Source organism: Amaranthus tricolor, chromosome 2 (genome assembly GCF_026212465.1).
Source record: "Amaranthus tricolor cultivar Red isolate AtriRed21 chromosome 2, ASM2621246v1, whole genome shotgun sequence".
In the NCBI taxonomy this organism is placed as follows: domain Eukaryota; kingdom Viridiplantae; phylum Streptophyta; class Magnoliopsida; order Caryophyllales; family Amaranthaceae; genus Amaranthus; species Amaranthus tricolor.
Window position 1 is genome coordinate 33606418 of NC_080048.1, and position 72089 is coordinate 33678506.

At 35.6% G+C, this 72089-nt stretch overlaps 6 protein-coding genes across 10 annotated transcripts in view; 2 read left to right on the forward strand and 4 right to left on the reverse strand.

Annotated features, from left to right (window-relative positions):
• Window positions 1–4468: 4468 nt before the first annotated feature.
• On the reverse strand, window positions 4469–5087 carry LOC130806423 (uncharacterized). The gene is made up of 2 exons (XM_057671495.1): window positions 4928–5087; window positions 4469–4846 (listed from the first exon to the last, which is right to left on the reverse strand). Exons 1-2 carry the CDS (start codon window positions 4991–4993, stop codon window positions 4541–4543), a joined length of 372 nt encoding a protein of 123 aa, XP_057527478.1. The 5' UTR covers window positions 4994–5087; the 3' UTR covers window positions 4469–4540.
• A 1364-nt stretch (window positions 5088–6451) lies between these two features.
• Window positions 6452–25087, forward strand: LOC130806402 (uncharacterized). Of its 2 annotated transcripts, none has more exons than XM_057671463.1 (8): window positions 6452–6780; window positions 8344–8417; window positions 9472–9614; window positions 9695–9741; window positions 10099–10207; window positions 10863–10924; window positions 12957–13071; window positions 13969–17208. In XM_057671463.1, exons 1-8 carry the CDS (start codon window positions 6565–6567, stop codon window positions 14145–14147), a joined length of 945 nt encoding a protein of 314 aa, XP_057527446.1. In that variant the 5' UTR covers window positions 6452–6564; the 3' UTR covers window positions 14148–17208. The 2 variants fall into 2 exon arrangements, with proteins under 2 accessions (XP_057527446.1, XP_057527447.1); XM_057671464.1 differs by lacking the exon at window positions 13969–17208 and adding an exon at window positions 24466–25087 and having other exon boundaries at window positions 6462–6780.
• LOC130806421 (uncharacterized) lies at window positions 22885–26576 on the reverse strand. The gene is made up of 4 exons (XM_057671493.1): window positions 26325–26576; window positions 25852–25898; window positions 25071–25201; window positions 22885–24687 (listed from the first exon to the last, which is right to left on the reverse strand). The coding sequence occupies exons 1-4, from the start codon at window positions 26503–26505 to the stop codon at window positions 24621–24623; spliced, it is 426 nt and encodes a 141-aa protein (XP_057527476.1). The 5' UTR covers window positions 26506–26576; the 3' UTR covers window positions 22885–24620.
• A 5629-nt stretch (window positions 26577–32205) lies between these two features.
• Window positions 32206–40271, reverse strand: LOC130806375 (magnesium transporter MRS2-3). The gene is made up of 6 exons (XM_057671421.1): window positions 38864–40271; window positions 37055–37303; window positions 36810–36938; window positions 34099–34259; window positions 33616–33841; window positions 32206–32770 (listed from the first exon to the last, which is right to left on the reverse strand). Exons 1-6 carry the CDS (start codon window positions 39248–39250, stop codon window positions 32483–32485), a joined length of 1440 nt encoding a protein of 479 aa, XP_057527404.1. The 5' UTR covers window positions 39251–40271; the 3' UTR covers window positions 32206–32482.
• Window positions 40272–44039: 3768 nt separating this feature from the next.
• Window positions 44040–56353, reverse strand: LOC130806380 (serine carboxypeptidase-like 18). Its single transcript, XM_057671426.1, has 14 exons — window positions 56076–56353; window positions 55842–55978; window positions 54251–54330; window positions 54035–54157; window positions 47287–47389; window positions 47158–47195; window positions 46944–47045; window positions 46189–46275; window positions 45939–46088; window positions 45574–45645; window positions 45378–45496; window positions 45163–45288; window positions 45021–45075; window positions 44040–44512 (listed from the first exon to the last, which is right to left on the reverse strand). Exons 1-14 carry the CDS (start codon window positions 56216–56218, stop codon window positions 44429–44431), a joined length of 1419 nt encoding a protein of 472 aa, XP_057527409.1. The 5' UTR covers window positions 56219–56353; the 3' UTR covers window positions 44040–44428.
• A 10584-nt stretch (window positions 56354–66937) lies between these two features.
• The window catches only part of LOC130806363 (DNA polymerase kappa), a 16157-nt gene continuing 11005 nt past the window's right edge, over window positions 66938–72089 (forward strand). For 3 of the 4 annotated variants that reach the window (XM_057671401.1, XM_057671402.1, XM_057671403.1), the window contains exons 1-6: window positions 66938–67212; window positions 69568–69740; window positions 69866–70039; window positions 70201–70324; window positions 70413–70513; window positions 70662–70748. In XM_057671401.1, the coding sequence (XP_057527384.1) occupies window positions 67113–67212; window positions 69568–69740; window positions 69866–70039; window positions 70201–70324; window positions 70413–70513; window positions 70662–70748 (759 nt within the window). In that variant the 5' untranslated portion in view covers window positions 66938–67112. The remainder of the gene's footprint in view (window positions 67213–69567; window positions 69741–69865; window positions 70040–70200; window positions 70325–70412; window positions 70514–70661; window positions 70749–72089) is intronic. The other variant, XM_057671404.1, reaches the window with a different exon arrangement.

Below are 72089 nucleotides of genomic sequence, written 5' to 3' on the forward strand. Positions count from 1 at the left end.
AGTCGTTGTGGCTGGTCTACTTGGTTATTTATTTGCATTGTTTATGGTTAATAACAGTAAACAATTATTCTATAAATACAAACAAAATAACCTAGTTTCATTAAATCCAAAGTTTATTAAGAATCTACACTTCAGTTTGAAGTAAAGATAAGCTGTATTTTTATAATTTTGGTTGATTACTCATATTTTGAATAATTATTAAATTGTATTATATATTTTAGTTTATAATATTAATTAATTTTATAATATTTGTTTTTGGGTATATATCAAAGAATCATTCAGTTGAAGAATAGTTTCACTTTGGTTATAAAGTTGAATATGATCGAGATTGGAGTGACTCCAATCTTGGCCTTAGTACGTTGCTTGTCCATTTTACTTTATGAAGGACCGAGTTGTAGCTACTTTAGGTGAGTTGATCCATAGGGTTGTCAATGGCAGAAAAACGCTATTATTAAGCTCGATAAAGAAAAAGAGAACCGAAAAAATGAGTTACTTAGTGTGAGGAGACAACATATGATATATCGCATGGAAGCTGGGAAAACACAAAGAGGTTCATGAGAAAGTTTAAAAAGTAGTAATAAGTAGTATTGTTTTTAATCTATGAATAAATGATGTAATTTATTATATAAAATGAGTGTAAATGAAGTTGTGTAGTATTTCCGTCAGCATTTTCACTATTTTATTTCGTAGTTTGATTGAGTTGAAATAAATAAACTTTTGTAAGCTGAAGTAAGCCATCATAGGCCAAACTCCTTTAGTTTAACGAACAAAGATTTTGGATTTTTTTTAACATTTTCTCTTTGTTATTTGTTACTAACTGCGAACAAAACCTTTACCTCAAGTTAGGGCCGAAAACTCTTATTGGGAATTAAAAATTGACAAAACTTAGTTTGAAATTTTTTTCAAAAAGAATGCTTATTTATTTCAAAATTTTTATATAAGACACGTCTCACAAAGAAACCGTCGCATAAAACAATAAATTCAGCCATAACCCAATGCAATCTTCAATGGGCTATTCTTTGATGTCGTTCAAGAAAATTTGACGAACATAAGCTTTTTATGCAAAAAAAAATCAATTAATAAGCTTTGGTGAAACTTATTTCCAAAAATAAACGCCTCCGATTTCAGTGTTGAGGTTTGGGTTTGTTCGCAATTAGTAACTGCAAACAAAGCTTTGTGATAAAAAAAGCCAATCCTTTTGTTCGCAATTACTAACTACGAACAAAAGAAGCCCTGGTCATACAGGGTTAAACCTTTGTTCGCAGTTATTAGCTACGAACGAAGGTTTGGCCTTGTTTGACCAGGTCTTCTTTATTCACAGTTACTAACTGTGAACACAAGCTTGACTTTTTTTTGGACGATATATGGTGGTTTTTGGTCAAAGTATCTATTAAATAGTCAAAGTAACTATTTAATAATTGCATCATTTTCCTTAATTTATGAATCTTGTTTGATTTATTTGCAATAAAGACTTCATCATAAGCTATTGCAAGTCAATGTATTTTCCAGGCGAGATGATTTATCGCTAAAAGTCCGAGCATTCATAAGTCAAAGCATTGAGACTATAATAAACTAAATAAACATATATACAACAAAATATATACAAATGTTTATTATGATACAATGTTCAATATATTGTAACACCCCTGAATTTCCGACCCCTTGTACAAAACTAAAACCGTAAAGGGAGGAAATTCAGGTGTTACATTAAAATAAAATAAATAAAATAATAATAAACTTTAATATATCAGTGGAAATTTCGGCAGCATCTGCCCTAAAATTGTGCACCTTTGTAAAAAAAAGTTATTAGAATCTAATAAAGTAAAGGCATCAACGACCTATCAAAACTATATCACAGCGGAATGATTCATCGCCAACTTTCATGTTAAGCATGGATCGTGGTTTCAATGTAAACGCTTGAGTTTCAAATGACAAAACTTTTAAACTAAAACATACAAACCAGAAAATTATGCAGCGGAAATAAACTTATACAAATGGAGGTCACATGACTCTCAATACATATACAACCCAGTAAAACATAAAACTTTGGGGGTTAAAACCCATGAAAACATTATTATAAACATAAGTTGCACGCTCGATCCCCCATATGCAATGCACGAGAGACTCCATAACCTGTTTAAGTCTATCTATGATCTCCTTGCTGCTCAACGTAAGACGGAAATATCAAACGTGTCATCACAGGGCCATCACTGAAAAAGCCATTTTAAACAAATCAAACATGTACACATCAGAAACGTACTAACATTATATCATAGTAAGGCTTAATTAGTATCAATAGAGTGTGTCATAATATGAGGGTGATTCCACAACACTCCAGGTGCTAATCATAAACATTAAACATCAATTCCTACTTCTAACTATCATTTTCATCTTCTTCACTTCTTTTTGACTTCATAACTTCTCAGTATTACTTGAACCAAGAGCTTAACCACTTTCAAATATCTATCTATATATGTGACTAAAGGCTACCATATTGGGGTTTGCAAGACCCACATGGCAACACCTCAACCAAGGGCGGTGATGGGCCATACCGGCGCCCAATGGTAAAGCATGATCACACCTCCGTACAGCGACCATATACAGATGCTCCTACCTCCGGGAACTAAACCCACTAGGGTACCAAACCAGTGGAGCCACAATACATAAACGTATGTGACTAGAGGCCACCATATCGGGGTTTGCAAGACCAACATGGCAACACCTCAACCAAGGATGGTGACGGGCCATACCGGCGCCCAATGGTAAAGCATGATCACACCCCTGTACAGTGACCATATACAGATGGTCTACCTCCGGGAACTAAACCCACTGGGGTACCCTATCTAATGGAGTCACAATAACCAAACAAGTTTGATATGAATCTCATCAATAAGGGACTCATTCCCATTACAACCAACAACTTTCTTGCTCCATCACTAAGGGACTCATTCCCGTTCAAACTAACGTAAGTCAAACTCATCAATAGGGGAGTCATTCCCACTCAAACTAGCAATAATCAATCTCATCAATAAGGAAACCATTCACTATTCAAACTATCGATAATTAATATCATTAATAAAGGACTCGTTCCCTTTCAAACAAATAACAAACAATCTCAATAACAAGAGAATCCTTCTCATTCTAAATCATTATTAGCATTTGGCATACTAGTACCATTCTCTATCAGTAAACTTGAAAATCATATAATCAATAACTTCGATATTTCACTCGACGATAATTCATAGATAGTGTACAACATATGTTTTAAAACAATTCAATATCGATAAATATACAATGCAAGATGCATGTAAGGTTAATTACTGCATGTACGTACCTGTAAGCGTCACTACACGATCAAAAAGTCACAAAAATCACCCAACTAAGGTTCTACTTTCCTCTTATTGAACTGAAAACCTATACATGTTTGAAGTAGAACTAATAAGCCTATTTTTCTCCATTTAAGAGAGACTAAAAGCTAAAACAAACTATTATTCACCTATTCAAAATAACTTGCAATTATTCTAATACGCACTTAATCAATTCACGTTACTTAATCTATACTTGCTCACAAGTTATGACATTAACTCAACAATTAAATAAGCCTTCACATTCACTTGACCAACAATCAAATAAGCTTTCACAACAAAGTGTACGTTATAGCCATTTCTCTAAACCAACGAGACTCAATTTATAAAACCACATCACCATGTAATGCCATAAACTACTAACACTTACTCGTGTCACGAACATTAATAGTAAGTTATAATTTGGCTACAATTATACCGTTTACAACAACGGACGAATCAACCATGTCAAGCATCCCTAACATGCCAACAATCACTCTAATAAGCCTGCTTGCTGCTGCTTGAGGCTGCTCGCGGAGGAGGGGAGGGCGGCTGCCGGTTCTGCTGATGGCTGTCGTGGGGAAGGGAAAACGCAGCCGGACTGCTGGAGGAAGTCACGGCTGCTGCTGCTGCTGGCTGTGGTGGTGAGCCGTAAGGGAGAAGAAGGGAGAGAGGAGAAGTAAAGGTGGGGAGGTTAGGGATGACGGCTATCAACAAGGGTTTCAAGCCCTTTTATCATTATTATTATTATTATTATTATTATTATTATTATTATTATTATTATTATTATTATTATTATTATTATTATTATTATCATTATTATTATTATTATTATTATTCCCCTTTGTTTATTTATTTATTTTCTAAATTCACTTTCTTGAAATGCCCAACTAAGAAGGCTCACTTATATGTGCTCACAAGTTCTAATAAATAGAAAAGTTTTGATTCGAACCTCTTTATTTTTAATAATCGTAAATGTATTTTTAATATAAATATATGTTAATATATAAATTCGTATATGAAAGGAATTTATTAAAACTACTTTAAAATAAATCTAATATAATTATAAAATTCTCAAAAGTTATTAAAATATTAATTAATAATGTCAAAAAATCTCGGGTTGTTACATATATATACATATGTTAATCAAAATATATACAACTCTAAGCCTCATCACCCTCTTCCACCCTATCTAATTAAGATAACCTCCTATACCTCCTACGATAGTAAAAGATGTTTGTGTGTCGATCTGGGAGGGGAGGTGACTGGTACCGTGATGGCTGGTATGGCTCAGCCTGCGAGGTCCCTGCACCATCAATGGGGTATGACAAATCCATCTTCTCTAAATGAGCATCATGAGGAGGAATTCGAGATGTGGACCTCGTCGGTAGCCGGTGATGCCTCCTCAGCAACTTCTGAAATGAAGTGCTGGAATTGTGTGCCAAGGAGCATGGTACCGACTGTTCGTGGCTAGAGTGAATCACGGCTGCCACACCTTGTGCCTGCAATCAATAGTTAGTTAAAATAATATATTATATTATGTAAGTTGTTGTCTAAACAATTAAATACAAAAGAGTACTTACAAATTTGGTCATCTTCGGCGCAGTAGGAGCATATTGTGCTGCAGCAATGATACCTCGTGGTGTCATCCATTCACGAGTAATGGGGAGGAACTACGACATGTAGTTAGCGGTAGTAGGTGCGCCCGTGGCATCGATGGGCACGCCCGTGACATCCCAACGAGTGATGTGGCGCCCGTTTCTACATGAATACAAACATACTGTAGTCACATTGTTGCCCCCAACATAATGAATGTTGCCACTACTTGATCGAATTGAACCATTCCAAAAACATACTATAGTTACACAAAATTATGTAATTTCTACATGAATACAACCAAAATCAACATCATCATCAAGTTTATACGAATACAAGTATATTATCATTATTTATCAAGTACGTTATCACCATTTTATAAACAAACATAGATAAACAATCTTTACATATAAAATTTAAATAATTGCAATTTGTTTATAAGCATATTCAATAAATTATATAACAATCATAGATGAACGTACAATAAGATTTTTAATATATAACACTATTAAAAAACAACTATATTATCATCATAAACAAAAAATACTTTAAAAAACAATGCAATAATGTAATTAAATCAAATAAATATTACCTTAATCAGTTGTAGATGGCCTAGTAGAATATTGATTTGAGAATTTGTGACCTACATTTGGAAAAAATAACTTTGTCAAAACCCTAAATTTCGAAATAAAATATCAAAAATCGAATAAAAGTTTGCCTTTAAACAACTTAGCGTATCCCACAAGAAATTTAAAGTGCTAAAATGGAAGAAGAATGTAAGAACTGAAGGATTGAGTTAAGAATATCAACTTTCTTTAAAGGTTTAGAAATGGAGAAATGAAGAAGAAGAAGACAGAACTATATTTAGGCATGACTTTATTTGCAGTTAGTAACTGCAAACAAAGACTTTGGTCTAAATTAAAGTCAAAGTTTTTGTTCGCAGTTACTGACTGCGAACAAAAACTGTGACTTTTTTGACCAAAACATTTGTTCGCGATTACTAACTGCAAACAGCTTCAAAACTTGAGGTTTGGGCTGGAGGCCTTATATTTGGAATTGAGTTTCCCCAAAGTTTATTTTTTTGATAAAATTACTTATTTGTTCTAAATTTCATGAGATAAAACCCATGAAAAATTGAACTAAATAAGCAAATTTATATAAAAAATTGTTAAACTAGGCATGGGGGAAACTAAATTCCTAAAATAATCACGAAATTTTCAAAACTATGATTTGGATTTGTTCGCTGTTAGTAACAACGAACAAAAGAGACCTAGTCAAAAAAACTCGAGCTCTTTGTATGTTGTTACTAATAACGAACAAAAAATTAACTTTGTTTGTGAGAGGAATAAATTAAAATAATTCTTAAACATTTTATAAAATAGAGCACTTCGCTGTTAGTAACTGCGAACAAAATTACTGATAAAAAAGCCAAACATAATTATTCTCACCAGATTTTTTTATATAATTTTACTTATTTGATTCAAATTTTCGAAAACCCATTATGCTGGACAAATCAAACCTGGCCAAATTTCATCCGTATTAATATTCTTTGAAACGCTGCGTTCCCAAAATCTAAGAAGAAATAGGAAAGAGAGTTTAGTTTGGACTTGGAGTTTCTACATTCATGGCGATAACCATGACTTTGATGAACACAACAATGGCGCATATTCAGCAAGCAAAATGGATAAACTTACCTAGGTTCTTCTTCAGAAAGGAATGTATAAACTCCGCCATGATTGATGTTCGAGCTTTCTCAGTTTCTTCTTCCAACAAAGATTACTCTAATCAGTCTCGTGGTGGTCTTCCTCGGTTCTTCTCCGAATCCCTTCCTTCTTCAAAGGCAATCTCTATCTCTCTCTATTTCCAGTTTTATTAATTTAAGTCTAATATTCTATGATTCAGTTAAAATGTGTTTTTGTGGCTAAGTTTTATTCAGGTTAATGCTGAAAATTTAGAAATTTTCGATTCTTTTTATGAAGATTTTGAGATTCTTTGTTTCTGTAAAGAATACTTTGATTAGATTAAAAAGTTGTTACTCCTATTTGTTATGTTTATGTTGTTTTGAATGTGGATGTGGTTTGCGCTGAATTGAAGTGAAATCATTAATGTTGAAGATAATTGACTAAAATTAATTACTTGATAGTACTTATGAATGTTATGATTTATCAACTGTGCTCAACTGTACAATGGAACGTATTAGTGTTGCCTGAATTGATTGGAACATATTAGTGTTGAAATGGATTGAACTGGAATTTTGTTAGTGTTGAAGCGAATTGAACGGACGTAAATATTGACTTGGAGTCAATTCAAGTTGAAAGAACATTCCTTTTGTCTAGGAACCAACTCAACCAAAAACTTAAAGCCAATGGTGTATACCTCAATTTATGTTATATACTCTATCATACCCCTCACATGAGAGCCCTTAAGGTCAGAAGAGTGGATGCAAAACATGTCTTTCTCATAGATGGTATTAAATAATTCCACTTAAAAGAGGGATAGATGAGATATAGGCTCTAATACCATGTTAAGGGACCAACTCAACCAACTCAACCAAAAGTTTAAGCTGATGGTTGAAATCCCAATTTATGTTATGTACTCTATCACCTTTAGATATAGCGTAATTAGTAATACATTGTATAAGAAATATGTTCAATTGTGATGTGGACAGTGGAATTGATATGGTACATGAAAGAGTATCTTATATTTAAATAAATTTATACAATAGTATTATTGCAAATTTAGGTCACTCTAATCTCTTAATTCTTGAAATTTTAATTATAGATGTAAATGCTCAAGTGTAAACTTTGAGAGAAAGGAGATTTGTTTCAATCCTATGTGGATTTGCTTAATCTTAATGTTTCATCATATGGTTCATGTATTTACATGATGAAATGTGAAAAAAGGATTCCATGTATCATCAATGTCTTCTATATCATCTAAGTTTTGTATGCATGTGAGAGGTGATTAATAGTTTACATGATCTAATGTCAATTTTGGATTTGCTAGAATGAGGATTAAGGAGTTTCTTAATCTGTGAGAAGTGAGGTTATTTCCTGATGTTTGATTTGGTTATCTTGTTGCTCGTATTAAATTCGATATTATTTTTGATGGATGGTGGTTAAGGTAAAGAGTTTATGCAAGTCATTATTTTGTATGTATATACGAGGGAAAAGGCAAGAGAGCATTTGTGTATAAGGTATTAGTTTTATGATGAAAGAAGGTCCAAGACCAATAAAACTTCACATGCATTAATAAATTCTTTGATTGACAAGATATCACTATGTAATGCTCCCTCTCTTGCCTCAAATTGCGACATGGATATCTTGAATGCTCACATGCAAGTGGTTGAAGACTTGAAGAGGTTTGATTTTTTCTTACATTTGTCATACCTTCCATGTTGCAGGGATGTTTGATACGTGTTCAAGGAGATGAGTTTTGGCATATGACTAAAGTTCTCAGGTTGGGTGTTAAAGATAGGTAACTATACAGAAGAACCATATTAATGTGATTAATTTGTAAACTTATTATTACTATATGCACAAATCTATATTAATGTTAACAATTTTGACTGGGATAATGGACATGAAATTATATTGAGTGCCTCCACTATTCATTATTAGATCAACTAACTATTTGTTGCTTTTCTAGTCTCAAAAGCAATAATTAATGTGGTAATCATTAAGTTGTTTGAGTTTCATCTAATGTAAAAGAATTGTGAACTTAAGATAACCTTATTATTCACTTGCTACTTCTTTAAGTGGGAGGTTGGTCATCTTTACGAGGTGGAAATATGAAATAAATGGCTTTTTATCTATATGTGAATTGCATTATTTTATCCAAATAAGAAAATGATGCAAAATGATTGGGACAATCCAAAATAGAAAATAAGGAAAGATTAGTGGGACAAAAGAAGTGTTAATTAATTATTCAGGAACTTATGAATTTATTTTGTAATCGAAAGAACCCTATATTTTGGATTTAGGTTTAGGCATAGTTATTATTGTGAACTAAACTTATTATTATTTGTCGTTGATGTGAAGTAAATGTATTAGAACTTTGTCTATTTGTCGTTGTTCTGAACTAAACTTGTTGGTATTTGGAACTTAGGATTAAAATAAGTCAAAAGAGAATAGACCCTTGGTATCTATGTTGTTATTATCCTCGCTTCATATGTATTGCAGATGTTAGTTGACTTTGATGATTAAACTATAGCTTAATTGGAAAAAGCATATGATCTCATTTTTGAGAAGTGAATGGAAAAAATATGACATGTTAAACTTGTAGAATGATGCTGAAAATTTGAGATTGATCATTGATAGGTTGGAATAAACTTGTCCGTTTCACTAGCCTTCTAAATCCGTAATTTTGTCGATATCTTTTTCACTTTATCCTTTATTTAGGATCTTGTAATGCTCTTTTGTTGTGACTGTTAATTCTTGTGTTGTTGTGATCTTATTATATTTACCTGTGCCTCAAAGGAGCAATTAATGAGTTGATTCTTGTCTCCTTATTTTTATTATTCTCTTGCAAGGATAGAACTTTTCGATGGCAAAGGCAGTCTGGTAGAGGGTTCAATAGAGAGAGTTGATCGCACTGGGCTTGATTTTGTGGCAATCAATGATCCCATAGTCATACATCCTAAGAAACCACAATGGGATGTATTTGCAGCTTTTGGTAAGTCTCCATGTTCTGTGGACGTTTACAATCTACATGTATTTTCCAATCTTGATATTGTTCACTATTTGTTTTTAAAGGTACGCTGAAGGGTGGCAGGGCAGACTGGCTTGTTGAGAAGTGCACAGTATGTCATGAAGTTTCATTACTTCATTTTTGTTTGTGTTAGAATTTTTTCCTGATTTATTTTTTTGGAACCAAGTGGCTCTTTTAGAGAATGAAACTGAATAATTAAGTAGGCAGGAAGAGTCAAGAAAATTTCTGCTAGTTATATTTATTATGTGTTCATCTTAAGTGCTTATTTATTTCTTCAGAGACTGTGTAGGTTCTATTTTCATCTTTTAATCATTCAAACCTGAATTGATTACATCTAACAATTAATTTTGTGCCCTTATATACTTTTTAGTGATGACTTGTTTTCTTTTTTTGGTTTAATTCAGTTGTTTTCTTGAAATTATACTTCCGTTTATATACTTCCCTGTAGGAGCTGGGAGCTAGTAGCTTAACACCACTTTTGACACAACGTTCTCCTTCGATAACAGAAAATCGGGTTGACAGGTTACAGAGAGTGATTGTAGCTGCTACTAAACAATGTAAGGCTAATCTACATGTTAATCTATTTTTTTTTGTGATGTGAATTATTCTAAACTTTATATAATTTGTATTGGTGTAAAAATCAGTAAAAGCTCATGTATCTAAATGTTATTACCTCTATCCTTATTCATGTGTCCTGAATTTTCTTCATTCTTGTATTTCGAGTTCAAGGCAACAAATTTTGTTTTCTTCAAAAGCAACATCTACATTACTGCAAGAGTAAGGTTACATTCATACGACCTATCCAAACCTGCCTAGATGGAAGCCACTTAGTGAGTTTTTGGTAATGGATTGTAATGTAATGTCTCTCTCGATCACGTCAATGTGTGTTCTCGCTCACCCTAATAGTTTCTCTTACTTTCACTAATTTTTTTTATCCACCTAGACTCTTAAAATTCTGCTTTATTAATACTATTGCATGATCATAGGAGTTGAAATCTTGGTTCGTGCTGCCTACCCCACTGTTTGGGATTAAGGTTGTGTCATTGTTGTTGTCATGTTGTGTATCATATTAATACTTAATTTTGGTGCCAAATCCATAAATAAAGATAAGTTAGGGATAAAAGGAGTTAGGGGAGCCAAAGCTAAGTTTCTGATGTATAGTTGGATTGTACACTTAAGTAAATCATCAATTTGATGCACAAATCATTGCAGGTCAACGATTGCATGAAATGATACTAATTCCTCCAATGAAAGTTGAGAAGATCGTACCCATTGTGAGTTACTACTTGCTAATACTTTTGTTATTATGACAAAATCTTGTTTTACTATAACATGTATAATATGCATTGTTGGGTATGTTATTCAGACTTGAATACATGTCCAATGTCAGATTTGTTTTTTGAAAGTGTCATGTTCGTGTGTTGAGGATCCGACACTGGTACTTGAGGTAAAAAGAAGTGTTCGAGTAACATAGATATGGTTTCAACCTTTTTTTCTTTCCCCTCCTTTTTGTTCATAATGTAGGTTGGTTTCGTTGGACTTATTATGGGTGATAGTAAATTAAAAATAGCCAAAAAGTTGTTTCAATATTTGACTGTATTTCTTTAGGTTTGAAATTGAATGTTGTTATAGGGTATAATCATCAGCTATCTTTTGTGTTGTACTTTTAAAAACTCATTGTTAATATCCTCTTCTTTTTACTTGATAGATATAAGTGTTCATCATCATTCCAACATGCTCCTTGACATTCCTCATGGTCAATTTACCCACACATTGTTGTAACATTTGCAATTATAAAACATTCAGCTGGTTTTTATTCACATGTGTAATGTGCGTATTAATCTGTTTTTGAAATGGGTGGGTATTGGTATTCCTGATGTATCCAGTGAATGAAGTTGTCCAATTTAGTGGTTTTATTTGGGGAAATTCACAGAAAGGGTTTTACTGTCTTCAACTTCAATACTTAAAATGACGGCAAAATTAAAACCTTGACCTTATGGTTGGATCAAAAGAAGGAAGACATATAGTTATAATATCTGCAATTTGGCTGTTTGGAATTGGCCGCTACTGTATAAAGTTGTCTAACTTGATGACTGAGTTTTTTGCTTGGGGTAGCATAAAGAAGATATTGTGTAAAGACAAAAAGGATTGAAGTGTCTCCAATAGTGAAAATGAGGGGAAATAAAACATTGGCCTTATGATTGGGCAAAAAAAAAAGGAAAAAAAGAGGGAACAAGATGGTGTATTGACCTTCTAAGGCCTTATCATAACTCTAAAAACCTGGTCTTATCTTTCTATATCAATAAAAGCTGGACATGGAGCGATGGCTATCTACAATTTAAGTACGCGTACGGTGGTGATAGATTGGTTTATTAATATTATTCGTTGCTGGGTCGTTGGGTGGCTCTGAGAAGATCACTAGACTAGTTTGTCAAGAAGACATCAGAACTTGGTTGGTTGATACTTAAGATTAGTTATTTTTAGTCTCTATAACTTGAGCTACTGACATGTACCTAGTCTTGCTTACCATTAGTTTAGTGAATTTGAACGCTTGTAAATTACACCTAGAGAGCAACTCCATGTTTAAAGCCTAAGGGTAATGTCTTCTAATGTGTGTGGAAAAATGTAATCTTCATGGCCAAAGGTCTTGTTCAATTCGTTCTTTCTTGTAAGACTGGCTTTTCAGTCTAGTCTGCGGACACTTAATATCATTTGAAAGCCTTGCAATACCTACCCCATCATGCAAAAAGACCCTCTGATAGCCACTAGGGGATATGGCTGTTTAATTTAAGTCCAAAAAATGACAAAATAGGCAATAGTGACTGAATTCAAGAACTAATGGTTTTAACACTGGAAGGGGTTTATTATTCTTAAATTGAATTGTAAAACTGTGGAAATATAATGCCGTGGGCAGTGGTCAATGATCTTAAACCATCATAACTTATTAGTTCAATGGCTTAATTGATGTGGATCTTGTTTTTTGGCTGCCTAACATATTTTGAGACTACATTTGTTGATTTGAGAATCGAAATTTAAAAACTTCGTCTATTCTTTTGTGTTACCTTGGGTCGTTGGCTTGTTGGGTTTGACCACCAAGTGGTAATTTGTTAAAGTATCATAAAGGATGCTATTAGGAATATTAAACAATTCAAAAGTTTTGAATTCTAGTTTTATTTCATCTCAGCACTTTGCCTGAGAAGCCAAAAGACTAGCAAATTAGCAACACTGTTTTCTTTAGGCTTGTAGTTGCTATAAAAAAGATACTTGGTTTAAGCTCATAGACTTACAATATATTTTCTCCTTTAGATTGGACGATCCAAATTATCTTTTGTTGCTGCAGCAGAAGCTACTCCTGTAATCAGTACTTTGACTTCACAAGCGAAAGAATCTAGAGGCTCAGTTATTATTGGACCAGAAGGAGGTTAGTCCAACCTTTCACCCAGCATTTTTTCTCCATATTATCCTTAATTTGACATATAACTATATTAGGTTGCTTTAATAATTGAAACAATTGACTTCTGTTATCTGTATGTACTGCTTGAAAGAAATGCTATTTCCGTGTTTTACCTTTTGATAGAGAAGTAGTGAAATGAATGGTGTACAATTTCCCGCGCACTGCAATGTACTATTACTATGAGTCAATAACTAAGATGAGAGAGGTCCTACTTGATTTTTTTTTTCTGGTTAGAGTGACAGGGGATCAACATTGGCAAATTTGTTATTGGTCGGTATTGGCGTCAAAATTTCATAATGGAAATGATTCTGAACATTACGTTGTAGGCATTCGTAATGCTCTCTCTACTGAAACTCACATTTTGCCAAAAAATACCTTAAATTTTCTTTTATGTCAAAACTACCTACTAAAATACATTTATTTGTGAAAAAGTGAAAAACTACCTGGTAATAGATTTGGACGAACGAATGTATTTTAGTAGGTAGTTTTTGATTAAAAAAAGAAAATAAAAGGTAGTTTCTGACAAAAAGCGAAATTATGTAGGTAGTTTTTAACAATCATTTCTTTGCACATTGACGAGAAGGAGAAAATCAGATTGTTGTGATGACATTAACAGTGAGGTGAAACAAATGTGTTTTGGATTCAGATCTCAATTTTTTTGGCTTGAACTACAAGACCTAATTGATTTGGAGAGAAAAAGTCTCCTGCAAAGTTAGAGCGTTTGTTTGGTTGGTTGTCTAAACGAAACTTTATACGATGGAGAATTTACAGACTAGGAGACCTAACAACTCTTTTGAATCCACAAAGATGCATTATATGTTTGAAGGATGGAGAAAATAATGATCATCTTTTCTTGCATTGCAGTTTTGCGAAGGGTTTTTGGAATAGGCCATTTAAGATTTGCGGGGAAAAGTGGGTTGCTCCTAGGAGAATTTGGGATTTCTTATTTACTAAATTTCGGAGATTGGTGGCAATATAAACCTCAAGAAATCATAGATCTGTTGTTATCATGCAATTCTATGGTCTATCTGCAAATTTTTTAACAGTCAATTATTGTCCTTAGAAATATTTTGGGTAAGACAAAAAGTTTAGCCTTGTTATGGGCTAAGGCCAATGGCCTCTTTCAACATTGCCCTTTAAACAAACTATGTTGAGAAGAATGGAACATACTAATGTAGTTAGATAACAGAACTTTATAGGGATCTCATCTCTATGATGTTTTGCTGAAGTTTTTTCATTAATAGATTTTTTTATCAAAAAAATACGAGAGACTGTCAAGGAACCAACTCAACCAAAAACTTAAGCTGATAGTTGAGGCGTCAAGATATATTATATGCTCTAACAGAGACATAATAAGGGAAAGTCAAACAAGTATTTAGACAGAGAGTCGGATCGAGGAAGGATGAGTGAAATATACGTCATGTAATGTATGCGGAGATACTGTGATTCTATTTTCTTTGATACTTGGTACTTGCCTTTTTGTAGTATTTAATTACCACTGGGCTTGTTGTACTTGGTCTTGTTGGGGTTATCATGTAATTATCCATCATACCCAATTTCCCATTGTACCAATTTTTAGTTATGGAGAACTGGGCGCTTGGAACGCGTATCCTTGTCACACCTTGTACGTGAATTCAAACAATTCAGGTCGCAAGAGATAAACCGACACCTGCAATGGTGACAATGCTAGTAGCAAAAATGTCTATTACATGGTTGGGAAACCTGACAAGGTGGCCATATGGTCAATTGTGGCAAAATGAAGAATTTAACTTATATGGTTCAAATAACAAACATGCAGCTTAAAATGAAAGTCATCTCTTTCTCTTCATCTTTAACTGTGCATGTATATTGAAAGTGGAGTTCATGATCTTTCGCTGCATTCTTCTTGCTCTCATGAGGAGCTGGGGTATTTAATGGATTCTATTGAAGTAAGTTTGTCAACTGTGATGAATAATCATCATTTTGTCAAATTTCTAATTTTTTTAATAAAGCATTACATATCTAACTATCATTTGTGATTACTAATACTGGTGGAAATTGATATGGCTTTAATGCACAAACTGTAGTCCAACATGCATAAATCTAAAGATGAAACAACATTCCATTACCCCAATGCTATTAAGTGGCTCCTACCTATGCGGGGTTTAGGGGGTCGGATGTACGCTGAGTGCTTGGGACTATCTCCTATTCTCGGTTTAGCTCTGTTCCTTCTCCGAAACCTCCGGGGGATTAGGGGCACATTGTCCCTAACTTGCTTTGCTCGGGAATTTGCAAAAACGAGCAAAACACAAGATACCTTACACGAGGGTGATCAAATCCCATGAAAATATTAAGAAGGAACAACAATCGCATGGAAATGCACACTGAATAACCATAGAATAAGGGAAAAATAGAGGGTTATCAACTCTCCCCAAGCAAGCCCTTGTCTCAAGCAAGGTAAAGATCAATTAGTGCAAAGAAACGATAAGGAAAAGAAGGTAAGCAAAGCTCAAGGTCAATCATGTGATGACCATGGAAATGCATTGAGTATAAATCGGCTACTCAAAAAGGGGAACCAAGAAACAATTACGCCCGACCAGAGGCTAGCCAACAAACTAGACTCACACATGGGCAAAACACTTAATGTTCAAGAATCCACTAACTTGAAATGCAAACCAGAGTCCACTTTTTCATCCGTTTAAAGGACACCACACAACGAACCCCACAAACCAATCTTGAGCTCTAAAGGCTCCCATGCTTATCACTAAGAGTGGAACAAGCCTCACTATATGGTAGTGCATCACACTCGCATGTTTATAGGTTTAAATCTCTCAGCGTTCGCCTAATGATCGAAGAGATGAGAGCTATCTACACAAAGGTGTTTCAAGGTTTCGCACCTCGATACCCCCACAAGACCAAGACTTTCTTGCAAAAAGGTGGACCATGCCTACAAAGTAGCGAAAGGATTAATGGTTTGGAAAGGTGGAGTGGAATGAAGCTAGTGAAGAATGAGGGGCAAAAGAAAAAGGATTGTAAATGCTATTGGTTAGCCCAAAACAAGCGTAATAGACCATAAGTGCACACTTGGTAGCTAAACAATTAGAATAGGACAAAATTGTTATTTTTTCTTTCTCTTTATTTTTTACCTTTTTTTTTCTTTTCTTTTTTTTACAATAATAATAAAGATGCTAACCACAATGACATGATGATTCAACAAATTGGAAGATGATATACCATGTCATTAACATCAATATTCACAAATTGGGCGCTACTAGCTACCCTTGTGATATAAAGGAATGAACAAGATGCTATACTCTTATGTCATCATGACTATACAGGTGGGCTAGCGACCTTAAAAAGTAAAAGAAATGAACTACAATAAGGCTAAACCAAGTGTGACTTATCCAAACAATCGATGTGACAAACCAAACCTAAAAGCATTGCAAAAAAAGAAGGTTTTCGGGGTAAGGTGAGATGTGATGGACTGCATTTGAGGAAAGGTGAAAAGAGATGGAATGTAGATGGCTACGCAAGAAAGGAAGGATCAAGGAGTTATGAAAAGGATGAGTTCCGTGGCAAGGTGAAGAGGGATGAAATAAGAAATATAGGGCGTATTCTAGGTCCAAACAATCAAAACATAATTCGTCTTGGGTCTAGGCTAGATCATGCCTAGTGCGCTATCTATTCACACCTCAAAAACCGAGCAAGATTACATAACAAGGCTCAATCCTCACTCGAGTTAGGGTGTTTGTTCCAACTCAAAGGCGGCACCACTCCCCGTAGCTTCAAGATGGCCCCATAAAAAGGCATAAAAGGGCTTACTTGTCGCAAGTCAAGAGAGGGGAGCCCTAAGCCCTAGAATAATGCCCAAGATGGTCACACAAAAAAAAGGAAAAAAAGCACATAGGGTTGGGGTAGCAAAAAGATAACCCACAATGAAGCCAATCAACTCAAGCATGTTACAAAATCATCATCAAACAAGTTGAGGATCAAGAGCAAAAGGAGACATAGTAAGAAAAAAATGATAATTCACAGACACAAAAATCATAGGAACTAAAGAAACATGTACCTTCTCCCCAAGAAAAGTCTTAAGCATCGTCTCGAATACTTTGGACTAGGGAAAAGGTACACGAAAACCTACCACACTCGGACTCTTCATCTAAGTAGATGTCAGCACGATAGTGGTCCTAAACTCCCAACACTTACGACCTCTAATGTCAATATCCTCACTCCCCTCCCCAAACTCCCTAGAAGACCCGACACCCTAATAATATATCGGGGGGGTAGTAAATGGCACTACCATCCGGTGCAGAGGTGTCAAAAAATCCCTCCTTAGTGTAGTTGTAAACTGGTGGTGAGGTGGGTGCCGTAAACCAAGTAGGGTGGATGGTCTCTGGAGAGACGCAGTCACAAGCATAATAATCTGCATACATGGGCCATAAGGCCCGAGAGTTATCCTTATGCTCGGCCTCAAAGCGTCTTTCAAGTGCATCAAACCTCGTGTTCATATTGAGGTTTAATTCATTGAACGTTGTTTCAATGCTGAAGAGTGGTGGTGAGGGTGATGGGTGGAACTCTTGTTGTGGTTGGTGATGTGGTGATGGAGCTGGTGGTGGATAGATGGGAATGAGGTTTTGTTGTGGGGCAACGAGGGTGGGAAGTCCATTGCACTTAAAGAGGTAGAGCCCAGCATGATCAACCATTGGACGCAAGTGAGAAGCGCGGAGAGGACGACTGAAAAATGTCTAAGATGCCAATTGACATGGGTCGTGAAATCAATCACCCACTTTTTCCTGTCCATGTGTGGGATGTTGATAAGACAATCTCGTATTCTAATTGCAGAAATTTCAGGTTCAACAAACCCGGCAATAGCAGTGTGGGTGATTATCCTACCGATGTTGATTTGGCGAAACCCATTTTGAGAAGTGATTTCTTGGAAGGAGCAAACAATAGCTTCGGTAAGGTTGTTGGGGAAGGGAAGGTCTTTGGAGCGCAGGCTTGGGGCAAGGATGTACATGTCTAGAGTTGGCACCTTATTCGCCTCCGATTTGTTGCAGAAAATTATTAGCCAATAAGTGAAGACAAATCCTGATGGATGGGTGATGCACTCCAAATTTGACCATTTCGTGATGAACATTTTGAGCTCGGGTGTCACTAATTTCCCTATAAAGGGTAGCGGCCTCCATATTCTGATTAAGGTCAAAATTACCAACATTTTTCACACCAAGAATATTAGCTAGTTATGATTCGGTCAAACTGTAATTGTTGTTCAAAAGCCGAAACTATAGAATGATCGAATCATTTGCGTCCTCCTCATCAACAAGGACTAATGAGCTCAAGAAACTCAAGTGTGAGCTTCCTATATGAGTTGTGAAACATCATAAATAGGGAGCTCAACCCAAGTCTAGCAAAGAGATCTCTAGTCTCTTCATAAATTCCTAGAAATCATAAACAATCATGATCAAAAATCTGGAGGTCGGGGTTTTCCGTACCTTAAGTTCGTTGAAGCTTACTTGTTGGACTCTTGTACCGAATATCAGTTTTTCAAATTTTTTGGGCCGATTCACTGCTTGTCTTGGTCATTTTGTCCTCCTTCAGGGTTGTAGGGGAAGAGGAACTAGATGAAGATGAAGATGAGCTCATTTTTGCAACAAAACCAAGTTGAGGATGAAGGAATTTAGAATTGGGTGGTTTTGAACAGAAACTGTGGCTTGTTGGTGATGTGGGTGGAGAATGTGGTTCAAATTTCAGGTGAGATGTGGTTGAAAAGGAAGTGGAAGTGTTTTTTTATTGAGTTTGTGGTGTTTTAATGGATGTTTGTGAGGATTTGAGTGTGGAGAATGAGAGGTTGAGGAATGGGTATGGTGGTCTATGTAGAGAGAGAAAGTTAGGATTTTGAGAAGAAGGAATATGATGGGGAAGAAAATGGGATTCTGAGCATGGTTTATAAGGGCCTTGATATCGATCAGTAGATCCTTAGTGATCAATCACTCGATCTCCACTACAAAACAAAGTTAGCTTCTGGAAGTTCACATGATAAGATCGATCGGCCAATCACTATTTCAATATTGAAGGGCCTTTTGGAAAGTTAGTTGATGAGAATTGAGATCGATCGGTTGATCAAAGTGGATTGATCAAAGTGAATCGATCGGCCGATCTTCTCAGCAGTTTTAACAAAGTTTCTGTTCTTGGGGCAATATGAGATCGATTGGTCGATCTATTGGGAGCGATCCATCATTCTTAAGCTGTTTGATTTAAACCTTCTGGAACTTAATGCGTATAAGATTGATCAGCCGATCAGTGAGGATCGATCGGTTCTTTTCGAACAGCCCACAAATCTTTTATCATTGCCCAAGAACCAAATAACCCAACTTCCAAAAGTCAATCTAAGACAAACAAAGACCTAAGAAAGGAAATTACATACTACAAGAAAAACCAAAAATTAAAAAGACAAAACTAGAAAAAGGACAAGGATATGCTAAGTTATAGTCGTTAGCTTGACTTGTCACCTGATATTATGTTAAGAGGGCTGTATTATATGTTAAATTAAAAACCAAGACAAGCAGTGAATCAACCAGAAGAAGGATTTGAAGACCTGATATTCGGTACAAGAGTTCAACAAGTGAACTTCAACAAACTTAAGGTACGGAATACCCTAGCCACCCGTTTTATTGATCATGATTGTTTGAGATTTATGGGAGTTTATGAAAAGACTAGAGGTCTCTTTGCTAGACTCGGGTTGAGCTCCTTATTCACGATGTTTCACAAGTCGTATAGGAAGCTCACACTTGAATTTTTGAGCTCGTTAGTCCTTGTTGATGAGGAGAACGCAAATGATTCGGTCATTTTGCAGTTTAGGCTTTTGAACAACAATTACAGTTTGACCAAATCACAACTAATATTTTTGGTGTGGAAAATATTGGTAATTTTGACCTTAACCAGAATATAGAGGTCGCTACCCTATTAGGGTAATTAGTGGCACCCAGGCTCGAAATGGTCACATCCGAAGTGCATCATCCATACATTAGGATTTTCCTTTGCTTATTGGCCGATACTTTCGGCCACAAAGCGGAGGCGAACAAGGTGTCAACTCTAGACATGTACATCCTTGCCCGAGGCCTCCGCTCTAGAGACCTTCCCTTCCCCAACAACCTTACCAAGGCCATTGTGTTCTCCTTCCAAGAAATCACTTCTTAAAATGGGTTTGGCCAAATCAACATCGATAGGATAATCACCCACACTGCTATTGCCGGGTTTGTTGAACCTGAAATTTCTGCAAGTAGAATACAAGATTGTCTTATCAACATCCCACACACGAATAGGAAAAAGTGGGTGATTGATCTCACCACCCATGTTGATTGGCATATTAGACATTTTTCGGTTGTCCTTCCCCCCTCTTCTCACTTGCCTCCTTTGGTTGATCATGCTCGACACTACCTCTTAAGCGCAATGCACTTCTCACCCTCGCTGCCCTAAAAAAAACCCTATTCCCAACTATCCACCACCAGCTCCATTACCATAACAAGAGTTCCGCCCATCACCCTCACCACCACCCTTCAGCATTGAAACAACATTCAATGCATCAAACCTCATTATGAACTCGAGATTTGATGCACATGAAAGACGCTTTGAGGCTGAGCATGAGGATAACTCTCGGGCCTTATGGCCCATGTATGCAGATTATTATGCTCGTGGATGCGTCCCTCCAGGGACCATCCACCCTACTTGGTTTACGGCACCCACCTTGCCACCAGTGTACAACTACACTAGGGAGGGATTCTTTGACACCTCATTACTGAATGGTAGTGCTATGTACTACCTCCCGGGATATTATCAGGGCGCCAAGTCTTCTAGGGAGTTTGGGGAGGGGAATAAGGATGCTGATGCTAAAGGTCGTAGGTGTTGGAACCACTATAGTCCCGACATCTACTTAAATGAAGAGTCCGAGTGAGGTAGGTTTCCGTGTACCTTTTCCCTAGTCCAAATCATTCGGCACGATGCTTAGACTTGCTTGGAGAAGGGTACATGTTTCTTTAGTCCCTATGATTTTGTGTCTGTGAATTATCAATTTTGTCTTACCATGTGTCCTTTTGCTCTTTGTTCGAGCTTGTTTGATGATGATTTAGTAGCATGCTTTTGATTGGCTTCATTGTGGTTCATTTTTTTGCTACCCCGTCTATGTGTGCTTGTTTTCTTTTCTTTTTTTTTTTTTTTGTGACCACCTTAGGCATTACTTTAGAGCTTAGGGCACCACTATTACTTAACCTCCTTCTCAACCTTCTCTTTTGTCTTAAACTTAACCTCCTTATGGTCGCTTCGATTTTTGGGTCTACAGGCAAGATCTTGTACTACCTTTAGACCTAGTGAGCATAAACAAACAAGAGATACATGTGTAAGATCCGGGGGAGGGGGGGATTGAATCAAGCAAGGAAACAAATGACTAGAAAGACTAATTTGCAATAATAAATAGCATTATTTGCGTTGAATTCCCAACAACGGCGCCAAAAACTTGTTCACTAAAATTTTTACCTCTTTATGAAATTACCACAAGTGCACGGATTTTTGCACTACCAGGTCGTGTTCACGGGGAAACAAGTCTATGCATATTTCTCTTTGCGTATTAGTCAGATATAAAAAGGGGATTTGTTGAATACAATAACAAAAGGGGTATGCAAAAATAAAGGGTTTACAATCAATGTAAAAAGGGATAGGGTTAACTCATTCATGATGACTATTCAATGATGATATACTAGCTTCTTAAGGGTCATTAGAGGGTAGTGAATCGTACTACGAGGAGCAATTCGGTCCTTGATCGGGCTTGGATTGCCTCCAAGCTCTTCACCATCCTCACTCTCGTAAGTGAAGATGAAAGACTTGGGTTAAAAATCGTCCGCTACTTGCTCATCCTTCCCTACTCTCGTAGGTAGAGGATAAAGCCCTTAGATAGAAGGTTGGATACGAGGTCATTATTACCTGGAATGACATTCAATTCGGAACAGGAAACGGGAACAACGAACGCAACCTATATTATCTCGAGAATGATTGGATACGAGATACATTATGTATAAAAAATATATTTGAAAGCAAAATTTAATTACATGATTTTTTTGCTTTACGAAATTGTTTTCAAGTGGAATTGTTTTAGTTTTCTAGGTTTCATCCCTTTTTTTCCTCCTTTTTTCCCTTTATTTGTAAATTAAGGCCAAGATACCTTTTAGAAAAAGTCTTCAACATTGGGACGTCACCTTGAGTGATTTGGGTCACGTTTCGTGGTGATCTGGGACGAACGTTCCCGGATCGCGGAACGTGGCTACGTTCCACGTTCCATGTTCCATGTAACTATGTATAAGGTTCATTCCTTATTGATCTCTTACACCCAATTTTGTCTATTGATCAACAATTAGATTACCCTAAATCCAACCTTTGTTGGTATATTAGAAGTAATCATGACAATCCTTAGCCAATGGGTGGAACAATTTCCTATTTAAGCCTTTAATCAACCCAAAATCAACTAGAGCTTCATCATCATCAAGCCATCACAAGGGTTGAGTTAAACCCAACCCTAGGAGCTACTTACTACTCATTCTATTGCTTAAAAACATCATAATGGATAGTATAATAGGATATTGAATTATGAAGCTATTGAACAACAATGGTGAAAACCACAAATAAGCATAAAAGCAAGAATAAATTATCAATAATCACTAAAGAGGAGTATTAGAAGATACCTACAAAAGACGGGAACGATTAGAGAACAAAGATATAAAACCCAAAAATTAATGAAGCTCAAACCCTCTACAATGAAGGTTGATGAAGAAAAACTCCAAACTTGCAATAAACTAGTAGATTTAATGAACAGTAGCTACAATTAACCTTGACTAAAGTATTTTTGTGATTTTCAAATATTAATTTGCAGAAATTAAAAGCTAGCATCCTTAGTAAATGAAAACTAGATCTCAAGATGCAATAAAAGCTAGAGTAATGAAAATAGGGCAAAAACAATTAGAATGTTTAATGCTTACAACAACTCCTTATATAGCACCTCCCAAAACGGTGAAACCTTTTTAGCCTAAAATCAGAGATTAATCCCTTGAATGACGTGTAAAGGGCCGCCAAGTAAGAGAAATCCCATCCACGAAAAGAGATCGATCTGAAATGATCGACCGATCGACCATTTAGCTTCTCAAAACAGCTGCTTCTGGAAGACATGGGACACAAGATCGACCGATCGAGCAAATGAGATCGACCGATCGATCAATTTGCTCTACAAAGGAATGCTTCTACATAAATCAAGCCACCAGATTGATTGATTGATTGAACCTAAGAGATCGAGCAATCAATCTCCAAATGATGTTGTATGATGCTTCTGGAAATGCTACTGCAGAGGATCAACCGATCGATCTCATCAAAATCTCCAAAATGCTCAAGTTAATGTCCTCTTACCTCCTTGCCCTCACATGAGTGCTTGGGACTATCTCATATCTTCGGTTTAGTTCTGTTCCCTCTCCAAAACCTCCGGGGGACTAGGGGCGCATCGTCCCTAACTTGCTTTGCTTGGGAAAAGGTGGTTGATCCTGCAAAAACGAGCAAACACAAGATACCCTACACGAGGGCGATCAAATCCCATAAAAATAATAAGTAACAACAACCGCATGGAAATGCACATTGAATAAGCATAAAATAAGGCCAAATTAGAGGGTTATCATACGCAACCTTACCTTGTTGATGATAACAAAGGTTTTTTCATAAACCTGAAGATAGTGATGCTTAAAACCATGTTTATTGAGTAAAGAATTTCATTTTGTTAGTGAGCATTGTTTTTGTTCTAGGTTAATTACCTCCCAACACCCGAAATGAAAGATAAGGCCTTATTGCCACGGAATAACAATTGATCAAATAAATGATGAGCCTATATGAACATCAGGGTTATGAAAATTTTGATGCTCGACTTTCCAAATGTCTTTAGCATTACCTCTTTTAAGGCATTTCTTACCTTCCTGATAGGAGGAACTGCACCTCTGTTTAATGTGCTATATTATATGATGCCCATCTAATCTATGATGTGATTTTACTAACCTTTCCTTTGAAACATCACGTTGGTAACGTAGAATTGAGCCATGTTGACTTAAATTTCTTGAACTTAAGTGGTTTGTCGAGTAAAAAGTTGAAATTGCAGCAGATTGTTATGAGCTGAATTCATTTTGTTTTCTTTTTTCTTTTTTCGGGGTGAGTGTGGGCGGGTGTTGGGACATGGGATGATCAGAGTTTCCTGTCATCATGAAACTTGGAGTTTGGTGATAAATTGACGAATGATGAAACTTAAATTTCTTAACAAGATTATTCACTGATGAAACAAGCTGATTGTTATGTTAATCGTTTCAGATTTCACAGACGATGAGTTGAGAATAATTTCTGAAGCTGGTGCCACCGCAGTTGGGCTTGGGCCACATCGTTTGCGAGTTGAAACAGCTACAATCGCTCTCTTGTCTACATTGATGATGTGGTCTGATTCACAGCAGTTAGAGAGTCGGGTTACATCATCTGCAAGTTGAACTGCTACATTCGCTTTCTTGAGTCTTGTCTACGTTGATGCAGTAGTGTGGTCTGATTCATAGCAGTTAAGAGAGTCGGGTTACATCGTCTACGAGAATCACTCTCTTTTCTACAATGATGCTTTGGTCTGATTCACAGCAGTTAAGAGTGTGCAATGTGCATAGGCTTGGTAATAGAGAGGAATTGAGACATTATAGATGTATGCGATGTACACCCACTCTTGTCAACATTAATGCGGATCGTCTTCGATTCCTCCATTGTTTTACTAATCCAAACTTAAAGACATTAATGGCTCATTTGGTTAGTGGTACTAAATGGTAGTAATGAGAATCATTTATAGGGTAAAATTTACCTCAATGCTATTAAATTTTTCAATTCGTTACGTGTTTTACATAACAAAAGAAATTAAAGATAATGAAATGAAATGGAACTACTTGTTCTTTTGCAACCATTCAAGAATGCCTCTTTCAGATTCAGAAAGTTGTTCTTTATCCTTTGCCTGTAATGTGCCTTCTACAAATCCAAAGTAATCTTTGTAATTACGCTTGTAGTAGTCTTCCATTCTCTATAAAGATTAACAACAAATCACAATTTATCAAACTTGAATTATACTACACTAAACATTTATTTAAGTATAATTTACAAATTTTTAAATTGTTTATTGTCATTGGCTTTTAGAATTGAGCATGACTACTAAGATCTTGTTTAGTTCACCTTTAAAAAATTAAGTAATTAGTAAAAATCAGTTTTAATCAATCAACTGTTACAATGTAAAATTCAGTTCAAAATCAATTACAATCAATAAAAATCAATTACGATCAATAAAAATCACTTTAATCAGTACAACTCAGTAAAATTTATATCTAAAAATCAATTACAATCAGTAAAAATCAGTTTTAATTAGTACAAATCAATTTTTATTAGTTTCAATTAGTAAAAATCAGTTCAATCAAGCTAAATGAGGTGCATTAAACAGGATTTAAATGTAACATTCAACTAGTGAAAAACATCATATTTTGAGTTTTGTTCTGGTTCATATAGCGGATTTCATTTTGATGAGATTAAGGTATTGACATTACCCAATTTCGAGTTTTACCATATTGAAGCACAAAACATTTGTGCACAAAACAATTGTTGCAAACAAGATAATTAAGCCATTATATAGTAAAATTTATCAACCATTATATAAGAAAAACATTCAAGCAACAGTCTAACCTCTTTATCATTCTTAGCCTTATTCTCCTCAGATTTCTTCAAATATTCTAATCAAAATACCATCAATAAACAAACTTAAAATCATTCAAAATATTACAATCAAAATACCATCATCAAACAAACTTAATTAAAATCATTCAATTTTGTGTAACTAACTACAACCACAAAGCCCTAATCCCAAAATATTGAGATCTAACTATATAGACCAATATATCAACTATAATCATCTTCCACGTAAATTTTTTTTATTCATTCTGATTTTCAACCATCTCAATTTGTAAGTCTAGATAGAAAAACAAATAAGATTGACAATAATTAAGACCAGCTATATAAATCAATATATCAGCTTTAATGACGTCTACGTAAATTTTTATTCTCCATTCATTCTAATTTTCAATCATCTCAATATCTCAATTTGTAAGTCAGAGAAAAAAATAAGATTAAAAGTAATTGAAGGGAAAATAGTAAGTTACTTTGAAGGAGAGCAGTTCTGCTATCAAGGGCTTGATCAGTTGATGCAACAGCTAATAAACAAGAAGCAGTAGAAGATAGAAGAAATCTTCTCTTAACAGTAATTTGGGTCAATCTATCAATGTTTGTTGCTTGGTGTTTATTTGCTAAATATTTGCAGCAACAAGAAGTTGCTTGAGCCATGGTGCAAGTGTTTAGCCAAAGGGATAGGTGTATCTTGTTTTCTTGTTATTTGTATTATGTTGTGATTTTTGTGGCCTATAGTTTGTATCTTTCCACTTAAATATCTATCTTGAGAGAATATTTTATGGTATGAGTTTTGGTCTAGATGTAATGAAGATGACTTTATTTTTCGAGGGAATCAATTCAAGCAAAAGTTTAAGTTGATTGTTGAGGTCATAAAATATGTTATATATTCTAATATGCCCCTTATCCAAGAGTCATTTGGGCTAGAATTGTGGATGTAGCACAGGCCCTCTTCATACTTAGTGCGAAATATTCCACTTGAAGTTGAAGGATAGTTGAATTTCGAACTCGTGACTTTTTGTCACGATGGTTACTGATGCCATGTCAAGGAACCATCTTAACCAAAAGCTTAGACTGATAGTTGAGACCCCAGAATATGTTATATACTCTAACATATTTGTTGTGGAATTTTTTTAAAGTATAATATTCTTTTATATTCTGCTTGCATATCTCATTTGCTTTTTGTGTATGTTAATGTATTATTTGTTAATGTATCTAAATATGTATTAAAATATAAAAAAATTATATTAATAAAATTTATATAATTATATTTATACAATCAAATAAGATTTTATTTGGCTATATTTTAACATAACGATGGGACATATATGCTAAATAGGAGCTAAGGAATAACCTTTTCTGACCCTCTCAAGTCTTATTCTAGATAGAAATCACTTGATGGTATTGGGGTAATAGAATTATAAAAAACTTATATTGTTGACTAGGAATATTTACTTGATTTCGGTCATTTTTTCTCTCTTAACTAATTCATCAAAATTGTTTTTAAAACTAAATTAATTTCTCTTGTTACTCTCTAAAATGTCAGTTTCCCCAAATTTTTACATGAGACTCAACGTTAACAAATTGAAATTTATATCTATAAAGGTCAAGTCAATGGTGTTAGGCTCATTGTATGACCTTTTCTATCTATTTGTATCAATTTGTGATATTGCTTATGAAAAAGGAAGAAATTTCTAATTTTTCAATTATAACCATGAAAAAAGATTCAAGAGAAATTTCTAATTTTTCAATTATATTCACATGGTTAAGAAAAAGAATAATCAGCTCTATTTATACAAAATTAATTAGAAGAAAAAACTAACTTTTCTAAAAATAACATAACCTAAAAATAACCTAATTTTAAAATAACCTAATAACCTTCCTTAATAATAGGAAGTTATTAGAAAAACTCTAAATTTAACTATTATTTTCTACACTCCCCCTAAAGTTGAGTGGTAGGTTTTGAACACTCAACTTGCAGAAGTGTCTCTTCAAATACTTCTGTTCTTACTGCTTTAGTAAAAATGTCCGCAATCTGATTCTTGGATTTGACGGATGGAAGACTAATAACTTTCTTTTCAAGCTTCTCTTTTACGAAGTGACGATCTACTTCCACATGCTATGTACGATCATGTTGAACCGGGTTTTCTGAAATCTTAATTGCAGCTTCATTATCACAATAAAGCTTACACGGTTTGGTTTAAGAAAAACCAAGTTCATCTAACAACTTCCAAAGCCATAAAATTTCAATTATTCCTTAGCAATGCCTCTGAATTCTGCTTAAGCACTAAAGAAAGCTACAACTTTTTGCTTTTTACTTTTCCAAGTCACCGGATTACCTCCAAGCTCCAACAAAAGTAAAATATCCAGAGGTTGACTTTCTTCCATTTCTATCTCCTGCCCAATCGGCATCAATATAGACTAATAAATCAAGATTACCATTCTTTTTAAACAAAGTACCCCGACCACACGTTCCTTTGAGATATCTAACTATCCTCATGACAGCTTCGAGATGATCAGTTTGAGGAAGATGCATAAATCTACTTACAATTCCTACCGCGTATGCTATGTCTGGTCTGCTATGAGAAAGATATATAAGTTTACCAACTAGTCTTTGATATTGCTCTTTATTAGCCAACTTAGCTCCCTCTACAATCTGTAAACCATGATTAGCTACTATTGGAATTTCTGCTGGCTTGCAATCAATCGTCCATGTCCTACCTAGTAGATCAAGAATATATTTCTTTTGGTTTATGAATATTCAAGCTTCGATCTAAGAACCTCAATTCCAAGGAAGTATTTAAGATTTCCGAGATCTTTCATTTCAAACTCTTCAAATAGTTTACCCTTCAACTTTGCCATTTCTTCCAAATCATTGCATGTTATTATTATATCATCAACATATATTATTAGACATGTAATTTTCTTTTCACGTGTCTTCAATAATAAAGTATGGTCTACATTACTTTGTCTATACCCAAATCTCTTCATAGCAAGTGTGAATCTCCCAAACCATGCTCTTGGAGATTGTTTTAATCCATATAAGGTCTTCTTAGGTTTGCACCCTTCCCCCTTCTTAAATTTGTGAGTGAAGCCGGGAAGAGCTTCCATATAGATTTCTTCCTCAATTTCTCCATGAAGGAAAGCATTTTTAACATCAAACTGATGGAGAGGCCGATCTAAATTAGCAGCAACTGAAAATAAATCTCGAATTGTATCAATTTTAGCAACAGAAGAAAAAGTTTTAGAGTGATCAATCCTATAAGTTTGTGTGTACCCCTTCGCTACAAGCCGGGCCTTATATCTTTTAATGGTTCCATCAGCATGACGTTTAATAGTAAAGACCCATTTGCATCCAACTGCTTTTTTACCACTTGGAATAATGCACTTTTCCCACGTATTGTTCTTCCGTAAGGCATTAATCTCCTCCTCCATTGCTACTTTCCATTCTTTACTCTTTAAAGCTTCGTCTACATTGCGAGGAATATTGTCAGAACATACTGCAGTATGAAAGAAATTGCCTTCTTTGATAATTTACTCTCTACAATATTACTAATAGGATACTTGGACCTTTGAGATACAAATTCTGGATCATATCTCCTTGACAGAATCCCTCTTGTACTCCTAGGAGGTAATACATACCTATTAGCTGGAATTTTACTAGAAGTTTGAGTGATACTTTCCTCGTTCCCACTAACCACTTCAAGAGAAGGATTACCGACATTCTCATTAGGCGCAGGTGAAGATAAAGTCGGTGGATCATTATTTATTGACTGAGTAGGAATAGAACCTTCCTGTGTAATAACATGAGTTGAACTTTCAGGTAAAGTAATAACATGAGCTGAACTTTCAGGTAAAGTAACAGGCGTATTATTAAATAATTGAAGATTAATCGGAAGACTAAGAAGTGATGTGTCTTGATTAGTGTCTTGATTATTAATAATAGAAGACGTATTCTCTTGTGCCTCTTCTCTTATTTCTGAATATGTTAACCAACTAAGATCTCCACATCTACTCTCCCCATGAGATGTTAGTTGGGTATAATAAAAGGAATCTTCAAAAAAATCATAGTCCATTGTAGTATACATCTTATTATGAACTGGATCAAAACATCTGTACCCCATGTGATGAAAACCATATCCAACAAACACACATTTAACTGCTCTAGGTTGCAATTTGTTTCTATCTCCTTTCTTAAGATGAACATAAACAACACAACCAAACACCCGTGGAGGAAGATTGTGGGTAGGTGGTATAGTTGTAAGGGTATTAAAAGCCTCAAGAGGTGTCTTAAAATCTAACTTTCTTGTAAGGAGGCGATTCGTAAAATAATTTGATGTCATAATGGCTTCAGGCCTAAAATATGCAGGAACATGAGACTCGAACATCAAGGCTCTTGCCATTTCAAGAAGTGTCGATTTTTCCTCTCAGCAACTCCATTTTGTTGTGGAGTGCCAGAACATGATGTTTGATGAATTAGAGCATTAGAAGTTATAAAGTCTTTCATATCAAGTATCATATATTCCCCTCCATTATCAGATCATAGAATATGAATTTGTTTGTTAAGTTGCGTCTGAATCATCTTATATAACCTCAAAAAAACATTAAACACATCAGATTTCCGTTTCAAAAAATATACCCAACTCATACGTGTGTAGTCAATGAACAACACAAAGTAAGAATATTCATGTATAGTAGCATTCGGCACTAGGCCCCAAACATCAGAATGTATCAACAAAAACAGTTCATCGGAATGAGACGAACTAGATGTATATGTATGTCTATGAATTTTAGCAAGCAAACATGATTCACAATCTAAGGAGAAATTTTTGAAACTAATAGAAGAAAGCATCCTAAAGAGGGTTGACCCAAACGTTTATGCCACATGCATAGTTTTTGCACAACCGATGTGTATGTAAGCATAACACAACCATGTTGAGAAGCTTCATCAACATAGTATAATCCACCTATCTCAGTACCATGCCCAATAATCCTATCCGTCGGAATCTCCTGTACATAACATCCACCAGAAAACATGAGTACACAACAATTCAGCTCTTTTGTAAGTTGACTAATAAAGAGTAGTTTATGCGATAAACTTGGAATTAAAGACAATTTTTAAGTTCTAAGTTTGATGTTACTTCAGTAGACCCTACTTTTTCTACTTTAACACACTCCCCATTAGCCGTTTGAATATGAGTTCGTCGAGTAGATTTAATGTTTTTAATATCATTAACATCATTCGTCATCATATCTGTGGCACCACTATCAAAAATCCATTTTTTATCAACATCACAAATATTATTAATTTTTGATCAAGTTCGCATGTAAGAGTAATCAATGGCGGTAGGTAGGAACACCATTCTTTTCGAACCTGTCATTTTTAATTTTTGATCGAATCTGGCTTTGATACCATGTTAAATTAGGCTGGACTTATTGTTAATGTCAGCATATTAACGGGGAAACAAGATGCACACACTTCGTAAGCCAAGAAGATATATACCATCCCAAAACCATATGGCAATGGGAAGGTCTCCAATAGTTTATAAAGTGTGCATACCATTTGTCGATGAGAGATAAATCATCCCAACACCTTATATATCTCTCTTCCCGCTAATATCTAATTTTCCTTTATATTTTATTTTATTTTATTTTATAATTAGTTTTATTCCCTATAATAACTGTTTTTTATATTATTTTTGCATTGTCTCAAATCAATTGTAACATTTCTTTATTGGTAAATTTTATGTTATTTAATTCTGTACAAAACATAAGGAAGAAACGGTCAAACTAGTTTTATACATTGTTATCATTAATGAAATTCTATAACACTGTTGTTACTGCAATACGAAGCACGTTGTTACTTGTTAGCAGTAGCGGGGAATAAAAATTTCCTGTTGATTTGTTTATTAGCTTTTTACTTTGTTTGGTGTTCTACTTTATTCGCTGTTATAACGATGAATAAAGTTAAACTAAAGGCTTTGACAGATAGACACTTATTTTGGAAATAACTTTCCAATAACGCTTATTTATAAATTTTCTTATTTAAATAAACTTTTTTTCCGAAAGTTCCAAACCGTGGGATCTTTGCGCTTGTTTAGACTTGGTGCCTTAACTTGTTCAAATCCGAAAGGCAGGCTAGCTCATATTTGATCACCTCTAGCGTAACACAAATTGTTGTATTAGGTGGCCTCATTATGAGACACACCCCATAAATCGGTTAAATAGTCCAAACAAGTCTTGATGGTTATTCTCCAAAATGGCAACTAACATCACTTATATTCCTCATAATTTCAAAGGCACCAATAGCCAAAAGAAATAAAGGATTACATCCATGGTCATAGGCTCATACCTGCATGATCCAAAAACTACAATTTTTTCTAGTATAGGTGGTAGAGCACAAAGTGTATTCGTAGTCGTACAAATCAAAATATACATTCAAATTATGTATTGTTGTTAACCGATAATGATCTTTTGAGATTAAGACTCTTACATTATTGTTATTGTAGTTAACTACGGCTGCTACTTTACATGGTTCATTGCGTTCAAACAATACACACTATAATAACAAACATATACAGAATCAATATTCAATAACAAAGAAAATCCTTGCAATAACCTGCATGTCGAAAGATCACTCAAGCAGACGCTTGTGCTTGCACCAGGCGACAGCAATCACGTAAAGGGCTAAGCAACCTGTTGCTCCACCACCAACAGTCCAGAGAAATTCCGGGTCTCCAGCTTTGGTTTCGTCAAAGAGATCAATGTGAATATTCATTCCGAAAATACCAGCCACGACAATAAACGCGCTCACCACTAAAGTCGCGGTTGTAAGCATGACACCCATTTGCAGAAGATGGTTCTGTTTGTCATCCAGCATTATGTTGATGTAATCTTCTGTGTCGTCCACATACTCCCGTAACTTCAAGAAACATAGTAAGGATCTTAGAGACATTAATAAGTTTAAAGTTCTAGATAGTTCAAGATTTAATATCCAAACATTCCCATTGAAGTCCCAAACATAATTTGCACATCATTTAGTCCTATAGGACAGCTACGCATGAAATACTCGGCCGTACTAGTGTTTTTATATTGGCATTACCACATATTTTCAGGACTCTCGTATTTGCACAAACACAAACCCGTTTATATTTCAGTCACTGACCCAAGTATATTGGATTCAGATGCCCAAACTTTTGGTTAAACGGGGTTGAGTAAGCTGCCTCAACCTCTGTCCAGTGCTTGAAAAACTAATGCAATCAACTTGATTTTCTAGGTCTAACCTCAGTTGGTGAGTACAATCTATTCTTGGGATTATACACAATTGACAAGATATAGTACAATGACATCTTAAGAATCATGGTAGTACGGACCGTAGTGGAACGGCTACAGAAAAGTGAAAACACACTGCTTACAATCAGTTAAGATGTTCTATAACCTTATAAGTTATTTCCTTAACCACCCTTGGGATTATAGCCTAATATGTTTGGACTAGGCAAAGGAGGCCCCTTAATCTGCTTTGAAAAGTGAATGGTAAAGATCATCATCATCATACCCAATATGCCGCTCGAAAGCAGGATCTGGGTGAGAAACGGTGACGGACAATCCATACATATAATTCCTTTACAGGGAGGAAAAGTGAATGGTAAAGATGAAAAACACACACAAAGAACTAGCATAGAAGAGAAAGAATTCAAAGAAATGTTGAGAATGCATCAAAAAACACAAAATAGGGCAACACTAAGATCTATGTTACAGTTCACGCACCGTAGTAAGTTTGTTAAGTGTGCCATCAATCTGTACAAAGTACGCCTCCAAAAGCATTTCAAGCTCCTCTACATCAAGGTGCTTGCTTATGGCACTGTGTGTAGTGCTAGTACGTGTCCCGCTTCTCGCTAGTCGAGCAGGCCCACCAAAATAGTGGTCTTGTGGAATAGTATCACCTTCATATCTACCTGAATCCCCATGTACTTCTGCAATTTCGGCAGGTATCCTAAGAACCATGAAACCGAAAACTTAGTCACTTGAAATAAGATCAGAAAGAGATTCGTAAATGCTTTAGACAAGGAAACAAGATAAAATCCATATATGTGTCTTGCCTTAGTGAGCTCAGCCTGTCTAGTATGAGACCGCGACCTTGAAACAAGAAGCTCATAAGCTAAAAGTTTCTATTATTGGGTTAGTTAACTCGAGTATGAGGCACGTCTCACGGTGAGACCCCCTCATACAAGAATTTGTGTAGAGAGTTACCTTTCATCCACTTCACCTTGGGGTCTGTGTCCAACATAATCCTGCTCGTTAACTGAAGAAACAGAAGAACCATCAAGGTTTTGCGCAGCCAACTTCTCAGTTAAATACATTTCAGCCATATCTTCATCATCATCTAGCAGGTGTTCAAGTTCATCTCTCACCTGGGATAATTATTGTTTATCACTATCTAAAAACTACAAATACAATTCTTCTGTATACTGTAATTTGTGACATCAACAGCTTTGATTAAGTGAATTAAAATATTACCACAAACACAAAACTATCACACATAACCCCATTAGAGGAAGACAAGCAAAGCATGTAGTCATATAAGCATAAATCTGATAACCCATACTCAAAGTGCTAAAACAGTTAAATATGGAAAGCGGCATCAGCTCTCTATGAGGTCAACCAGGGCATCTCTAATGAGGGGCTGAAGTTTCAGCAGATCATGGAAGAAATTAGCTACTTTCGTAATGCACTTCTCACCACCGAATTTTTTTCTTCTTTGTTGCACTTTCATCAATCTTCATTGTTGATGCACCAACCTTCACCCTTATTGATGCACTTCTCATCAACTACCTATTTCTGAAGAACTTTTCGTTATATGGTGCATTAGTGCACTTCTCACCATCACCCCATAAATGAAATTTACACTTACTAATTTCCCAAGTTTATTTTTATAGCCAATGCTTTTTGGCTTTCCTAAACAAAAATATGAGAATTTTTTCAAAGCCTCATGACTTTTTTTCTCTTCCCTTATATTTTTAATCTCACAAGTTCTAATCATATTGACTTGGTACCATGAAAAAATTATAATGAAATCGAAAAGAGAGAAATTCGAAGAACAACTAAATGACTACATTCCTAATTTTATGATATTCAATTAATTTGTGATTACAATCTACTTTATAGTACTAGGAATTAACTACAATCAACAAAAAGTATGGGAGCATAATCCCACTTTTTTACCCACTACTCCACTAAGTAGACTGCCTTTTTAAAGACCACTAAAATAAAGTAACTAACTTAACAATTTTCCGTGGATTGAGCCATTTTGAGCAATTTGGGAGAATTAAGCTACACTTAAAGATCACAACCATTAGAGTATATAAGTTATGTAACAAAATATGTACTATTAAAATTGCACAAGCTACTAGAAATGTGAAAATGACCATTTCACTTGTTGCTTACGACTTATGAATTTCCAAGTGCAGATTCTAAACATACATTGTAATTCTGAAAATGTTAATCTATCCATTCCAGATGCTCATATTCATAAAATGCTCTATTGAAAAAGCCTAGAGAGATCACAGAGCAGCTACAAGCCTACAAGTGCCTTGAGTTGAAGTGAAGGATATTCTAAACATAAGGAGCACATAGTTGAATCCAGGTCAAAGTCTCAAGTAAACCACTAAAGGAACAAGAAAACAAGTGCCTTCAAGAAAAAACAATATTTATCTGCTGCCACTCGTAAATGCCTTCTAAGTTGACACAGTGGATTCTTCAAACTCCATATTCCAAGGAATCTTACACAATTTTCCTTCTTTTCACATGGACGAATGATGTACATGCCAGGGCGAATCATGCTTAGTTCACTCCAAGTTAACCATTAATACTTAAAAAACAAATACTGATGCTAGAAGCCGGAGTGTTGGACACCATTAAAAGGCATGGTCCTCAAAAGTAGTAAACACACAGGCACGGAAAGAGGCACACCTACTTTTCAAATAGGTTTGTTGGTGTCAAATTTATCAACCTTCCCTACCATCCATTTAAGTCATAAAAAAAGGAAAAAGAGCACGGTTGTGCTACGACATGTCATTATGTTATGAATGGTAAAGGCCTTGGATACATATGGCAAATTAAGTAAAGTGAAACATGGTCCATAATGCAATAAGCTTCTAGTTTGGAATATTTTAGATTTATGTTAATTAGCAATTAATGAGTTTGTTAATCTCATAATTTGTTAAGAGGAAATCTTTTTGATTATTCTCTAAGAGATATGCAAGGGAAAGAGGAAGCGAGAATCATGCTGACATTGTAACCTGATCATTCACTAAGGCAGCTTGAGACCCTTGAGTATGCTCGGAATACTCAATTTCACACTTAAAAAAATAAAAATATCATCTTCCTCTACAATATTCATGCACAACCCCTAGCATAACACATCATCTCAATGCCATGTCACTGTGTGGCTTCCCCGTGGGTCTAGTTTGAGAAGGTCGAATGTATGCAACCTTATCTTATAAGAACAAAGAGGATATTTTCAATTATCCCTTGGTTATAAGACATCAATTACAACTTCACATAAACATGAAGCACATATGATTATAGGCAATGTTACTATAGTCTTATTACTATCTTAAAACCAAACGCTAAATATCTTTGGCTCCATCAAGAATACCAAAAATCAAACAAAATGTACAACAACAACAACCCCCTCCCCACCCCCCCCCCCCCCCCCCCCCCCCCCCCCCACACACACACACACACAAATCCTCCAACATTAAATATGAATAAAAACATAAAACGGATCCAAGCTTAAATAAGCATGGCTAACTTCTTACACCCTGTTGAACCCAATAACCATACAATTAAGAAAAGAGTCTTTCTTCATAAATGAGCCAAATGTATTACCACCAAGTAGCAAACACATACAAGGGAACAAGCAAGTATAACAAACATATACACAACAAAACTATTACTACCTTTTGAACGCGTCCCGTAAGTGCCACCAATCGACTCTTAATTTGCCGAACACGTTCCAAGTTGAGGGTACTGATTTTTGAAGTTAGCTTATCCAGGGCTGGATGAGCTTCTTGCTCTAAAGTCCTTGCCTGATTGAAATGCAACCAAAACCCACAAAACCAGAATAAGATTTTTAAAAAATAAAAATTAGTAAAGAAATGGTATCAAAAACTTAATGCACTCTAGATTGGATACTTAAGTACACCTCTTTGTCTAAGGAACTACACGCTGCTTCAAGGCAAGCCTCCAGAGAAACAAATTCAAATGGAAGGGCCTTAGCTCCATCTCTGTTCTTCAAATCTTCTTTTTCCTCCAAGTCACCTCTCTCGTCACTTATGCCTTGGCGTGGAGGGAAGCCACATTGAGCATCTATAGGGCTGAGATCAGCACTTTGGGGCTCCTCAAGGTCATATAAATTTCTCCATTCACTATTATCTCCCCCACCTCCAGCATCCTTCAAAACATTTAAGAGGGATGAATTAGAAGGTGTAGAAAACTAATTTACGAACTAGATAAACCTTGAAATCATTTTCTAACTTAATAAAACAAACTAGCCTACATGCGCAAATAAACAAGGATGTTACAAAATTAAAATCCTTGACCCAACACGACAACAAGACCCAAACTCGAAACGAAGTTACTGAGTGAAACCACACGAATTCGGCCCGATTTGACCCATTTTCTTATTTTTCATTATATTCAATTTACCGTGATTTTTATAATATGAACCAAATGCCAAATCAAACCCAAACCTGACCCATTGAATTGAATTGCCAGGTCTATTCACAGGCTTTTCACCCTTTTATTTACACAGCACTAAGCACTTACATCTCCAAATTTACCCAACACATGCACTGTCCAAAATTTGCTCATGCAATATCATTTTCTGATTTACTAGTAAACTGAAGCAAGTACTTCTAGTAAGAAATCATTATTCATCATAGTCATGTGAAAGAAACTCATATTATGATATAATCCATCCAAGCTCTATTTCTGAGATCAAATCTTAATCAGTGTTGTAAAGCCTAAATTACACATATCTTAACAAAAGGATAGTATTGAATGGGAAATCAAAATTGCATCCCTTTAACGTGGAATATTTAGCATTAAATATGAGGAGAGTCTGTGTTGCATCCACACTTTTAGTCCAAATAGCTCTAATATAAGGGGGCGTGTTAAAGTATATAACATATAATGGGTCCTCAACCATCAGCTTAAGTTTTTGGTTGAGTTGGTTCCTGACAACCAATTCATTCAAACTTTGGGGCCAATATATGTGCCTCAAGTCATAGAGTTCCTTCTTATGTCGCACTTACTTGTACTCCTATAGTTAACCAAAAACTTATATCCCATGTTCAAATTTAGCTAGAAAAACTTAAATTCACCATAGATTCCAGAAACAAATTGAAATACAAAGTACGCAAAAACTAATGACAAATCAAACTAATGCACGACAAAAAATGTAGTATAAAACAAACAAGAAAAACCCATTTTCAACAACTTAATCAATAACTCTAAAGCACACTCCACAAAATATGAATTTTATGAACAATTTTATAAACAATCACCATTAAACTCTTTTCAAAAACACCATTTTTAAACACCCATTTATAAAATTGATCGCTATAAAGCTAAAAAAACAATTTTTTAACACGAGTTATAATCAATCATAATAAAATACCCAAAAAGAAGCCATCCTTCAACAACTAATACCATGCAATACTAAAATCAACCAACTATCGAACAAACTAAGAAAAACTCATTTTCCCTCTCCAAAGAAGCCCAAATTTTAACAGAAATTTATAATCAATCACCATAAAACACAATCCAAAACACTCTAATTTATAAAATCAATCTCTATTAAGCTTAAAACAATAGTTCTTACAAGAAATTATATAACACCCAAAAAAGCCATCTTTCAACTAGTGCAAAGAGTACTAAATGCAATCAACTATCAAAAAAACCAAGAAAAACCCAATTGATGAAATCGATTCCTACTGTAAAAGATTGCAACCTGAATTTTAGAAGCTTGATGTAAACGCAACAATGTTCTTTGAAGCTCCTCAACAAAAGGGGTAACAGAAGGATCTTTAGAATTAAGCAAAAGAACTTCCTGTGCAGTAATTATAGCTTTAATATGCTCCAAATTTATCACAATTGCTCTTTCTCTACCCAGAACTGTTGATGGGTAAGATAGAAGTGGATCTAATATTCTCAGGTCTCGGGCTGGAAGGCCCGTGCGCCGCATGATTGAATGTTTTCCAGCTTCCACTACTTGGGCTTGGCCCTGGGAGTCTATCACCAACCAGACCCGAACCCCTGTCCCTTTCTTTCTGTGACCACCGATCAAGCCCGGTACCAGTCCTGGACGATTTAGGTCGGGCTCGTCGTCGGGCCTCATTGTATGTGTTTCTCTCTCTGGAGAGCTGCCTAGTGAGTGGAGGAGTTGTTGAATCTTCAGTAGAAAGTACTATTTCTATTTTTTTTACTCTGAATACTCTTCTTCATTATTTCTAATAATTCGTCCTTTTTTTTTGGTTTAGTTGAGGACTTATTTGATTAAATATTTTAATTTTGGAAAATTTTGCTTAAAATAATTTCAACTTTTATCTATTAATTAAAATTAATCTCAATTATTAATTATTTTTTAATAATTTCAACTATTATTATAATTTGTTGATAACATACCCGTTATGCTGCAATAGATAATCATGAATTAAAATTTTTTTTTTTACTTTAACTCTTCAAACCAGTTTTCCCCTTTATTTTACAAGTCAGTCAACCACATTCCCATTAATTCCCTCCATAACTGTACACCTAAATCCTTTCGTGGAGTATGGTACAGACTCAAATCAGGGAACGACGCCAGAATATGGTAACTGAAGGGCGTCTCAAACAAAAAAGAGTGGAGAATCAGTTGAAGCTTGAGGCAAAGCTTCACGACTTAGACGTGTATAAAGCTTTTTATTATCTATTTATGGAAAATAATTGTGTATTAATTGCGTCTTCCCTTCTAAATCTTGCCAACAGTGAGAGGATTTTATGACTAAAGGGAAAGAAAATGGAGCTCCCCTTCCTAAACCAATTGCTTTTTCTTGAAATTCATTCATGTATACACATAAGCTTGGTTTGGCAGAGGATGTATGTTAGAAATTTGAATAACACATATAAAAGTGTCTCTCATAGTCTTCCCTTGATACTTATGTACTTTATTGTAAATCTAGGGAAATCTATCATATCATGTAGGGGGCTGGGAGGGGATTCAATGGTGTAAAAAATTAGATATTCTCTATAAATGCCCAGATCTTAATCTTTTAAATATGGAATACAACTTTGTGCTCATGAAGTGTGTGATGAAATCTTGTCTTCTACTTGGTGGAATTGAATGGTGGTGCCGAGACAACGGAGGAGATTCTAGCAAGGATACATCAAAGAGAAGCAGCGGCAGTGAAGCGCGAGCGTACTTTCTACATTAACAAGCACTTGGAGTTGAGTTGAGTTGAACACTGAATTTATTAGTTTTGGGGATTAATATCATAGTTTGCAGGTATTTGAAGATTTTAGAGGATTAGTTTCAATTTAATTATTTTGGGATTTAGGTTCATCAATAGAGATAGGAGTAATGGGAAAGAAGAAATAGGATTTAAATAGATGGAGGGATGGGTCCTAACGGCACAATGATTACCTGTTGCAGCCAGTAACAAAGAGAAGGGTATGTTATCAACAAATTATGACAATAGTTGGGATTATTAAAAAATAATTGATAGTTGGGAATAATTTTGGCCAACGGGTGATAGTTGAGATTATTTTGAGCAAATTTTCCCTTAATTTAAAGGAGTACTATATTATTAGGCCTGTCAAACAGATCAGATTGGATTGGGTTTAAGTTCGGATTATTTATAAATAGGTCAGAAAACCCTTGACTCAAATCCAACACAATTAGTTAATTGGGTCGAAAATCACAACTCTGACTCAACTTGCAACAGATCAGTTTGACCTTATTTCAACCCACTTAACCAATTATAGTTTTTTACTCGGAATTAATACGTTTAATTAAATGGTTATACATGTTTGTTTCAAGTTTTAAATTTTGATCTGAACCTAACCCATTGAATAAACATATCAGATCGGGTCGGCCCATTTAATTAAATGGCTCAACAGTCCAACCCAGACCCACCTATTTCGGGTTAGGTTCAAGTTGGGTTAGCAGATCAGGTCAACTTTTTCCAGACTTATATATTATATGCATATGAACAAAAAAATTTAGTCAATAATTTCATATGTTGCTCATCTGCCGTAAATAATCTACATTATTAATCGTTATTTCTAAATTCAACCTTTGTATATTTTTTGTTAACAGGGCTCCTTGTTATATTTTAACCTGATACTGTAGTTATCTACCACTAAAGAGAAATATGGGTAGATCAACAATGAACTTAAGGAGAAAGAAGTGGGTGTACGGATGTATGTGCGCCAAGCAATGTATGGGAATGGATTGAACACAGAGATATATTGAGGAGGATATTCCAAGACTGAACACAATGCCTTGACAAGAGGTGGACTGCCAAGCCGCTTTTCAACACAACAATGATGAATTCCTTTGATTAATCAATGGAATGATCAATGTTCTTGGATAGAATGACGTGCAATCTTGAAGACTGATCAAGGAGTTGCACAATCACGAAGGGTAGACTGACCCTTGGTAACCCAATTGCAAGCAATTGAAGAGAAAATTCAAACACTTGAAATTTTCTGAAAAAAAAGGAATTTTATTTAACAATCAACGTCTTTTACAATGAATGAATCAACTATATATAGAGTTAGGAATGAGAGGTAGGCTAATTACACGCATGCCTAACGGTTATTAACGGCTATTTACAAACACGTGCCTATATACGCGCCTAAGAAACTTAAAACAGAACGATCAAACTATGCAGCAGCTGTTGGTTCTTCTGTCAACTGGGTGACCTTAACTTCTGTTTTCAGTCCACCTCCGGTGACTTCCAGGAGGGCTCTTGGTTCATGGTAGCTAGGTCCATGTGCAGAGATTCTAGCCCTACCCTCCACGTCATCCAATGGGTTCGGGTCACGTCTGGGTGGGCTTGCGAAGGTGGCCTGGTCAATGGTCAGAAGTTGTTGCCTGCTTGAGCTTGCTGTCCTTGTTGACTGTGCGACCTTTGCCTCAAGTTTCCATGTGCTTCCACTGATCTGGAGTAGGACCCTTGGACCATGGTAGCCAGGTTCAAGTGTGGAGATTCCAAATATGTCCTCCACCTCATCCCATGGGCTTAAGGTTCATCTGGGCAGGCCCGCCAAGGTGGCCTGGTCAGTGGCGCTGGTCAGAAGCTTCTGATGGTCTGTATGCTTCTGTTCTTGAGTTGTTGTGGGTTTGCTTTGTTCTTTTGATGCCTCAAGCTTTTGTATAATTAGTTCCCCTTCTTCTTGATTACTTGGGTTTGCATTGGACTCATCATTATTCATGGATAATGGCCTTGTATGCATAAAATCAGAAACATCAAAATGATGTTTGTTGCTCTTGTTGTTGTTGTATTCCATTTCTCTTGGGTTGTTTCTTGGGTCTTTGTTGCTGCCCTCATTTGAGCCTAGCTGATATGGTTCAGTACGGCTAGTAGATATCTACAGACTACAGTAGATGTTTAAAATGAGATTATTCAAAACAATTTTTCCAAAAAAAAAATCTAAGGAGAATCATAAACTAAGGTATATTTTATGCAAAAAGTTATTGATAGTATTATTAATAACCCTCTTATTCTAAACAAATGTTTTATTTGATTTCGCACATTTATTGATGTATTATTGTAATCCTATATATCTTTAATTCTATGTGATTAAAAATTATAAAAAGTTAATATTATTAAAATTTATATTAAGTTGACAATGAAATACAAATTAAGAGTGATTGGTCCTATTTAATACTTCCTTCGATTTTCAAAAGTTGCTATATTTACTGTAGCGACAGAAACCAAGGAGTAAGTATATTGCCCATATTGCCCTTGTGATATAATAATAATAAAAAGGCAAAGTTATAAGAAACTACCTAATATATACCCTTTTTAAAAAAAACTACCTTATGTAAAAGTTTTTGTAAAAAACTACCTTATATAATACAAATCTTTGCAAATGCCTACCTTTTACGGCCCGTTTGGTACATGGTATTAGAGGACGGTAATGATAATAAAATTAAGTAATAAAAATTTTGGTTGTTTGGATACCTTCAATGGCAATGGATGATATTAAAATAAAGTAATGAAATTACCAAAAAGGGCCATTTTTATTACCATCAAACAACCTGGTATTAGGCTGTAAAGGTAATGAAGTATTACTGTGGTAATAAAATAAGGTAATGTTGTTTCGAGTTGAAGAAAAAAATAATGAAGAAAAAAAAAGGTAATGTATGTATTTATCCAAAAAAATATTATTATTAAAAAAAGAATCATTAGATAGAATAATTTAGATACAATAATGCTTTTAGATACAATCATACAAATATACAATAATAAAACTAAGAGTCATTACCATATTTATTACTAACAACCAAATGCAATCAATGGAATATTATCTTCCATACACCAAACAAAAGAATTTTCATTACCAATTCTCATATCCATTCCTTCATTACTATTGTCATTACAACATTCCATTCCCATTACTTCATTACCGTCAACCAAACGGGCCGTTAGTGGATTTCGTTTGTTGACCGTTACTTTTGGCCATTTACCATCATGTGAGACTGACGTGACTTTAAAAATCTTTCCTTCTTCTTCTTCAATGAGGGTCCTTCTTCTTCTTCTTCTTCAGAAGCTTTAACTCCATTGATGCAATCGAGTGTGATTGTTGCCCTTGCCCATTTTGCCAACTCATTTGTCTTGTCGAATTATAATTTCTATGTAAACACTAAATAAACAAACAAACATACATTTAATACGTAAAATACATCATAAAAACACAATTTAGAACACCCTCGTTTCGTCCTCCTATGAAATGTAGAGAAACTCCAATATATACATTGCAATTGTCTATAGTCCCTTGTGATGTTTGGTGAATGACTTTTGAATCGTCTTTTTAATTGTCTTTTGACTTTTTGATTGTTTAATGATCAAAAAATATGTTTGTCAAATGATTAAGTTTCTTAGTTTTTTTATGATTTTTGACTTATATTTTCACCTTTTTTTCTAATAAACAGTCAACAATCAATATATAATTTTACCAAACATCTCTCTAAACAACTAACTAATCCAATTAGTTTAAAAGGCAACAAAAACCGCTAATACTTCTAACTGATCAAACTAGCCAATTAAAAAAGCCAATAGCCAATAGCCAACAACCATTGCCAATGTCAGACGAACCATAACATGACCATCAAAAATTGAGAAATGGTCAAACAAAATTTATTTTTTTGAAAAAAAGACACATCATTTACTAAGAACCAAACAAGAGATACTTAATTATAATTAAGGAAAATGGTGGTACAATTTCCCTAAATCAACAAATGCAATGTAAAGAACCACCAAATTTGTGGGGATTATTACACAAATCAACAAGCTCACAAAAGCTAGCATCACAGAGGATAGAATGACACCCATCTATTGAACATTTCATAGCATTCTCGACGATAGTATTCTGCTGCTGTATGACCTCCACCCTGAACACCCATTTGATATTGACAATATAAGTCATTCATACATCCGATATAGAAAATACAAGTCATTTATCGATTTGATAATGAAGTTAACGGAAATCAAAATGCATTCGAACGACTCTTAGGGTGAGATTGTTTCTCAATAGTTCAATAACGAAAGTAAATTGAAGTTACAGTGTTAGTGTGTACAACATATCCTGAGCCCTTAACCATCAGCTTAAGCTTTTAATTAAGTTGATTCCTTGACATGGTATAGTAGTCATCGTGACAAGAGGTCACGGGTTCGAAATTCAATCACCCCTCAAATTCAAGTGGAATATTTCGCACCAGGTATGAGAAGAGCCTATGTTGCATACACACACCTACCTCAAAGGGATCTCGTGTGAGGGAGTGTGTTAAAGTATATAACATATTCTGGGGCCTCAACCATCAACTTAAGTTTTTGGTTGAGTTGGTTCCTGGATATACAGTGTGGCTTGTAAAATAATTGTACCATAGGTCGAGATTATACCTTCACAGTTGCGTACGTCAAATAGTAAGAATCCTTCTCATATTTCCGTGTATACCTATCAAATTTCATCATGACGTAGTTCAATAAAACTATTAGAGGAATGCTAGAGGTAGAAGAACTCGAGTTTAGAAAGAAATTTTACCCTCCAACTTGAGCATCAACAAACCACGGACGCCATTTGTCCGAAAGAGTTAGGTTAGCCGCATTTTTTATGGATTTAATCCATTGCACAACTCCGACAAACGGAACAACCATGTCTCGATCACCACTGTTGTAAAATGGTTAGTTTGTAAGCAGCGTTTTTTTCACGAGACGGGAACTCGAAAATAGAAAATGAGCAACGTTACAAATCATTACGTGTATACTAATAATCTCAAGTTTTTATCGGTGAGATTTTGATGAACTTGAACAACACTTGGTTGATCTTTTGTGTATGATATTGTTTGGTTGCACCTGCTCCATTGGTTTATAGTTCCCTAATTGCAAATACAAGAAAGTATATAAACATAGATCCAATTCATGCCACAGCCCACAAATCAAAGAGATATGATACCTTGCGCACATGCAAAGCCTCCTGAACGGTGTTATCATTCGCCCAGCTATCGGACAGAGTATAATTGAAATCCTGCAAGAAGATAAAACTGCAAGATATCAAGAAAAGGACTGTTGAATGATTGAACGAACGATGATAAAGTTGTTGTTAGGCTATACACAACAAGACCCAGATAGGAAGAGAGTTGGCTGCATACAAACCCGAAAAGGTTCCATCCTAAAACCAATTGGTACGTATCAGGAGGAGTAGTCCATCAAGTATATATGATAATCAACCGCTTTCTAATTCTTCGATATGGGATTACAAGTGGGTTATTTTCCAACATGATAGTAGTGCGAAAGGAGAGGGATTTACAATGACCCTACCCGACACCATAGATTTGACACCTGAGGAACCGAAAGAATGAATTCGTTCGGGTCCTCTTGAAGAGATCTTCTAGTCCATCTATCATCTTGTGGTCTACCTAATGTACACTTGGGCTCCAGAATATGATTCTGCCAGATTCCCCGGACACACTGGGAAACGAAGAAAGTTAACATCATAAATTCATGGGCATCAAAGTTGATTAAGATGAAGCTGTAACTAAAGCTATCAGACACAATGAATTCTACACACCCTCTCATAATCATCGAGAGCAAGAACACATTGTGTGTTATCCGGATCCACAACTATATAGTTCTTCTTGCAGTGTTTCTTCGCGTTCTGTAAGGTCAAGGACATCGACGTTAATTACCGACTATGAGAAATATGTAAATAGACATTAACCTATATAATTCCCTCAATCCATAATTTCAAATTTCTGATGAAAAAAAAAAAGCATACATTTCATGCAAGAGGACTGCATCCAGTTGCGGACCCAAAAATTTAACTATGGTTATAATAATTAGACAAAAATATGGAGGGGCCGTGACATTTTTTACTTCAAATATCTAGAATTCTTTACAATTCCTTTTATGTAGTGTTTGAGAACAAGTATTTCATTTCAAATTATAGATTTCAATTATGAAATCATAAATGAGGAATTTGAGAATGACAAGGTTTGGATAGTCATTCTCAAATTCTCAACTTTAACTACTTTAAAAGCAATGGTGGAATTTAATCCAAATCCAAATTTGAAAATTTTGGATTTGCCAAACAAAGAATTTGAGCCAATTTCAAATTTCTAAATAAAATCATGGTTCCCAAACATGACATTAAGAAATTCGGTAATTCATACTGTACGATGGGGCCTGAGCACTTCCAAGTCCCTTCATAGGTCCGCCAATGGAGGCAACAAGCTAAGATGCTGAGTTAGCTACAGCTTGCCTTCCTTTACATGACGAGAGCGAAACTATACAAAATAGATAACCATTCAAAGTTAGCGGCATTACATTGTAAGTAATATCTGATATGAGTGCCATCCTATGAGCAAACTCTACTTTTGAATTTAAGTCAATGAAATCATCTGTGTTTGGGCTTCCCACTAAATATCCCTGCAATTCAAATTAAATCGGACAAAAATCCTTAAAATGTATGATTCTTTCAAAAAAATCTTTTATTATAAATCTAATTTTCAAGTAACACATTTTAAAAAGGGAATTTTACCTTTAAGTTCAGTTGAGGCAGCACTCCAGCTTCAATGCCTATTCAGAAAAAAACTTGTGAGTTTGTCACATATCAAATTCTATTTGACAAAATAACAAAATTCCTAATGAGCAAAGAAGAAGGAAGTACCCTCTACGACCAATTTTGTTATCAGTGGGACAATTATCCCCGAGTATCCATCACCACCCACAAAGAATGGAACCTGGAGATATTGAGGATTTTCTCCCACCCACTGCATCAGGAGATCCGAAAATCTAACTTCAAATTTTTTGACTTGTTATCCAACTTACAAGTTACAACTATTAGGAATAACTCAAACAAATAAATGATTGAATCATCATCACCATCATCATCATCATCACTTTTATCATCATTATCATCATCATACTTAGTATATCTCATTCATAAAAGCTCTAATCAGGGTTTAGGGTTGGATGACAACAAACTATACCTTTATTAAAAGAAATAAGGAGGTTGCGGCCAATGAGACCCTTGACTCGGGGAATAAATAAATCGAAATTGCCAAAGTCTATTCGTGCTACAACAATCAGACAATGTAATCAAAAAGCTATCTTTCCAGATTCTTGTTTCCCCTTGAGGTGTCGGAATGAAATTATCAAGTTCTAGGTCTAAAACGAAGTTTTAACATTTTGCTATAGAGCAAACGAAAGAGCTCACATAAAAGACTAGCCTAGTAGGTGAGAAAGTCCATTTGCTCTATAAACCCCACATTATTTCTTATGCAACCTATGTGGGACAAAGTCCCATAACATTGTAATGGCCTCGAAATCAAATCCATTCCATTACATTCAATGTAGGAATAATCAACTTATTCACAAGATATTTAGTTGGCTTATTTAGATCATTGTAATTAGGGTAATTTCTGGTTTACCAAGTTTAGTTTATTTCCTAAATTAGATCCTAATTCTTGTATAAATAATTGGATCTGTAAACTATGAAAATCAATACAAACAGTATTCATAAACCCTAATTTCCGCAATCTTAAATCCTTCATGGTATCAGAGCCAAAGGTGTTTTCCGGGACCGACAACACCATTGGTTATCATCATCTACCCTAAAAACATACCTGTCCAAAGAACAATGGCAGAAACCAACCCAAAACAACTCATAAACATGGAACAAATGGAACAAATGTTCAAACTGTTTCAACAAATGAATAAACCCAACACAAACCTTGAAACCATATCTCCTGACCTGAAATTGGCCGAAAAACTAAATTATCAAAATTACACGACTTGGTGCAAAATGATGCAGATAGCTTTAGAATGCAGGGGACGTCTCAATCACATCATCGACGATCCTCCTAACATCACAGATCCAAATTACAGAGCATGGAAACAAAAAGATTCGATAGTCTTGTCATGGATTATTTCGAATATCAGTACAGACCTTATAAACCAATTCTTAGACTACACTATTGCAAAAGATTTATGGAGAGGGATCGAAGTTCTATTAAGCAGCGGAAGGGATGAACTCCAGATCTTCGATCTGAGTTCTCAAGCCAATAATTTGAAACAAAATCGAGACCCTTTGGAGGTTTTTTATGGGAAACTTAACACTATCTGGAAAGAGATAGACCGAAGACAACCAAATCCCATGATACATGCGGAGGATATAACGATTTTCAACACCTTTATTCAAAAGCAACGGCTATTTCAATTTTTGGCCGGAATCCATGACACTTTTGACAAAGAAAAGCGTGACTTGCTACATCAAGACCCACTCCCAACAGTGGAAGTGGCCTATGCCACAATCAGACGAGAAATCTCTAGGCGTGGGATTATGAGCCACACTTCATCACCGGGAAAAATTCCCTCAGAGATAGGGAGTGGGTTGGCCGTTAAACACCGGTCGGATGTCTCATTCCGGCGTAATGAAGAGGATAAACTCACCTGAGATGCAGTTACTGTGGAGGGAGCCGTCATACAAAAGAAGGATGTTTCAAAATCATTGGCTTCCCGGAATGGTGGGAGGAACACCGGCAGCGGAAAGCCGCCACCAAGGCTCCGTCAAGAACCGGCGGCAAGGCTCACTTGGCCGCTGGCGCTTCATCTCCCACCAACAGACCAACCACTCACATAGAAGCAAAGGAAGACAGAAATAGTGTTGAAGGTGAAATGAAACAGAAAGCACAAAGAGGCGTATCAGAAGAGAGAGAAAGGGGGAAGGAGGGGAAAGGTCTGGAAACAGAAACTAGTGAGGAAGGGAAAGGGAAACACTCACACTCCCACCTTTTTATAACCCCACCCTCAAAAAACCCTAAGCCCATTCAAACCCACAGGCCCATTTTGAACCAAACCCATAATCGGCCCATTCTCAATACCACTCACAAACCCACTTACAAAACCCATAAACTTGGTCTACTATGCAAACCTCGTCTATCATCCCCATGGATATTCGATTGCGGGGCTACTGATACTATGACTTTTGACCCCCGTGATCTTTTATCCACTCATCCAAAAACCCGAACCTATATTCAAACTGCTAATGGGGAGTGCGTGAGTGTTGACCAAGCTGGGCCCGTTGCTATTTCTCCCTCTCTCAAAATTAACAATTGTCTTTTAATTCCTAGCTTATCTCACAAGTTATTGTCTATCAGTCAATTGACTCGAGAATTAAACTGTACTGTGCTTATGTCTTCTTCTGGTTGTGTTGTGCAGGATGCTCAGACAGGGAAGACTATTGGGCGTGGTACTAAACGTGACGGTCTATACTATGTGGACGAGGCAATTCAAACGGGTCACACTTTGCTTGCTCAAGGGTTCACAGATCATCAGTTATGGATGTGGCATAGACGTCTCGGACATCCATCACTAGGTTATCTGAAACATCTTTTTCCGTCATTAGTTAAAAGTACTGTAGTCTTAGATTGTGAAGCTTGTATTCTTGCGAAAAGTCACAAACATTCCTACTTTCCTAGTTCAAATCAGAGCAATGAACCATTTATTTTAATACATTCTGATGTTTGGGGCCCTGCTCCTGAATTTAATAAACAGAGTTATTCATACTTTGTTTCCTTTATTGATGATTGTACTAGAATGTGTTGGATATACTTCCTAAAACACAAGTCTGAGGTGTTTGATGTTTTTGTCAAGTTTTACAACATGATTGTCACCCAGTTTAAAGCCAAACCTCAGATACTTCGATCTGACAATGGGGGGAATACATGAACTAACATATGGAAAACTTCTTCACTACCCATGGCCTCATTCACCAAACCTCGTGCCCTCACACCCCACAACAAAATGGCATAGCTGAAAGAAAGAATCGCACTCTCCTAGAAATAGGGCGAGCTCTTATGTTTGAAGCCCATGTTCCATCCTATTTTTGGCCTGAAGCCACTGCCTCTGCCACCTACCTTACAAACAGACTACCCTCCAAAGCCCTTCAGTTCAAATTTCCTCTTGAAGTCCTCCATACCTACACCATTGTTCCCTCATTCCACTCCTTCCCCCCCCCCCCCCCCCCCCGAATCTTTGGGTGTGTTGTGTTTGTTCACTTGCCGAAACCTGTTCGGAATAAACGTGAACCTCGGGCCGTTAAGTGTATCTTTGTTGGCTATGGTAATAATCAAAAGGGATATCGTTGCTTTGACCCGACTCAAAACAAATTATATACTACAATGGATTGTGACTTCCTTGAGCATTCTTATTTTTACTCCCAGCTTCGTCCTCAGGGGGAGACTACAGATGATGACTTAAGCTGGCTCACATATTCTGTAACTAATGATCTGAACCACAAAGAGCAAGTAGGTAATCCCACAGATATTGCTACGGAAAACATAGTATTACTTTCTCCTCAGGCCGAACCCACCTTGTCTGAGGCATCCAGTGATCAAGAAGTTGTTTCGGAGACCCAAGAGGTATCATCTGAACCAGAGCCTCAAACTAATAATGATATATCGGGTATTGTTAATTCTCCATGCAGATACGAATTACCTCCAAGAAGCAAAAGAGGTGTTCCCCCAAGACGGTATGATCCAGAGTTTGAATCACAGAGATCCCAGTATCATATTAGCCGAGAGATGGGTAACTTGGCACAAACAGCTATTGCATTCCAAACCAGTCTATACTCAAGTTCCCTTCCTCGGAGCGCTGAAGAAGCCCTCCAAAACCCAAGGTGGAAAGAAGCAATGGAGGATGAGATCTCAGCGTTGAAGAAAAATAACACATGGGACAAGTGTATTCTGCCCGAGAAGAAAAAACCAGTTGGCTGCAAATGGGTCTTTACAATTAAATATCTTGCAGATGGAACTATTGACAGATACAAAGCAAGGCTTGTGGCAAAGGGGTATACACAGACCTACGGGATCGATTACTCTGAGACTTTTTCCCCAGTTGCCAAGATAGACACCATCAGGGTCATATTCTCTATAGCTGCCAACAAAGAATGGCCTCTCTATCAGTTTGATGTAAAGAATGCTTTTCTACACGGCAAGATTGAAGAAGTGTATATGCATGCTCCACCCGGTTTCTCAGACGAATTTGCTCCAGGAGAAGGATGTAAACTTAACAGAGCATTGTATGGCTTGAAACAGTCGCCTAGAGCTTGGTTCGGGAGGTTTACCACAGCAATGAAGGAATTCGGGTATATACAAAGCCAGTCTGACCATACTCTGTTCTTGAAGAAAAGGGACGGTCGGATTACATGTTTAATCATTTATGTGGATGATATGGTGATAACTGGAAATGATGAGAAAGAAATAGAGGAACTTAAGGGAAAGTTATTCATGGAGTTCGAAATGAAAGATCTAGGAAACTTAAAGTACTTTCTAGGAATTGAGGTTCTTCGATCAAAAAGGGGAATCTTCATCGATCAAAAGAAGTATGTCCTAGATTTGTTAGCAGAGGTAGGTATGCTTGACTGTAAACCAGCAGAAACACCAATAATCACCAATCATAAGCTCCAAACAACACCCGGAGAAGAACCAGCTGACAAAGAGAAATACCAGAAACTGGTAGGAAAACTTATCTACCTATCCCACACCAGACCCGACATATCATATGCAGTTGGAGTTGTAAGTCGTTTCATGCACCTACCATAGATCTCACATATGGAAGCAATCTTGAGGTACTTGAAAGGCACGAGCAATAGAGGAGTATTCTTTAAGAAAAATGGGCATCTGGACCTTGTAGCCTATACTGTAACACCCCGGTCCCTCGGACCGCTGGTGACTACTCTTGAAGACTGTAGACTAGCCCCACAAACCAACACAAGTCTTTCCAGCGCACTTTGGCCTCACTCGTGCGCACCCGGGAAAATTTCCCAGGAGGTCACCCATCCTAAGATTGCTCTCCACCAAGCACGCTTAACTGTGGAGTTCTTAGCAAATGAGCTCCCTAGAAAAGAAGATGCACCTTGTTGATATGAGTAGTCTATCAATTCTTTTTCAAGCTAAATCTGGGGTATTACACTCACCCTCACTTAAGAATACAACGTCCTCGTTGGACCGTAACTTCAGGATCTTTTCCCCCGCTAGGTGCACTGAACACTATCAGCCACGGTCGCAGGGTTGCTCTGATACCATTTGTAACACCCCGGTCCCTCGGACCGCTGGTGACTACTCTTGGAGACTGTAGACTAGCCCCACAAACCAACACAAGTCTTTCCAGCGCACTTTGGCCTCACTCGTGCGCACCCGAGAAAACTTCCCAGGAGGTCACCCATCCTAAGATTGCTCTCCACCAAACACGCTTAACTGTTTAGCAAATGAGCTCCCTAGAAAAGAAGATGCACCTTGTTGATATGAATAGTCTATCAATTCTTTTTCAAGCTAAATCTGGGGTATTACATATACAGATGCAGATTGGGCTCGCGATCGAGATAGTAGAAAATCTACATCAGGATACTTCACTCTTGTAGGGGGAAACTTGGTTACTTGGAGGAGTAAAAAACAGAAGGTGGTAGCATTGTCAAGTGCAGAAGCAGAGTTTAGGGGAGTAGCAAAAGGAATAACAGAGATACTATGGCTAAGAAAGCTCTTATATGAACTTGACTTCCCACCAAAAGAAGCATGCAAGTTACTTTGTGACAACAAAGCAGCTATTAGTATCTCAGAGAATCCTGTCCAGCATGATCGAACGAAACATGTAGAGATTGATAGACATTTCATAAAGGAAAAATTGGAGAAGCAGATCATCAGTATCCCACATGTAAAAACAGAAGATCAGTTAGCGGATATTCTCACAAAAGGTGTTTCAGCGGAAGTCTTCAAAACTACTTTATCCAAGTTAGGCATTGGAAATCCCATCACCTAACTTGAGGGGGAGTGTAGGAATAATCAACTTATTCACAAGATATTTAGTTGGCTTATTTAGATCATTGTAATTAGGGTAATTTCTGGTTTACCAAGTTTAGTTTATTTCCTAAATTAGATCCTAATTCTTGTATAAATAATTGGATCTGTAAACTATGAAAATCAATACAAACAGTATTCATAAACCCTAATTTCCGCAATCTTAAATCCTTCATTCAAACCCCCACAAGGCACAACATCCTCGTTAGTCACGATTGGCTTAACTCAGGCCACCCCACCGAGTTAGATCCTTTTTGGTCACGACTGACTTATCCCAATTCATCACTCTAAGTTAGCTCTCATACCATTGTTATAGATGAAACGAGAGAGCTCATGCAAAAGACTAGCCTAGAAGGTGACAGAGCTCATTCACTTTGGATGTGGGACAAAGTTCCATAACTCTATAATGGCCTTAAATCCATTCCATTGCACATTCCAATTAACATTACAAAAAAAAATATTCCAACAAAGGTTCAACACTCATCATAAAGAGACCTGTGTCTAACAACACCCATGAGACTGCATGAAAATGCTGATAAGCAAATTAATTAACATGTGTACCTTTAATAAAAATTCGTAAGCTTCATCTGCTGATTTTGTGTCTGAACTAGGCCATCCTTCTGGAGTTGTTGAGTAGGAGAAGCCTGTTCCAACCGGCGAATCCAGAAAAATTATACTGGCACTCTACATATAAAGAGAAATCTTCCTTAAAATAAAATCAACTTTTTTTCAGACGCGCTGTACTACTTTCTTCCAATTTTTCTTTTGTCTACTTACCTTAGTCCAAGAATAATCATAAGATCTCAAATGCGGCAGTCCGCCTTCTAAGGATGCATCTAGGTCAAATTCTAGTGGCCCTGAGAACATTTACATACACAAACTAAGTTAGATTGTGGAAATTACTTGAATCAAGTTCAAGACCAAAGTCATTTACATCTTGTATCATCTTCTTGCATCTCGACATAATAGAAACTTGTTGCTCTAGAGTGTTAAACACTCTTGGTTTCGCCTTTTTGAAATCTTTATAGAATCAAAAATAGATTCTCAATTTGCAAATTTTGCAAACTGATGCCTGCTACTTTGGAGTCAAAAAAATAGATTAGAGTCTAAAATTTCTTCTTAATTTAAATTCGATTTAAGAGCATAAGCCCAGTTTGAATTAGACATTGAGTTTCTCTACTAATAATACTTAAGTAAGGTCCCATGTGAAAAATGTCTACAAAATTGATAAATGTCATTTTATTGTTTTGGTTAGATGACTGCAAATAATGAGATACAAACTGGATAAATTTTCTTCGGACTTAAAATGTTTAGTATTTGTCAAGGAACCAACTCAACTAAAAGCTTAAGCTAATGGTTGAGGCCCCAAGAATTGTTATATACTCTAACACCCCTCACACGAGAGCCTATCGGACTAGAAGGGTGGATGCGCACAAGCGCTGAATATTCCACTTTAAATGAGGAGTGGTTGAGATTAGAACCCGTGACCTATTTATCACGCTGGCTCGTAAAACCATATCAAGGAACCAACTCAACCAAAAGTATAAGTATAAGCTAATGGTTGAGGTCCTAAGAAATGTTATATACTCTAACAGTATAAGCGAACAACTAGTATACGTGGTTCACCCTTTTCCACTCCCTTTTTACATGCTTAATACTTTTTGCTATCCTTCAAGAGTGGCGTGTGAGTGATTGAATCTTATTGCTGGTCCTAAGTCTAGATAAGGGGGGATGAGCGGTAGGTTTTTGACAACCAACTTAGCAAACCTAGTCACATTCCTCCACGTAACCGACCCCAATTTTATAAGATTAAGACTTTGACATTGTGTTTAATGTTCGAGCTAGACTAGAGTCCAAACAATAACATATTTAAAAAACAAAATAAATACTACTTTTACTAAGGCCATGTTTAATTCTAACTGTTTTTTACTAATTCAACTGATTTTTACTACTGAAAATAATTTTTACTAATTAAAATTGATTTTCACTGATTGTAACCGATTTTTATTCAATTATACTAGTTTTTACAGTCTGAAATTGAGTATTTACTAATTGTAACTGAAGTTATACATTATAATTAAATTTTACTTGATTGAAACTTACTCATTTTAAGTGGTTTACTAATTACAAGTGATTTCTACATATTAAAACTGATTTATTTTACTTTTACTTTTTTTAGTGAACTAAACCGGGCCTAAATTAGCTACCAAATTAACAAAGAATACCAAGAAAAACCCACATAAATTATGCAACAAATCATCTCATTATACTCGAGTGCATTCTGCTCACAGAAAACTAACTCTAAAAAACATAAGAAAAATTCAAAATAAAAATAAAAACTAGAAATCAACAATAAAATAGAGAATACCAATTTCATAAACAAGACTATTCCAAGAAGAACAACCAGGTCCTCCAGTAAGCCAAAGAAGTAAAGGGTCTTTCCTTGGATTCCCTTCTGATTCAATGAAGTAATAAAACATCGCTGAATCTCCCACAGTTATGTACCTATTCACAAATTAAGCTATTTTTAGTAACCAAATTAAAACAATTGATCATAATAATGAGTTTGACTAACTAATAGAAGTTATAAGTTTGAAATTACCCAGTTTGGAGGTTGAAAGGAAGATCACCGGAAAAGCCAGGAAGAGATGAGACAGTCTCACCGGAAAAAGAAAGTTCCGGCGAGAAAGTGACGGTGATTACAAGGAAGACGAAGTACAGAAGCTGGTTTCTGGGTGTAGCCATGGTGTTTACTTGCTTGTTGGTTTGTGTTGAGTGTTATGCTTAAAAATGTCAACATCCACCTTTTGGTGACCTTTTATGTTTATCAATGATGTCTTGATGAATTAAATACTCCCCTCGTTTCTCAGAACGTTTCTCAGATTCAATAGTTTATATTGCAAAAAATAATAAATAGTAGAATTATTTAAATTACATGGTAATTTCTTTTGGTTTCTTTACTGACTGTTTTATTTATTTTTGGGTTACTATTTAACAATCGCTTTTAAATTATAGTTTATTTTTAATTCATGCATTAAAATATAGTTAGATGAGATTTTGTTTGCTTCGTATTAACTCTCAACATAAGATTTATTAATATTTAATTTTATATTATAATTTTTAATTATACACAATTATTGCTATTAAGTATTGTGTTAGTGCATTGATAGACATGCAAAATGTGAATAGATATTTGAAATGAAACAGAAGAAATATTAAAAAAGAATTTAAAAAAAAGTTTAAACATATAAATGAAAATGAAAGATATTAATGGGTATATTTTCATATAAAGATAGTTGTGAAAAAATAAAAGAGATGGACTAAAAAAACTGTGGCAATATTAAAGGAGTAAACGTTTTTTCATTTTGAAAAATAGTAAAGGGTGTTAGTTTAACACTTATTGCAAATTTGTACTAACAAGTAATAAAAATAATAAAATTCTACATTAATAATTTTATAATTGAAACCTATAATTTGAAATGAAATGTTTGTTCTCAAACATAACCTAATGTTTTTATGGAATGTGCATTTTACAATGTAATCATATGTCTCTTTAAGCTTGATATTAAAAGTAATATTGTTATGAGGGAAAATCCCACTTTTAATAGTAAACTCAAAAGGAGAGAAATAATAATTCATATTAAAATTATATTAGTGATGAATAAATATGTTTGATCGAATAAATATGTTTGACCTTCATATACCATAAGCTTATGTTTGGGTTTGAATGTGATTAGGTTAAATTGGTGAAATGCTTATTAAGACAAGTTCGTTGATAAGGATGACAATATTTGGTAGATGATTGTACAATCAGTGATCCCTGATCATAGCTTATACGAGTAGGGTATACCAGGTATGATGATCATAATAACAACGATCATTGTTCAATTGGGATAAATAAACTAATGAAAACTCAAATCAAAAGTTTGGTTATTTCAAGACAAAAAAACATTTTTTCGTAAATTAAACTATTGAAGTGTGTTGTGAACTTTGACACAAAGGAAGAGAAAGAAGATAAAAGACAAGAGAAAAACATAGCAACAAGTAAGCAATAAATCAAACAATATAAGAAACAAGCAAGAACATAAGGATTTAATGGTATCTTAAGGTATCCTCCTCCGCAAACAGGTATTTGTATTGCTTAATTGAATTTTAACGATGACAAAAAAGAGATAACTCAAAATCGCTCACTTACTATAGCTCTCTAAAAAACACTCTCTTGGAGTTTCCCACCAAATACAAGAAAGTCTATCACAAAGGTTATTGTTATGATCTCTAAAGACCCTTTAATAGACGTTAAAAGATCACACAAGAAATCTTAAGAATGCCTATAAAAGATCACGTGTGATTACATTAAATCTGAGGTCTTACATGCTTTGCACGAACAAGCGTACCCCTTTTTCGTATAAGAAAAGAAAGCTAGTAACATTCTTGAGGGGTCACCTTTAGTTGCTCAAACGAGCGACCACCCTGCTTGTTTAAGCAATTCTTCCTTACTTTCCCTTTTGGTACTTCGTAACTCCATCATCATGACACTTGATATTTATTGAATCTCCTTCACTTCCTTCATTAAGGCAAACTAAGGTATGACTCACTAAGTGATCAAAATCAACACCCCTTGTGGGTTTGTGTGGGTCATTTCATTCTTGAAATAACATATCTACCCTTTTTTTTAAAAGTCATCCTCCTTAGCCTGGTGACTCATATTGCTTTCATTAATATTATAGCCTTGACAACCACCACTAACTTGTAGAATATATACAAGTTGCTCTTACTCCTCCCCATCATGAGCACCATGCTTCCTCTAATGAATTTCAAGGACCCACCATTAGTCTTAAAAGAACAACCAATAACCGAAAGTCTATCAAATGATATGAGGTTCCTCTTAAACTTAGGCACATACTTCACATCACCTAGCCTTCTTTGGACAATATTATGTGTCCAAACAATAACTTTATTAGTGCCTTTCACCTTCACCCTCTCATAATTTGGTAAGGTACCAACATCTTGCTCCTCATCCGAAAGTTTCTCATCTGTATTCAACATACAATAGACACACCAATCGGTTAGATATGTTAAAGTGATCTTGCATGCTTGTATCATCCTCCTTAGTAATTTGATACAATTCCCATCATATGCCAAGTTGTTTTGTTAGACTCTTAAATGTGGCGAAGCCACATAGTGAACAACGGGGTCATTTGACCCCACTTAAATTTTCAAATTACTATATTTACTTAAGAAAAATTACCTAGAATAAATCCAACATTTTCATGATTTTTTAACAAATCCCACCTATTGGTTAAACATGAATAATCCCAACTTTAGGAGGTATTTTCCTAGATTAAACTCGAATAATCGGATGACCAGCTATAGTAAGTAATAACCAAAAAAGTAAATTGAAAATTAACTTAAAATTAGAAAAAAAATTGAAAATTTACATAAAAATTTTGAATAATATAAAAAATCATAAAAAAATTTACATTTTTTAACATATTTTTCGACATTTTATTTTAATTTATTTTAGAAAAAAATAATACTTGCTATAGCAAGTCACCCGGTTACGAAATTTACTCTAAGAAAATACCTACTAAAGTTAATAGGTGGAATTATTGAAGGAAATCTTAAAAAGGTTGGATTATTCTAGGTAATATATTTTTCCTTTTACTTATCAAATTTGATAAATATGCCAACAAGCTAATGAAAGATGCGGAATCTAACTATTATGATTTCACCCCACTTAAAATTTTTTTGAATATGTCACTACTTTAAAACACACACTACTTGAAGCTTCTCCGACAACTCACAAGGGTAAGTAGTTATACTTGATCTCTGGGGCCAATCACAAATCGAATAATGCTAACTACCTTCTTATTCATGGAGACCCACTTCCCCTTCTTTGTACTTGTTGGCCTTGTTTTCTTAAGAGCCTCAATACCTTGTTACATCAACAAGTCTTTTATGGAGCTTTTCCACACTAAAAAGCTCACACTAGTGGAAAAAAGCTCATATGTTGTGGTTCAAAAGAGAAGGAGCATAAAATGGGAAGGAAAAACGAGTGGAAAAAAAATAATAGATTATATGCTGCGGTTCCCCATTAAACCGCAATATATAGTCTAACTTGTATTTAAAAAAAAAACAGAAAGAGGTTATTTGCTGCGACTCACTAAAAACCGCAACATTTATGGCATTATAGGCTGCGATTTTTAGTGAACCGTAGCAAATAACCTCTTTCTATTTTTTTAAAAAAACGCGCCCCTTACATACTGTTTTATTCATCAGCTAGAGCATGCAACTTCTTTATTACGACATATACCACTGCACTCACGACATTTTGCTTCATCTTCTCCAAGTACCACTCAAGCTTTTTTCTTCTTCATTGTCTTCAAGATTTCTTCTTCATCTTCATCTTCTCCAAGTACCACGTCTCACGACACCTCACGAAATTTCGCCATTTTCTTGAACCTAAATTCCACTATTTCATCATCATCTTCTCCAAATACAAACCCACGAAATTTCAACGCACCAAACTCCTTCAAGCTACTGTTTAAGGTAATTTTATATTTCAATTTCTTCAATATCTACATTAAATGTTAGAGCTTAGTTTTTTTTTTCAAATATTTGTGTACTAATGTTGTTGTTGTTTTTCCATTGTAGGTTACATAACTTCATTGTAGAGCACACCATTATCCTCTTAATCACGAAGTAATTTCTATTAATATATTATGTTTTGTTATATTTTAAAGTAATTTCTTCATCTTATATATGAATGTGTAGTTGTTGTTTATGGTTAAATGAATGAGTAGTTGATATGAATGTTAATTAGTTGTCCAAGTTTATGAATGTGATTTTATTTTTATTGTTTTTATATGTTGTTAGTATTAGTTGCTAGTATGAATATTAATTATGGTTATTAAAAATAAACATCATTTGGACAATTTATAAATGTTGTATTTATTATTAGGGTTAATTTGGGTTAAAACAATGTTGTTATTGGAATATACATATTTTTTGAACAATTTATAGATTATGAAGGTTAATTATTATAAATTAGGGTTAAATGAATGATTATTACTTAGTTTTATGATTAATTAGGGTTAAGTATATATGTTAAAAAGTAATTATTAATTGTTTTGAATTCATTAATCACACTTAGGATGACAAAATATCGTTCTTGGATGTATGGAAGCATTGAATCGTCAGAATTTATTGATGGCGTATTAGAATTTTTTAGTATTGTCGTCGAACATCAATTTGGGACGGGGGGAGTTGGTTTTTATTGCCCATGTGTTAAGTGTGGCAATGTATCAAAGGTAGATAGTATTGATATCCTTAAGGAGCACATACTTTAACGTGGGTTTAGGCCTCAATATCATGTTTGGGTTTGGCATGGTGAGGAGGGAGTTCACAAAGAAAAAAGTGATGTTGAGGATGTCAATAATGTGGATGTCAATGAGGAAGTAGTAGATCGTGTTGATGGGTATGAGACAGATGAAGAGAATGTCGATGAGGATGTAGATTGTGTTAATGAGATGATGGAGGGAGTCGAGGATGAGTTAGGAAAATGTCCTCGTGTTTTTGACTTGTTGATAGAGGCTTCTCAAAAGCCTTTGTACCCTGGATGTATAAAGTTCACAAAACTAAAAACCGTGTTGACAATTTTCAACATTAATTCAAAGTTCAATTGGAAAGACACTAGTTTCATAATGTTATTAGAAGCGTTAGGTGAGATGCTTCCTGATGGAAATGAACTTCCAAAGTCGACATATTATGCCAAAAATCTCATGTGTCTTTTCGGCTTAGAGTACCAAAAGATTCATGTGTGTCCGAATGATTGTGTATTGTATCAGAATGAAAATAAGAACTTAGAAGAGTGTTCTAGGTGTGGGTTATCGCATTACAAGCGTAAAGGAGCTCGGGATGCTAAAGGGCCCCCGGCTAAAGTATTGTGGTATCTTCCAATAATATCTAGATTCAAGCGCTTATTTTCTATAAAGAAATATGCATTAAATTTGAGGTGGCATTCAGATAGGGTGAAGAAAGGTCACTTGCTCACACATCCATCTGATTCTCTAGAGTGGAAGAGTATTGATAGGTTGTATAAGACATTTGGAAATGAAGTTCGTAATTTAAGGCTCGGACTGTGTACGGATAGAATGAACCCATTCGGCAATCTTAGTTCTCAACATAGTACTTGGTTGGTACTGTTAGTGATCTATAATTTGCCACCTTGGTTGTGTATGAAGCGTAAGTACATTATGCTTTCGCTTCTTATCTTGGGTCCTAAACAACCTAGTAATGACATAAATGTATATCTTGCACCTCTCGTTGAGGATTTGACAAAGATGTGGGATGAAGGAGTTTCTGTGTTCGATGCACATGCTAATGAGGAGTTCACCTTGCGTGCAATGCTTTTATGCACCGTTAATGATTTTCCGGCATATGGCAACTTATCAGGGTATAAGAACAAAGGGAAGAAAGAATGCCCAATATGTATCGATGACATGGAATCCACGTGGATTCCTAAATGGAAACATGTATTCATGCACCATCGAAAGTTCCTCCCACGAGATCACCAATATCGTAAGAAGAAAAAGATATTCAACGGGGAGGTTGAGGACCGTGTAGCTCATCGACCGTTGATCGGTTATGGGGTTTACTAACAGGTTAAGGAAGTTGAAACTGTATTTGGTAAAACAGGGCAAGTGCAAGGGGGTAAAGACCGACTATGGAAAAAAGAATCAATCTTTTTAAAGCTTTCATATTTGAGAGATCTACAGGTTAGGCATTGTCTTGACGTTATGCATATAGAGAAAAATGTATGTGATGCCATACTCGGGACGCTTAAGGTGAGTAAGAAAAGAAATAGAGCTGATGAAGTTGGTAGGAGTAACAAGGGAAAGGGCAATAAGAAGAAATTTGTAGGAACGTTGAGTACCGAACTGAGACTTCAAATCAAACCGTGCTGACGTTGAAGTGTAAGAGGGGGTGTGCTTGGAGGCTTAGGGCTAGGAAGAGCTCCTATTCACCATCATGGGAGATTGTTACATATAAAGGGAAGCATGGAGGTTGTGTATTAAGTACTGAAAATGTCTTACCTGGACACATTCATTTGACATCTTCCGTGATTAACAATCTTATTAGAAATTGTGTTGCTCAAGACCCATCAATTAAGGTCTCTGTTGTGAGTCAAATGGTGAAAGACCAATTTGGTGTCGAAGTGAACTATAAGCGGGCATAATGTGCTAAACAGCAAGCCCTTCTCTCCATCTATGGTACATGGGAAGATTCTTATCCTCTTCTTCCACACTTCTTGAAGGCATTGCAAGTTTCTAACCCCAGGACTGTAGTTGAGTGGTTCTTTAAGGAAGATAATGATGTTGGTGTGTACGTCCGTCCTAGTATTAGAACTTTCCAACGTGTGTTCTGGGCTTTCCAACCTAGTATTGAGGGATTCAAGTATTGCAAACCCCTTATTGCCATTGACGGAACAAATTTGTATGGTAAGTATCGCCATACGTTGTTGACTGTGATTGCCCAAGATGGGAACAAGGGAATCTTCCCGCTTGCCTTTGCTTTGGTCGAGGAAGAATGCATAGCCGCGTGGTCTTGGTATATGACGTGTGTTCGTAAGCATGTGATGCATAGTCCAGGGTTGTGTGTTATTTCCGATAGACATGCGGACATTCTAGCAACCATGGAAGAGCCGGAATGGCAACCTCCGAACGCCCATCATAGGTTTTGCTTGCGGCATTTGTTAAGTAAATTCAACCGTCAAATGGGTGATGTAAAGCTAAAGAAGATGTATGGAAGGACTGCAGAGCAAAGACAACCACATAAGGTCATCGAGGGTTTGAAGGTCATTGGTGTTGCTAATCGAGAAGCTCTTTTTTGGATTGATCAAGTTGGTGATATGTGTAAATGGTCAATATGTCATGATGGAGGGTATAGGTATGGTGTTACTAATACCAACTTAGCCGAAGTATTCAATAACATGATGAAGGGTTTACGTTTCTTGCCTATAACTACTCTTGTGGAGTTCAACTTCTATCATGTTAATGATTATTTTGTTAAAAGACGCGAGAATGCAAACGCATGGCTAATTGGGGGAAATAAGTACACTTCACAAGCCACTAGAATTATCACCCACAACACTGAGAAGGAAAACTACCATGAGATCGTCGCATTTGACTACAGACGAGGCCTTTTTCAAGTTAAGACTGGACGTGGTAATAGAGGATCCGCCAAGGGTAGTAAAATACAAAGTGTGTATAGGAGAGAGATGAAATGCACTTGTAATAAACCCTCCATATATCACTTACCTTGTTCTCATGTTCTTGCCGTGTGTATTAAACGACACTTATCGTATGAGCGTTTTGTAGACTTCTGCTACACGACCCAGAGCTATGTCAACACATATGAATCTATATTCTTGCCGTTAATTGATAAGAGGTCATGGCCTTAATACACCGGTGTGGAGGTGATACACGATCCAGATCACATTCGTGGACTAGGAAGACCTAAGTCCAGGAGGATCACGAACGAAATGGACGAAGGATCGCGGAGACGCAACGCTTGTCGACGGTGTGGTAGTGACGGTCACAACACTAGAACTCGCACGTCAAGGTAAACAATATCTGTATTTGAGTATATAAACATAAAGATTATGAAACAAATAAATAACATAAGTAAACAATTTGAGTACTTCTTAAGTATTTTTACAACAAATAACGCTTAGTTATTGTTGAATTGCAGTAGAGATGGATCCAGCAGCTTTAGGCCCTCGCGACTCTAGTGTGCTTACGATGCAGGCGGATCATAGGAGCAGTGTGCTATGGGATGTCCAGGTTATTGAACTTACCCTTTTTGAATTTATATGCCTTAATACTTTAACTTTAAGCTAACATAATATTTGTGTTTAGGTGTCTGACACGGAGATCATATACACCAGGCATCTCGATTCTGCTCCGTGGGCGATTGACCAACGGATCGTCCTGTACATTCGAGCTGACCAGATAAAAACTTCACTACAAATATTCTTGTAACCATCATGTTGCGTAAATTATTAATCGCATTTTCACGTATAGTTTCGATGGGACCCTTACCCCGCTGAGGCATATGCTGCATTGCCTCAGCACTCAGGCATATTGTCTGGGGCGTGGAGAGCATCTATACCTCTGATCTACTTCGACATAGTCAAAGTGCATCTCCCTGAGTACTGCGCCAATTTGGGATGGTACAGGGCATCCCGCCACCATGTGACACAGAGGCGGAGCTCCATCACTCTCGGAAGGGTGGGGAGCCCAAGAACTGGCTCGAGATCAACATGCACCATGTCGCTCGTTGGGAGCACAGGCTAGAGCTGCTGGCCCAAGGTGCGCCGATCGAGGCTGTAGGCGCACCTACTTCGGCGGATTACATGTCGTGGTTCCTCTCCATCACTCGTCGATGGATGACACCACGAGGTATCATCGCGGCAGCCCAGTACGCTCCCGCAGCACCGACGATGACACACTTTGTAAGTATTCTTTATTGTTGATTATTATCCATAGCACTTACACGTTATACATTTCATTAATACTTAAGTCTTAATGCAGGCACAGGGCATTGCATCTGTCATCAGCTCCACCCAAGAGGAGCCTATACGAGAGATTGCCCAAGGCATACTCCTAGGGACGCAGTTTCAACACTTCATTTCGGAAGTGACTGTGCCCGACACCACTATGTACGAGTACAGTTCATCTCCTCATCATGCCGACGTTCATCTTGAGGAGGTTGACTTAATGTGCCCCGACTACGGTGTCGGGTCCTCACAGGGTGCCACATCATCAAAGTATTAATCACCTCCCCTACTCGAGCGTCATGCGACGGCCTCTTACTATCGTAGGAGGCGTCGTAAACCATCACAGTTAAACAGGGTACAGGAGGAGGATTAACATTAGAATACTGTTTGTATATATTGAACATTAGTGACATTTTGTATATATTGAACACTTGTACATATTCAGTATATGTAACATTTTGACTATTGTGTATAATTTGTAATATATGTGTACATGTATATATTTTAATTGTATTATCACACGTTTATTATGAATGAAATGATGTTAAGTACTCAGACTTTTTGGCGATGAATCATTCCGCCAAGAATGCAGTATGAATTAAATCAAAAATAAAAAGACAATCATATTCAAATATGGAAAATGCTCTCGAAAATTCAACAAAATTTCATTCATGTTCAGCGAATACATATCAAATTACATAGTTTATTCGTTAACTTAAACCATCGACGCTAACTAAGATTGCTTCTTAAACTTTCTCATAATCCTTTCAGTCTCTTCTTTCCTATGTGCCATATCATCTATTTGTCTCTTGAGATTAAAAACCTCATCTTTAAGCTCTTGTTTTTCTTTTTCAAGCCGTATTATTAGGTGTCTCTGCCATTTGGTATCCTCCGGATCAATCCATCCAAAGTATGTGCATCCTAATCCTTCAACCAAGTAGAAAGGACAAGCAACAAAATCACGTCCAGGATCGAAGTCGCTCCAATCTGTATTAATCTCAACTTCATAACCACAATCACAAAGCTTTTCAATACAATGCTCCTTTGACATCTACGGAACACATATAATATAGTATTGTAAGTAAACATTCAAAAATAATATTAACATTTATAAATTGAGAGTAAGACTAATATAATACCTTATGTTACCTTTAAAAAATGATTCAGTAGAACAAGAATGATGTAGATTGGATATAATAAAGTAGGGAAATGATGGAGTTATTTATAGAACATCATTACAACGGCTATTTTCAAGTTCGTAACGGATATTTTTCTAATTAACAACGGCTAGTTTAATTCGTACAAAAAAAAAAGAAAAGCCTAAAGTCGCTGCTAAGCTTTTCTAATTTTTTTTTGGTTTTGCTGTTAGTAACAGCGATTTAACACAAAGCCTAAGTTCGGATGTACGGACGCTTATTTCGGGAATAAAGTTTTCACGAAGCTTATTTTTGGAAAGTTGTTAAATAATCTTATTTTATTCAAATTTTCGGATTTGAAAAGGAATAAAAAACAACAACCCATAATCTTAAAGGAGAATAAGACCAGCGAGCCCTCGACTTGAGAAGTTTATTTGCCAGGTTAGCCTACTGAAGATTTGGAGGCACTCTATGGCGATGATATGTGCAATATTCTAACGTTTTACTAAATTGTATGATATTGAAGACTTTCTATGAGGATGCAATGTGTAACTGGTAAAAATCAACGTGATGAAAGTTTATTTGCCAAATAAGCCTACTACAATCAGTAAAATTTTTCCAAAAGGAGGTTTGTGAGAATAATGTTTTTACTAAATTGTATAATATTAAAGACGTTCTAACTTCAATGAAGATTACACATGTATGTTAATGTTTTAATTAAATTGTATGATATAATATGATTAATTTATAGTCCAACAATCATCAACACAATAGTTAACTTGTCTCTGAGACTCAGACCCATATGGCCATATCCTAGCGAGTAGCGGGAAGCGGGCCCTACAACCGAGTAGTCTCATAGCGGATTAGCGGGCTTTCTCGCGTTCAATTCTTCACTCATTCCTCGTTTCCTTCTCCTTCAATTTTTCTCAACTAAGTAAAAGTAATGGAAGAAACAGCGACGAAGACTGAGCCATCTTCAAGCGAAGCTCCAATTTCAAAACCATGGCAATCTTATCACACTGTTTACACCAACGCCAAAGCTGGTCTAATTCATTTTTCTTCCCGCTTTTTCTTTTGTTTTCCACTTTTTTTTTTTATCAAATTTTTGTGAATGATGTTCATTATTTTTAAGTTTCATCAATTTAATTGAATTTCTTGGCTAAATTAGTAATACATTGATGTTCGCTATCGTGATCAGCTTCATTTTTACTGAATTTTAATCTCTATTTTGAATATTTCAAAAACTTGAAAATAAGGGTTTGAATCTAATTAGCAATAAAGAAGAAAAAATGAAAGTTGATGAGTTGAATTGAGGTAAGCCATTGGGAATGTGTGATGTTCCAAGCGTGTAATTTTGAATCTATTGGATTTTTTCTAGGGTGAATTGGCAAAAGTTGGGTGAAATATGGTTCAATCTTCCAAGAGTGATGAATTGAGTATTAACCTAAAATTATATGAAAACGATGCTATATTAGAGTTCTAACGACGTGTTTCAAACTCCAATATCACCAAGATCGAGTGTATTAAGTCTTGTGATGAACAAATTACACTATCAATGAAAACAATGTTTGTAGGAGATAATAATGCAATAAAAACAACACAAAGATTTAATGAGGTTCACCCAATTAAGGCTACGTCCTCCCGTGTGTAGTATCTCACTTATATTATCACAAAGGAGTTTAAAGAACTCTCAAATTGGAGAATTACAATAGAGAAGAGATTAGGCTTGTGTTTGGGCTTAGGGATTTTTGTAGATGTGTTACAATGGCATATGAGACCTCTATTTATAGAGGTTTGAACCTTAATGAGTATTACATAATTAAGGCTAAGGATTAATGCACAATAAACAACTTTAAGGAACATCAAGAGTCAAAAACCAAATCCAATGCTCGATCAAGGCAATGCTTCATTACTTGGATCCCTCATACAAGAATCTTCACCCTTTAGCCTTCTCATTAACTATCATTCATCATGCCTTAATTACCATCATAATATGCATGTTTAAGTGCATCCATCAACACACCATTTACACCATGCATTGATCACCAACTTAAACACTATCATTTAACACACAAATTAATCAACCAACTTAACTACACATTAAGTAACCGACTTAAACACCCAAAAGATTCCACTTCTATGCACTCACTAATGCATAGTCATGAATGGTGCACTCAAGTCACTAATTAACACTAACATTATATGTAATGAAAGAGATTCACACACACCAAAGATCTAAAATTGAGGTTGAAATGGATGTCTATGGTGTGTATGAATATAAGAATCAAATATGCAAGTATGAAATGAATGGCAAAATGAACAAAGCAATAAACTACACAAGATTAAAAAGTTCACCAAATAAAGGGCTACCTGCACCATATCTAACTGGGATAGTATTAATATTGTGTTTGAAGAACAAACGTTAAACCTGAAGGAATTACGATGGAGGTTTAATGACGAAGAGAAGCTAATAAGGGGAATAAATAAGCAAGAAGGAGAGCTTTATAACGAGACTTTTAGCTACTTAATGGTGACCTAGGAGTGTGGTCAGGGTGCTTGTTCGAGTACTTGCTGCCTAATAGCTTCTTGTTGGACTACTTGCATGTTCAACGTGTCCGATGATCCCCTAAAATCTCTCTTGCCATCCTACACTTGTCCTAGCTTTGTTGTAATACTTAAACCAACTAATGATTGAATAATCATTTGGCACTAAGATTCTTCCTTCCATCCAATCCCAAGTGAACACTTGGTCCTTCTTTTACCATACTTACATACTTAATTAATTACGTTAATTAAGTCCTAATTACTTGGTGAACAAATCCTAACAATATAGAAAGACTTTATTTAACTTGTTAAAATAGTACGATTGAGAAGTTGTCGAATCTTAAGCCTCGTAAAACTAAGATATTTTATTGATTTGTGTTTCGGAGAAATGTCCACTTGTGATTGCAATTGTTGTATTATTGACATTAGAAACTATCATCCTTATTTGTACAATGTTCAAGCCTTCTTGTATGACAAACATCCTTAGTTTGTCTCTTAAATTTAGTATTTGATGTACCAAAACATCTGAGAACTAAAAGTAGGGCTATGTATGTGCATTAGATATATTTTCCTTTCAAAAAGTTAACGTATTTCCTTGATCAAATTGCATGACTTATATGATATTTCCTTTTAAAATATGTGAGTGAAAGGTATGTGCTCAAGTGAACTAAAGTGAATGGAATTGAACCAGATTGATATGAACTAAATTGAATTGAGAATAAGTTTGGGCCTTTAGACCATGTAAAGACTTGTTTAAGTATGTTTAATATCTTCGTTTGTGGATTAAATCTATTGCTTTGTTCTGTGCTATTTATGAAAAATCATTGTTAAAAAAAAGGCACATAATATTCTAGGTATGGATGGAGTTGACAAGGAAAAAGTACAGAAAGTAGTTTATGAAATGAGCAAAGGGTCAAAGTATTTTGAAAACGAGGAACGCAAAAAGGCCCTCATGTGTCAGAAGATTGAGAACATGCGTGAAAGGCGTAAAAAACTTTCGACTGCTGATATATCTTACTATCAGAAGGTTTGTTTTTATATATGTATCTAGATATTCTTTTAAAAATGGATTTCTGCGTTCAAGCATTCTAAATTTTAGATCACTAGTTAAACTTTGGTATTTGATTATCTTAGTGCATGTGCAATGTGCAGGTTGCTGAAAGAAGAATAACAGAACTAGAAGCCCAACGTGACTTGTCAAGGATTTGGCTTCACGTAGATATGGATGCCTTTTATGCTGCTGTTGAGACATTGAGCAATCCTTCACTGAAGGGCAAACCGATGGCTGTTGGCAGCTTGTCTATGCTATCTACTGCAAATTATGAGGTATGGTGGAAGAGTATGAATTATAAGTAATCTTCCTATTAAGCTATGTATGTCTGTGTGTTTCACAGAAAAGTTTAACATCTGATCTGCATCACTGCACGTGATGACTTTTGATTATCTTGCTACTGACTTATTCACAAAGAAACTTGTCTCTTTTTTAGGCACGTAAATATGGTGTTCGTGCTGCAATGCCCGGATTTATTGCACGTAAATTGTGCCCAGAGCTTATTTTTGTTCCAGTAGATTTTGAGAAGTACACTTACTACAGTACTTTAACTAGAAAAGGTTTGGGCTAATTGAGATGCTATATGAAGTTGTCGTTTTTATAATATTTTAACGCCAATTAATTTGGTTCTAAATAATCGATTTCCAGTCTTTCAGCGATATGACCCTAATTTCATTTCCGCCAGTTTAGATGAAGCATACCTTGATATAACTGAGGTTTGCAGAGAAAGAGACTTGAAAAGTGATGATGTGAGTATGCTTGGTGATAATCTCTTGGAAAACATTTTCAGCTCTTTTTGTCTTTTCACTTACTGCATTTGTTCATTTGTGCGTGTTACTCAAGTTTTTTTTGTGCAACTTCATTTAACATGTTCTCTTTTTTTTTTTTATTGCCAAGGTTGCTGAGGAGATTCGAAGAAGGGTTTTTGAAGAGACCGGTTTAACATGTAGTGCTGGTGTGGGTCCTAATCGGTTACTGGCTAAGGTACTTTCTTTTACATCTACTTATCGGGCATACATATGAGGAACGTGACTTTTATATTTGGGTCCTTTTTACATTTTTTTATTTTTTGTAAATATTAGCTAAAATCGTTGAATATGTTTATAAATTGTGGGTGTTAAAGTTGATTGATGAATTATTCGTAAAAATACGCGATTAGATCAAGATTAGTATTAGAAACATTCTCTCATGGTGACATGATTTGGCGCTTTATACAACAATGATAGTACTAAATGTAGAAGTTATGAAGATTTGAACAGTTTAGAAAGAGTAAACAACTTTGTGGACATTGTACAAGTATCCAAAATTGTATGAGTAGCAATTTGGGGCAAGTGTGTGATACATGTTTTTGAATATAGGCAATGATTGTAGTAGGTATAATCTTTGCTAGATTCAACAAAAAGAAAAATTATGGTCTGGAGGGACGTAGGCACTAGCCCACTAACCACATAGGCGTTAATGAACAATCAAATATGTTGCAACAACGTTTTTAACATTCTTATTCATGATTATCCTCCATCCCAATTTGATTGCCTTTGATGATTCAGGACTTTAACTTAGTGAAGAGTAGCTCAGCAAATTTGCTCATAGTAGATAGTTGATAGACAGATTTATTAGGAATGAATCTTTGTGGCCATAGTGCTAAAGTACTTTTCCATTCACAGTCGCAAAACGACTTTTGCGGACTATGTGGATGGTTACACAGTCTCGACCTTAGTTGCAGTAGCTTTAAAACCTTTACAATATGGTATTGCGGACGATATTTTGCACAATGTGTGTTGGTCTTTTGGATGTTTATTTATATTAAGGCAATAAACTAAAGAGGGTGTATGAACTTTGGAAAACTGTGCAAGTCTAAGTTAATGATGAGGATCAATGTTCACATGCAAAGTTAGAATAATGGAATGAAAATGAGGTCATTTAGTTACTTAGCTACCACTTCATAACTGATTTTGAGCTTATCGAAATGTAAAACCCTGTTATGTGACTTGTGATTTGAAATTATGGACTAATGGCCATTATAAGTTGTTATTCGAAAATATTAGCCTTTTTTTCTAGTGTATTAGGTTTTACAAGAACTATTATAAGCTTTTAATATAAATAGGTGTTCCTGATTACATGAATTACTATAAAAATGTTTTTTTTTCCAAGTTAACAATTCACAATGTGTTATCCGCAAAATGAGTCGTAACAAATTACTTGATCCTCATTTTAAAGAGCCTCTTTTAGTGACCTTAGGCTCTAGCAAATTACGTGCAACTTTGCTTTTCATTGACATTGTGTTTTCTTCCTTCGATAAATCAATACTAGTATACTAAAGCAAAC

Coding starts and splice junctions, on each gene's coding strand:
- LOC130806423 (XM_057671495.1), bottom strand. CDS start 4,993: ATGACACCACGAGGTATCATTGCTGCAGCACAATATGCTCCTACTGCG. Junction 4,847..4,927: donor CGCCGAAGATGACCAAATTT/GTAAGTACTCTT, acceptor TATTGATTGCAG/GCACAAGGTGTGGCAGCCGT.
- LOC130806402 (XM_057671463.1), top strand. CDS start 6,565: ATGGCGATAACCATGACTTTGATGAACACAACAATGGCGCATATTCAG. Junction 6,781..8,343: donor AATCCCTTCCTTCTTCAAAG/GCAATCTCTATC, acceptor TCCATGTTGCAG/GGATGTTTGATACGTGTTCA. Junction 9,742..10,098: donor GGCTTGTTGAGAAGTGCACA/GTATGTCATGAA, acceptor ACTTCCCTGTAG/GAGCTGGGAGCTAGTAGCTT.
- LOC130806421 (XM_057671493.1), bottom strand. CDS start 26,505: ATGGCTCAAGCAACTTCTTGTTGCTGCAAATATTTAGCAAATAAACAC. Junction 25,899..26,324: donor CAGAACTGCTCTCCTTCAAA/GTAACTTACTAT, acceptor TATTTTGATTAG/AATATTTGAAGAAATCTGAG. Junction 24,688..25,070: donor GAATGGTTGCAAAAGAACAA/GTAGTTCCATTT, acceptor GCTATGAATCAG/ACCACACTACTGCATCAACG.
- LOC130806375 (XM_057671421.1), bottom strand. CDS start 39,250: ATGAGGCCCGACGACGAGCCCGACCTAAATCGTCCAGGACTGGTACCG. Junction 37,304..38,863: donor ATCAAGCTTCTAAAATTCAG/GTTGCAATCTTT, acceptor AATGTTTTGAAG/GATGCTGGAGGTGGGGGAGA. Junction 33,842..34,098: donor CAAGGTGAAGTGGATGAAAG/GTAACTCTCTAC, acceptor CATGGTTCTTAG/GATACCTGCCGAAATTGCAG.
- LOC130806380 (XM_057671426.1), bottom strand. CDS start 56,218: ATGGCTACACCCAGAAACCAGCTTCTGTACTTCGTCTTCCTTGTAATC. Junction 54,158..54,250: donor ATGATTATTCTTGGACTAAG/GTAAGTAGACAA, acceptor CTTTATATGTAG/AGTGCCAGTATAATTTTTCT. Junction 44,513..45,020: donor TGACGTACGCAACTGTGAAG/GTATAATCTCGA, acceptor ATGGGTGTTCAG/GGTGGAGGTCATACAGCAGC.